Source organism: Peromyscus maniculatus, chromosome 5 (genome assembly GCF_049852395.1).
Source record: "Peromyscus maniculatus bairdii isolate BWxNUB_F1_BW_parent chromosome 5, HU_Pman_BW_mat_3.1, whole genome shotgun sequence".
In the NCBI taxonomy this organism is placed as follows: domain Eukaryota; kingdom Metazoa; phylum Chordata; class Mammalia; order Rodentia; family Cricetidae; genus Peromyscus; species Peromyscus maniculatus.
The window spans coordinates 4,085,266-4,157,354 of record NC_134856.1 but is presented as its reverse complement, the minus strand read 5'-3'; the positions used below and the strand labels follow the sequence as shown (position 1 = coordinate 4,157,354).

The following is a 72,089-nucleotide window of genomic DNA, read 5'->3' as shown; positions in this document are numbered from 1 at the left end:
TGTAAGGTGAGTATTCTCAGCATTTGGTGCTACCAAATATTGCCCAAATAAGTTAAAGGTAAAAAATAAATGTTGGCTTCCTATTTTAATTTAAATTTCTTCTCCCTCATATTTTCTTGGGCAACAATTATTTCATTGATGACATGAAGGGGAATTTATTGATATAGATGTATATAATTTATTGATATATACATAAGCATAGTAATAAACTGTGTCATTCCAAAAGATATAACCTTTAAATTAAATATGAGGTATGTGATATATGTGCACTTCGTACATTCAAATTAATAACAGCATTGCAAACTGAAGTTCAGAAATACAATGTGTCACACAGATGTGATCTTTAGGTGTATCCATCTACTACATGAAAGTGTAAAGTAAAGATATATTAACAGTAAGGGCAGTCAATGGTAATAGATGACTAAATAACAACAGTTACTTATGTGCTTTGTATAATCCTATTGAGAAATACTTTACTGGCAAAAGTGAGTTAATAAAATCTGGTGTTCAACAATAATATATTGCATTCTTAACCTCCAAATGTGGTGTGTTATAATTAATATTAAAACTATCATTTTATAAATCATGTCATCTACCAAATTTGGATTTGTTGTTTTAATATTTTGCATAAAAAGAAATAATAAAAGTTGAGAGACAGAGATGAAACTGAGATTGAGAGAAGAAGAAAGAGGGGAGGAGGAGGGACCATGAAGAGATGAGGGAAGAGGAGGAGGAGGGAAAAGGGCGAAAGAGATTGACACAATTGAAACCTGAGTGGAAGAAGTTATTTTTATTTCTAAAATTCCTAGGTGATAGGGTCTTCTCAGGCATGCATTCAGATAAAACTTCAACATACTAATCAAAGACAAGAAAATAGAAATTAAATTTTATTTTACAATTACAAAATGATTCTTCAAAATGACTTCAGATATCCTGTTCACAAAAATAATGTACAAATCCCTGAACCAAGTTATCTCTTTTTAGTAGATAATTTTTAGTGTAGCAGTTCAAAGCTTCCTGGGTTGAAGTTTAATCACCAATGTGAAATATTAGCGGTATTTTGTAAGTTCATAGAATGACATAACATTCTTAGAGGGGAGCCCACTAAGGGCCACTTCATGAGTACAGACAGGAAGACCAGATAAGCACAAAAATGTATGCTATTGCATTCTTTGTCTCTAGTTAGCTATGTAGTAGACAGTGTTATGAAAAGACAATGATAACATCATATGTTGTGTCTCTGGATCTTGGACATCTAGAACTCTTTTTTTTTTTAAACTCTTTTTATTTATTCTTTGTGTCTGTTATGCCCAGATCATAACCCCCAGAGAGACCACCAAGGACGAGGATACCAGAATTCAAAAGCAAGGTTTACTTCTGCTGCAAGTCATGACAGGGAACTCATCTCAAGCCATCTCAAGTGAGGCAGGGAAGAGTTACTCTTTCTTGGGGAAGTTAGTTTTTATTGGCAAAAACCATAAAATTTCTTAGAGGGGAGGGGGTTAGTACAGGTTCATCCTTGATTGGCCCAGTTTTTCTTGGGCCTGGACTTTATCTTATTCTAGCTTATCTGTTTGCCCTGCCAGGAGTTTTTACAACTCATCTCGGGGTCTGGTCTTGTTATCTCCGGAGAGGGGCATCTCATCTCCTGGTTAATTGGTTACCATCAGACATCCTGACTTTGTTCTTTTGAGTTCCTAGTGCTGGCACCGTCATTCCTGGGGACTTGAAATTGGCTTGGGTCTATCTATATTGAGATATCTTTGTCTAAGGCCCCTTTTTTGAGACAATAGAGTGAGGGTCTTGTTGTGCCCAGATCGAGTCCCCAAAGCCACCACTGGAGACTTTAGGTACAGAATGCAAAAGCAAGGTGTATTCTAAGTTTACAAGCCTCCAGGGAGGCTCTTTCAAATCTCTCACTCACAGAAGGGAGGTTGGAAGGAGCCTCCCCTTTCCTTGTGAGGCTAGTTCTTAAAGGCACAGACTATATAATTTATTTTAACCCGCCTCCCTTTTTTAGTCTTTTGGTCGAATATCCTGACTCTGTGTTTTCCAAAGTCCCTGTAGCAGATACAGCCACCTGGGGAAAAGGGGTCTAAGTTCTTATCTACACTTAGGAATCCTGGTTTAAGCTTTTGTTTGTCTGTAGGGGATAGAGTGGGGGGTTTTACTGAGTTATCACAGTGTCTTTCACATCATGCATCTTGATCCCATTCATTTTCCTGCATAGATGCACTCTGCCCTTGTAGCCCCCTGCCTCAGATAAAATTTAAGAGAGGGGAAAAAAAAGAATTGTGGTGAGCTACAAGAATATATTACCGAGATTCAGCTGTGTATTAAAGCTATACTTTGACCGGCCAAGGGTCTGTCAAAAGGCAAGTCATTTATTATGAATATTTGGTGTTATTCAGCCTTTAATATTTCAGCTGTCTTCTGCTATGAAATTCTTGTGTACCCAAAATTTCCCAGACCAGTTGGCAAACAGTTCAGCTCCTCAGACTTGCTGAACTTCTAGGTCACTAACTTCCCTGCTGGAGCCAGTGCTTGCCTGGATAAGGTCAAGTACGCAAAGACAAGCTGGCTGGAGATACATAGCTTTGTTTCTTGTGCTAATGAAGCTCAGGACCATCCTCTCACCTTGAGGCCAAGTGGCTCTCCAAAGCAATTGACTGAGAACAAAAGAGGTTTTTGCATATCAAGGTGGAAGGTATAGCAACATTCCTGAGGAGGTAGAGAACCCTGTGTGGAGGGAGAGAAGAAACAGGCATTTTCTGTATAGCAGACAAAGGCATGGCGAAGGAGAAGAAGTAATGTAGATGGTAAGGCAGAATTCTTGAGCCAGGAGTGAGAGCAAGTAGAGATGGAAGGAGAAGAAACAGAGGATGAAATGAGAAGGGAAACATAAGGGCTTACTCATTAGCAGAGTTATGAGAGGGAACCCGATGGAACTGAAGCTATGGAGACAGGATTTCATCCCAGAGAAACTAGGAAGACAGATTGAGCTTGGTGTATCTAGATTTATTCTTGTCCTGAATGCCTGATGTAGCCGTAATTGAATTGATAGAATTTTGTTTTAGAGGAATAAAGTTAACAGACATAAGAGCATAGTGTATGTAGATTTTTTTTCCCTCAGATATCCCACGCCTTAGCGAAATCCCTGGACCCTGGGTAAGGAATAAAAGAGAGAAAATATTGTTGTGGAAGCTGTAATGTGACATAGTGAATCACACAGGAAACTGTTTTGTCCATGTATCTGTTTGCAAGTGTTCATTGCAGAGAATCATTGGTGTGGTTGGAGGTTTCTGGTATCTGCTACACTAGGATTCTTCTTAACATTAAGTTTTTCTCTGTAAAGTGACCTGACTCAGGTATTTTATTATAGTGAAAAAAGTAATAAAATAATCATACCTCTTTCTATCTGTTTTATGCCCTATTCTGAATATATATATATATATATATATATATATATATATATATATATATATATATATATTTATTTATAAGAAAGAACAACACCATCAAAATAAAACCACATAAACAGATGCAAAATGCTTATATTTTGAACATAGTTAGCCATTTACCTATTTTAGGGTTCTTCCTACCTGATACTGACTTCTGCCTTTGTTGTGCCCAGATTGTAACTCCCAGAGAGACCACCAAGGACAAGCATACCAGAATGCAAAAGCAAGGTTTATCTGTTACAAGTCATGACAGGGAACTCAACTCAAGCCATCTCAAGTGAGGCAGAGAAGAGTTACTCTTTCTTGAGGAAGTTAGTTTTTATAGGCAAAACCCATAAAATTTCTTAGAGGGGAGGTGGTTTTACTGAGGTATTACATTTCCCCCTTTCTTTGTTCCTAGAGGGGCTCAATCATGGGCCCCTAACTTGTTCTAATTTAAGAGATTTTTATGTTTTCACTATAGGTTCTGCACATGACTCGTATTCAGTGGTCCTGACTTGTGTATAACCCTGTTGTACTATGAGTTATATGGTGCCTAGCCTCTGTTTTATAAATTGTACTACTCTGTTAAGTATATAGGGCCTGAGTAAGATAATAAGGATCACAGTGGGCCCTATTAGACTTGCCTCTATGGTAGGGAGCTTTTTTGACCCAGCATTTTAGCCTTACTGAAGAGGGAATATGGATGACGTGTTTTCTTCTGGAACTGCTTCAAGCTGGCACTGGGGCGCAGTTGTCGGACGGGGGGGCAGAAAGCTGAAATGCTGGTCAAAGACTGGGCAAGGGGCATTTGTCAGAAGCATGTAGCTGCCTGACCCCATAGGGACAGGGAAGAATCATGTTAGCTGGGCTGGTCCACGTCAGCTTTTAGCAAGTCCGGAGCTCACAGTTGTCTGGAGCAGTGTAGTCAGCAACTGAAGCTTGGAGGTGACTGCCAGTCAAGTGGAGATCTGTTGAGACAAATTTAAACTAGAAACAGAAGTTAAAATTTATGAACTTATTTGGAACCCTTAGGTCCATATCCTTAGTAATGGGGAAAGCACTAGTCCCAAGACCATGAGAGAGGAAAATATCATCTTTAGGAATACTTATCTGGGGTCCTTTCGACCTCTGTGAAGTGCGTCTAGGTTTTATGATTCTTTTGATCCTTTGAGGCCTACTTACAAAATGACATAAAAGTTTTAGATACATTAGTATTACCAATCTGTACTAAAATCCATATTGTAAACAAAGCAGGTAATGGGTATCTGTAAAACAGCAGAAGTGGACTCATACCTTTGAGTCCCAACAAGAACTACAGATTTGGGTTAAAAGCTTGTGCATTTTTCTTCTGTCAAAAAAGCCAGGTATAAATTGGACAGAGATTTTTGGCCTGATGTGAAGCACTTTTACATATATTTAGATGACATCTAAAACAAATCCAAAATGTTGAGCTTGTGACTGAACAGTAAGTAGTCATTGCTCTACCAGCTCATCAGGGCTCCTAAATGTTAAGCTCTGAACCATAGAACAGGAGAGTAATCTGAAACATATTTTATCTTAAATCATTTTTTTGAGATCGTCAAAGCTTAGAAGTTTTTTTTATCCTAAAAGTGAACTAACAAGCTAGCTATCTCCTTGCAGAAGGATCTGGTTGTATGATGCTGCCATGCTGACATAGTTAGAGCTAGCCTGGCCATCAGTACTATCAGAAATCTGAGGATAATATCTGAGTGCAGACCAAGAAGCTTCCAATCCTATAAATTGCAGGGACCAATCCCTACCCAGGTCTCCAGACCGTTGGAGGCACCAGCATCAATCTTTTTTCACCATCCGGCCCATTACAATCCTGTTTCCTGACTTCAGCACCAGCGGCTCCATCACAAGCTTCCCATAAGCTCCTTCACCAGACTCTAATGTGACCATCATTTTTCCATCAGGCTGGGGAATGCTTCGGAAGAGACAATGTTGTTCCCAGATGAACTGTCCAGTCAACTTGATATCCACATCTACCTGGCCAACCCTGGTGACATTATCTTTGATGTGGTAGGGAAGACACTCAGACATTAAGGGGTCCTCATTTAGATTTACCAGGTAGGGAGTCTTTTCACCATCCTCTTGGACAGCCACACCCATCTTAGCCAGTAATGTTTCTCTCTCCATTCTGAGGGCTTTTGTCTTAGGAGGCTTTTTTTTAAAGTCTCATTTATCTTGGCAATAATCTTTTCCGTCTCTTGTAGCCTCTCTATGGCCTCCTCAGGCCCAATCTGGGGCTCAGCACTCGGGGAGAAGGAGGGCTCCAGCCCCCCATTGTGTGGAGGAGGAGACTAGGGTGAAGCTGGAGTGGGAGGAGATGATACCATTGACAGAGCATCTCCAGGACTGTTCTCTTTTACCTTTAGACCTCTTAGGGCAGAGGCTGAGAGTCCCTGAGCCATCAGCATCTCTCATAAATGTGCCACCTCCTTCTGCAGCTCTCGGGTAAGCCAGGCATTAGGGCATCTTGCCCTGTGGTCAGTGTAGCCATGATCCAGGCAGAGACGTTGTGGTGCCTTGTATGTAATCTTCTTTGGAGACCTTGGGTCACCACTAGGATCTGGAAGCCTGTCTGATATAATAAGCTTTTAGATCAACATTTAAATGCCATATTCTGCAGATCTCTGAAGTATGAGGGCTGTCCAAGTGTATCTGAATAGACAAACTTTGATTCTAGTTACTTGTTTCAAGCTCAACCCTGAAAACATATCCAAGGGATTGAGTAAATAAGTAAACATATCCCTGTAATATTATATCAGTATTTACCCTGATTATAATAAAAAAAAACTTGATTACTTATGACTATTTATATTCTTTAATAATCTATAATAAGTAGCCTAAAAACAATACTTTTAAGTTGAAGCTCTTCTAGCATCAAATATGGGTTCAGTAAAGAAACCAAAATAAAATTTTATATCAATATAAAACATATATATGTATCATTTTATCTAAATAACTTGAGCTTAACAAACTTAGCAAATACAAGGAGGCTAGAAAACATTTTTAAGTCATTGGTTTTTAACTATAAAAACTGTTTTTAAAAGATTAAGATCTCTCAAATGTCTTTTGTAATATCAGCAATAAAATATTATTATTTTTTTTTACTTTAAGGGGGAGAAAACATGGCATAAATTACAAAGTTTAGCTGCCAGAGCAAGGTACATTCCTGTGTAAAAAAGCATTTAGGTGCAGCTTTAATATTTATCAAATATTTTATTTATCAAACATGTTGTTATCTATTTAAATTTTTTTTTTAGAAACTTGTTGTTGAACACTTGGTAAAGACATAAGTACTTATGTGTTAACCCGAGTAGATCTTTATAACCTTAGTAAAAGATGGCTGCCAGCCACATGGCTGCCCATGAGGTCACCAGCCAAGATGGAGGAAGCCACGTGGTTGCTGTTTAAAGCACGTTTTTTTTTTTAAATAATAATTACTTGCACATATACATACAGTTGGATCCAAGTTTTATATATATATATATGTATATATATATATGTAAAGTTAAAGCTTGTTTATATTTTTAAGTCACATACCTGTACATATACATATATAAGCAGTTTGCAGAATCATTAGCCATTTTAAAGATGAAAACCAACCAGAATTAAATTTAGTATTTGCAGGTATAAGAAACCATAACAAACAGTTTATATTATATTTTTTGACCTTTTATAACCTTTTATGTACCCTCAGTCCGTTTCTTTGATCCTTTAGACATTTATTCTAGACAAATTTCGCTTTTCTTTAAAAAAAAAAACAGAAACTCTTACCAAAGTCTTTTTTTGTGTGATTTTCTTTAGTAATCCAGAATATATTGTAAAGTTGCAATATTTTAAACAAGAACAGAAATACATGCATATACCATAACAAGAATAACTCTAAATTTGCATCAGCACTGTACCATAAACAAGAAACTGTTGGTTAAACTTATAACATAGCCGCGGTAGCTTATCAATCATAGGCAGTGACATTCCATTATTGGAGCCAGACCTTGATCAGGTTTTAGCCCCAGGGCAGTTCTTGGGAGCCCCACGCAATAGCATGGAAGATAAAGAGGACAGCTCTGTCCCATGTCCACATGGGAGCCCAGCCAGAACCTGCCAGCAATATCTGGGCCCCACAGTGCTCACAGCCCATCATAGCACACAGCCATGCCTAGTTCCCATGCAGCTTCTGGGCCAACCTGGCTGCCTCTACTATACAGCTCTCTGAGCGAGCTGGCCGCCCCCCCCAACCCGAACCCGCTGCATCTAGGCCCTGTGATGTTCACAGGCCACCTCACCCTCTCAGTGACACCTGGGTCTCTGAAGTAGCAGTGGTGGGTTAAGTCTAGGGGTGAGAAAGTCGACAATGAAAACCAAGAAAGAGAGAAAACAAAGCCACAATCAAAACAAGATACAAAAAGACACCAACAATTTCCTGGGACAAAGTACAAGTCGGCACTCCCTCCTGGGGCAGGGGGAGATACCCAAACCAAATGGTCACCTCTGAGGTGGCCTCAAATGGCTCGGGACCAGAGGGTCCCTTGTCCAAATGGCTCAGGACCAGGGGGTCCTCGCCCAAATCAGGGAAGGAGGCGTCCCTCTTCCCCTCTCAGGATCACTGTCTGGACACGTCTGTCCCAGTGAGAGCCTGCAAAAGTACAAATCGGTCGACTGGTAAAAAAATAAAGTAACAAGAGAGAGACATATACAGGACAGACATAAGACAGAGAGCGCTCTTACCGATCGGTGCAGATGGACCTCTGGAGCTCTTAGGGGTCCCGGCAGGCAGTCTCTGGGGATCCCGGACGAGCCCCCAAATGTTGTGCCCAGATCATAACCCCCAGAGAGACCACCAAGGACAAGCATACCAGAATGCAAAAGCAAGGTTTATGTTACAAGTCATGACAGGGAACTCAACTCAAGCCATCTCAAGTGAGGCAGGGAAGAGTTACTCTTTCTTGGGAAAGTTAGTTTTTATAGGCAAAACCCATAAAATTTCTTAGAGGGGAGGGGGTTTTACTGAGGTATCACACCTTAACTATGTATCTTCTTTAACTTGTTTTAGATACTCTATTCATTTAGATTTATTTTGACCTTTCTTGGAAAGGATAACCTGATTTCTCCATAACAAAATACTTTGTTTCACTGATAACTTGGATTTGTTCTTCAGATCAGATAACTATCTTGCAATTTAGCAAACTCCTTTATCTATTTCTAGTATATTTCAATGAGTCCTATTGTATCATATTTCTTGGTTGATGTCAGAAGCCTAGATGGCTGCAGCCCCTAACAATTACTAGTAGAACAAAATAGTTGGAGAATACTTTTCTTATTCTTTCTTTTTCTTCTATTAAACAAGACAACATCTTCAAAGTAGAAATTGAGGCACTGAAGGGTGAAATTGGCAGCTTTGTGATAAGAGAGATAACTGGAAATAGCCCACATAATTTGTATTTAAGGCTGGAAATACCGTATCAATCACGAGTGTGGTATTTCACTATAGAACACACTTGGGATTTGTATTAGTTGGAGTTCTCTAAGGAATATAACCAAGAGAATAAATATTTTTATGAAGGGGGTTTTCAAGATTGCTTCACAGATAATATGGTAGGTGACTAGTTCAAGGATAGGTATCCCTTTGCTGGAGAGGCTGAGAACAGGTAGCAGCTCAGGCAAAGAGAATAGATAATTTAGCTTGCCTTATCTGGTGTTTAAGGCATTGAGGGCTCCTGGAAAGCCATTGGTTTTCAGTCTACCACGGAAAGCCAAATCACTCGGGCTCAGTTATGGAATGATGCAGGTATTGGCAACAGCACGAGAATAGAAGCATAGAAGGCAGGTAAGGAAACCCTCCTGCTTTTCCATGAGACCTCTTTATCTCTCAGCTAGAATGTGCATCTCTGGAGAGGGTCCTTTCCCCTCAGTTAATCATTCCTGGAAATACTCTGTATACCCACCCAAAGGTTTTCCTCTTTGTTGCTTATATCCAACCAGTTAATAATTAAGATTACTAATCACAAGGTCATTTCAGGGGAGGAGCAAAAGTGTGAAATAACTGACATCACATAAAGTAAGGAGATAGTTCAAATATGAAATCATTTTCAAAATGTGCTTTATATTCCACTTTTACATATTTCAAACAAGTGGAGTATGATCTCCTTGCAAAAAGAGCAGGCAGTCTATTTATCATGTTAATTCCAATGCTAAATGTATGACCTGAGCCCAGATGAGTGCCAGTGAATTTTGGTTGGATGAGTAAAAAATTATCACCAGACAGCAACTAAAACATTACTTGAGTAAGTGAAAAGTGATGTAATTATGATGAAACTGCCCAGAAGATTTCACTGAAATATTTTACTGAGCTAGATAAATTAAGATGACAACAGTTCCTTCTTCCAATTCACAAGTCTGTATCTCTCTGCCAGGTATGATATCAGCAGCATCCTCAGAGGCACTCAGTAATCCTCCAGTGACTTTGGAGATAAGTTTCCAAAGAAGTGCTCTTGCGAGGAGAATGATTTCATGCTGAATTCCACTCACTTCTGACAGGGGCTTACACTATTCCCTGAAGCAGGAGGAGCTGCCTAACAGCAGCCAAGAAAGTCAGCAACTGCGGGGAGATTCCCCTACCAGCTGATGATAGACGAGTTTTTAGAATGGAGTTTATTGATCCTTTGTAAGTGAATGTTGCAATTGTGAATTCTTACTCCATGATGTGGAAGCAAAATCCACCCTAAGAGAAGCCGTGCCTTCCCCACTAAGCCGACTCTATTGAACGACTTGACAAGGTCTCCCCATTCTTTAGTGATGTATTCCTGGAAAAAAAGCCTTTCCAGTAAATGTGAGCCCATTTGGAGTGAATCATGTAGTTACCTATCTCTTGCAGAAGCAGGTCCATTAGGCAATATCTTTGAGGAGGGGAAGTACTATGGGCTTAAGCGTCAAAATAAATTACTTGCTCAAGATGTCTGCTTGGAAAATTCTCAAAGTAAACTCCATTTCATGAAATCAGCTGTTCTCAAGAGTTAGAAAGTTTTGTAGTGGTAATTAGATGCTATAAGAGCAAGCACCAGTCTGAAACAGAATCAAACGCCAAAGCTTAGAAAGAGTTCAGAAATCACTTGGTGGTATATGAGCTCTTAAATCCCTGCACAAATTTTCCTCTGTACGGATTCTGTTTGCAACTAACCTCTGACATGAGCCACTTCCTTACTCTCACACAGTTATGTGCTTATAAGTAAAGAATCTTCAATGCCTGTCTTCTATGCATATTCTGTGAATACACTGATCAATACCGGTGACTAGGGTGACTGTGAAAGCTAACTGATTGAGACAGAAGAGGTATTCAGTGAGTCAGTGAGTATAATTTAAATGGTTGTTATGCTGGCTTTGCTGTTGACTTGACATAAGTGAGAGTTATCCGAGAAGAGGCAATCACGATGTGGTGATGTTTTATTTGTACTGAAATGTTATTTTAATTTTATGTTAATAAATAAAGTTGCCCTTTGGTCAGAGCTATTAGAGCCATAGCAAGAGCGTGGTGGTTAGAAGAGCTAGGTAGATTTCTGTGTGTTCAGGGATACAGCCAGTATTGGAGACATACGCCTTTAAGACCTGGAGGGCGGTACTTACAGGCAGTGATGAGGCAGTCATGTGGTTGGGTTTACAACCAATGAGAAGGCAGAACAGAAAGACTATTTAAACACAGACAAACAGGAAGTAGCTCTCTCTCGGGGAAGTTAGGAGCACTGCAGGAGGTAAGATTTTATCTCTGAGCTCTGACCTCTCGGCTTTCTCTTTTACATTGGCTCTGTGTTTCTTATTTTAATAAGACGATTGGTTACATCTACAATGATGAGAAAAATGTCTTTATTAAATTGGCTTGTTGGAACTTCAATTCTTTCTTCTGTACAAGTGATGTTCTTCTTCCTCAGAGCTCCCTGTACCATCCCATTTAGTTCAAACCCATACTACATCACTTAAATGTGTTTTGCCATCTTAGAACTTGATTCCTTCATCACTAGGACAACTTGCAGTTACTACTATTAGTCATTTTCTTAATTAGTGCTTGGTGTGGGAGGGCCCAGTTAATTGTGTGTGGTACCACCCCTGGGCAGATGGTCCAGGGGTATGTAAGAAAGCATAGTGAGCAGGTCATGGGAGCAAGCCAGTAGACATCACTCTTCCATTGCCTCCACATCACGACTGCCTCCAGGTAGCTATCCCACTTGAGTTCTTGCCCAGATTTCCCTCAGTGATGGACTGTTACCTAGAAATGTAATAATGAACTGAAATACACTGTTCTACAGAAGACAATAAGAATGCTGAGGTCAGTGCAGATGATGAAGGCCTGGATAGGGACATTTCAGAGGAAACGAAGACTCTATTAGGACCGTGGTTCAGGTGAGCTGGGGCTTGATGAATCAATCAGATGCGATTAACAAGAGTCCAGAACCACTACAGTGAAACCTTTGCTTTCTTGTGACGATCGATGCTGGTTAACTAGAACTGATAAATTAGCCATGGTTTAAAAAAAGTACTGCTATTGAGGTGAAATCTTTGGGGAGGATTTTTTTCAGGGGCAGCAAAGACACTGTGGTCCAGAGGGACTAAGTCTGTACCTCATGCTGGGAGCCAGACTTTGTAACTTGAAAGAGTGGTACTGGTTTTGGATGTGTGAAGTGGTGCATAGGGAGTAGCTGAAGCTTGGCATGTATGAGAGGCCAGGAGAGGCTTGAGGTGGTGGTGGTGGAGGTGAAGCCTAGTTATCCTGGAGACCACTGCATTTTGGAGATACCAGTATCATGGGGCGACTACCATTCTATGTGTTGATTTTAAGTGATATATTGTTTCCACATGATGTGTAGTGTCATTCTTTTTCATACTTCTCTAATTTATGAAGACTGAACTATGTCTTATATTATCATCACATATTACATGAAATATTTTCTTTACCTATTTAAATGAAAGAAGCAAAGTTGCTGCTTACTTGTGTGTATAAAGTATACATTTGCATTTGGTTAAGGAAAATTTGTCCTACAATGGAAAACTGAGCTACTACAATAGAGATCCTGGAACCATACAAGCTTATTATGATTTTTACAGACTCCTGATATAATAATTAGAAAACCAAATCACCAATGGGTTAAGGAAGAAATAAAAAAAGAAATTAAAGACTACCCAAACTTATAGGACACTATGAAAGCAGTGCTAAGAGGGAAATTCATAGCACTAAATGCCCACATAAGGAAATTGGAGAAATCTCACACTAGTGACTTAACAGCACACCTGAAAGCTCTAGAACAAGAAGAAGCAAAGTCTCCCAGGAAGAATAGATGTCAGGAAATTATTAAAGTGAGAGGGGAAATCAATAAAATAGAAACTAAGAGAACAATACAAAAATTAATGAAACAAAGAGTTGGTTCTTTGAGAAAATCAACAAGATAGACAAGCCCTTATCCAAACTAACCAAAAGACACACAGAGAGAATCCAAATCAACAAAATCAGAAATGAAAGGGGAACATAACAACAGACATTGAGGAAATCCAGAGAATTATCAGGTCATATTTCAAAAAACCCTACTCCACAAAACTGAAAAACCTAAAAGAAATGGACAATTTTCTGGATAGGTACCAATCAAGATCAGATAAACTATTTAAATAGTCCAATAACCCCTAGGGAAATAGAAACAGTCATTAAAAGTCTCCCAACCAAAAAAAGCCCAGGACCAGATGGTTTCAGTACAGAATTGTACCAGATCTTCAAAGAGACTTCAAAGAAACTCTCGAAATTGTTCCACACAATAGAAACAGAAGGAACATTACCAAACTCCTTCTATGAGGCTACAATTACCCTGATTCCTAAACCAAACAAGGATACAACAAAGAAAGAGAACTACAGACCGATCTTCCTCATGAACATTGATGCAAAAATACTCAATTAAATACTGGCAAACAGACTCCAAGAATACATCAAAACAATTATCCACAATGATCAAGTAGGCTTCATCCCAGGGATGCAAGGGTGATCCAACATACGAAAGTCCGTTAATGTAATACACCATATTGTAGCTAGAGTTTTCCTGCCTTGCCCACAGTCAAGACATATCTTTGTCACCTGCCAGTCCCACAGCCGATCAGACCCAACCAAGTAAACACAGACTTATATTGCATACAAACTGTATGGCCGTGGCAGGCTTCTTGCTAACTGTTCTTATAGCTTAAATTAATCCATTCCCATAAATCTATACCTTGCCACGTGGCTGGTGGCTTACCGGCGTCTTCACATTCTGCTGGTCATGGCGGTAGCTGGCAGTATCTCTCTGCCTCAGCCTTCTGCTTCCCAGAATTCTCCTCTCTCCTTGTCCCACCTACTTCCTGCCTGGCCACTGGCCAATCAGTGTTTTATTTATTGACCAATCAGAGCAATTTGACATACAGACCATCCCACAGCACCATATAAACAAACTCAAAGAAAAAAAATGACATGATCATCTCACTAGATGCAGAAAAGGCATTTGACAAAATCCAACACCCCTTCATGATAAAAGTCTTGGAGCGATCAGGAATACAGGGAACATACCTAAACATAATAAAGGCAATTTACAGCAAGCCAACAGCCAACATCAAATTAAATGGAGAGAAACTCAAAGCAATTCCACTAAAATCAGGAACGAGGCAAGGCTGTCCGCTCTCCCCATACTTATTCAATATAGTACTTGAAGTTCTAGCCAGAGCAGTAAGACAACATAAAAGATTAAGGGGATACAAATTGGAAAGGAAGAAGTCAAGCTTTCCCTATTTGCAGATGACATGATAGTATACTTGAGTGACCCCAAAGATTCCACCAAGGAACTGATAAAGCTTATAAACACCTTCAGCAACATAGCAGGATACAAGATCAACTCAAAAAAATCAGTAGCCCTCCTATATACAATGGACAAAGAGGCTGAGAAGGAAATCAGAGATACATCATCATTTACAATAGCCACAAATGACATAAAATACCTTGGGATAACACTAACCAAGCAAGTGAAGGACCTATATGACAAGAACTTTAAGTCTCTGGAAAAAGAAATTGAAGAAGATGTCAGAAAATGGAAAGATCTCCCATATTCATGGATAGGCAGGACCAACATAGTAAAAATGGCAATTTTACCAAAAGCAATCTACAGATTCAATTCAATCCCCATCAAAATACCAACATAATTCTTCACAGACCTGGAAAGAATAATACTCAACTTCATATGGAAAAGCAAAAAACCCAGGATAGCCAAAAGAATCCTGTACAATAAAACAACCTTTGGAGGCATCACAATCCCTGACTTCAAGCTCTACTATAGAGCTACAGTAATAAAAACAGCTTGGTGTGGGTATAAAAACTGACATGTGGACCAATGGAATCGAATTGAAGACCCTGACATTAACCCGCACACCTATGAACATATAATTTTTGACAAAGAAGCCAAAAGTGTACAATGGAAAAAAGAAAGCATCTTCAACAAATGGTGCTGGGCATAACTGGATATCAACATGTAGAAGGCTGCAAATAGATCCATATCTGTCACCGTGCACAAAACTTAAGTCCAAGCGGATCAAGGACCTCAACATAAATCCAGCTACCCTGAACCTGCTAGAAGAGAAAGTAGGAAGTAGTCTTGAATGCATTGGCATAGGAGATCACTTCCTAAATATAACACCAGTAGAACAGACACCGAGGGAAACAATCAATCAATGGGACCTCTTGAAACTGAGAAGCTTTTGTAGAGCAAAGAATATGATCAACAAGGCAAAGAGACAGCATGCAGAATGGGAAAAGATCTTCACCAACCCCACATCTGACAGAGGACTGATATCCAGAATATATAAGGAACTCAAGAAATTAGACATCAAAATGACCAACAGTCCAATTAAGGAATGGGCTATAGAACTAAACAGAGAATTCTCAACAAAGGAAACTCAAATGGCTGAAAGACATTTAAGGAATTGCTCAATATCCCTAATCATCAGGGAAATGCAAATCAAAACAACTCTGTGATACCACCTTATGCCTGTCAGAATGGCTAAGATCAAAACCACTGAAGACACTTTATGCTGGAGAGGATGTGGAACTAGGGGAACTCTCCTCCACTGCTGGTGGGAATGCAAGCTTGTACAACCACTTTGGAAATCAATATGGCACTTTCTTAGAAAATTGGGAATCAATCTCCCCCAAGATCCAGCTATACCACTCTTGGGCATATACCCAAGAAATACTCAATCATTACCACAAGAGCACTTACTCAGCTATGTTCATATCAGCATTGTTTGTAATAGCCAAAACCTGGAAACAACCTAGATGCCCTTCAACTGAAGAATGGATAAATAAATTATGGTATATATACACAATGGAATACTACTCAGCAGAGAAAAACAATGACATCATGAGGTTTGCAGGCAAATGGATGGATCTAGAAAAAATCATCCTGAGTGAGGTAACCCAGACTCAGAAAGACAAATATGGTATATACTCACTCATAGGAGGATACTAGATGTGGAACAAGGATGACTGGACTGCTACTCACATCACCAGGGAGGCTACCTGGAAAACAGGACCCCAAAAAAGACACAAGGATTGCCCAATGATGGAGAAATGGCTGAGATCTACATGAACAACCTGGACATGAGTGGGAGTAATGAAGGGCGAGGGTTAAGGGAAAGAGAGCCTGTGGGAGTGGGAGATCCCAGCTGGATCAAGAACAGAGAAAGAGAACAAGAAATAGGAGAGCATGGTAAATGAAAACCATAGGAGAAAAGGAAGAAACAAAGTGCTAGAGAGGCCCACAGAAATCTACAAAGATACCCCCACAAAAGACTGCTTGCAATGGTCGAGAGACAGCCAGAACTGACCTACTCTGGTGATGGGATGGCCAAACACCCTAATAGTCATGCCAGAAACCCCATCCAGGGACTGAGGAATCTGGATGCAGAGATCCATGGCTAGGCCCTGGGTGGAGCTCCGAAAGTCCAATTAGGGAGAAAGAAAAGGGTTTATATGAGCGAGAATTGTTGAAACCAAGGTTGGATAAAGCACAGGGACAAATAGCCAAACGAATGGAAACACATGAACTATGAACCAAAGGCTGAGGGGCCCCCAACTGGATCAGGCCCTCTGAATAGATCTCTGAAGTATTGGAAGGCCACCTGACCAAACATCCCAATTGTTATGCTAGAAACCCCATCCAATGACTGAGGGAACTGGATGCAGAGATCCAAGGTCAGGCCCCAGGTGGAGCTCCAGGAGTCCAATTGGTGGGAAAGAGGAGGGTTTGTATGAGCGAGAATTGTTGAGACCAAGGTGGGAAAAAGCACAGGAACAAATATACAAACAAAAGGAAACACATGAACTATGAACCAATAGCTGAGGAGCCCCCAACTGGATCAGGCCCTCCGGATAAATAAGACAGTTGATTAGCTTGATCTGCTTGGGAGGCATTGAGATAGTGGGACCGGGACCTGTCCTCAGTGCATGAACTGGCAGTTTGGAATCTGGGGCTTATACAGGGACACTTGGCTCAGCCTGAGAGGAGGGGACTGGACCTGCCTGGACTGAATAACCAGGTTGCACTCAGTCCTCGGGGGAGTCTTTGCCCTGGAGGAGATGGGAATGGGGGGTGCGCTGTGGGGAAGGCAGGGGTTGGGGGGGGGTGAGGGATGGGGGGGTGTGGGAGGGGGGAGAACAAGGGAATCCGTGGCTGATATGTAAAATTAAATTTAATAAATAAATTTAAAAAATGAAAAGAAAAAGAAAAAAAATAATTAGAAAACCGATCATATTGATGATTAAGTTGTTAGTAATTTATCTATGTGGCTTCTTCGTTTTTTTATATCAAGAACATACTAGATAATGTGGATAATACTTCATATTTTAAGTTAACATATTGTCTAAAATATTTGTTCTCTTCATAGTAAAATAAAAGTATCATTTATAGCAATTATATTTGTATGTGAATATACATGGACAAACATGTTTGAACTTTCAAAGGTGAATGATCCTTTTTGGAGATACACTGGACTTATGTAGGAATGCTTACACGCTGCAGTCCTGTCTACTTATTCTTTACACAGAGGTTCTGTCTATTTGTTTCTGCCATGGAACCTATGCCATTCTTTATGTCAATCACTGAAGACATTACCTGCTTTGCTGCTAGGTACTTAGAACAGCTTGCCATCCTGAGGAACGTTTCTCTCTTTTTCTACCATAATGCCAAAACCATTGCATGGGACATATCAAAATACCCGTTTTTACACAGTACTGCACTATTGCACTGAAAGAACAAGCATGAATTAACGTTCTGTGTGCAAACATTTTACTAGAAGGGTACAAAACCCCAATGGATAAATTCTCCCTATATCTAAGGATCCTCTGATATTCTCTGAGACTCCAGAAACCCAGATTATCATCTTTTTGATAACATACCCTTAGACTGACAACCCTCTTCTACTTTTTGTAGCCGCTAATTTGTAATCCATAAGGTCAGTTGTAGAAATGAATTTACACCTTCACTTAGACCTCAGGATATAAAACAGTCTACTTTGATATTTTATCTAAATGAATATGTATCAAATATCATTACATATATGTGTTACATAGTATGCATGCTTAGGAATTGGTGAATGAGAAGTAGACTACCAATGACTCCCTTGTACTATAATGTGCCTTGCTTATTTTCACGTACAGTTCTTTGGACCTTATAAGAAATTTCTGAATCTTTACAATTACAGCATATGAGAAAATCCCTACTTAATAAAGAGAGTGGCCACTGAAACCAAAATGGTGTACAATATCCACTGTATGATATACTCTAGAGGCCAAACAAAGTGTAATATGATGATGGAGCAAAGGCAAGTTCTCACAGGATAAACATTGTATGAAATGAAGTTTCAATAGCACATTTGTTATTGCTTTACATTAAGAATACTACAATTAAATATTACATAATATTATTTTGCTCCAATGCATGTAATAGAACTATGTGAAAACTGGCAATATTAAAATAATAGCTAATATGGCTTACACTATGAGTGAAATAACAAAAGAGACATGTAAAACAGCACACAATCACTAATACACAGCACTGTTGGGCCTTTCCTCAAGCTTCTGAATGTAGATCGGCTTATTATATTACATCTGGCTTAATCTTGTTACTAGGATTTCAGTCTTTAAAAGGGATGCTCTCCATTTCTGGGAACAGAGAAAAAATGTATAGAAAACATTAAAATATAGAATGACTATTATCCAGTAATATTTATCTCACTGACTCTGTGTGTCCTGTTGATAACAATATGGCAGTTGTTGATAAGAGCCTGATATAACTAATACCGACAACCATAAGACCCAAACGATTTTCCATTTTTATATTTCAAAAGTTTTATATTATTTGACAATTTCAGACATTTATGCTATTGAAGCTGGCCCCCAAAGCAATGAATTTGCACATACAGTGATCTTCCTGCCTCAGCCTCAGAAGTGCTGGCCTTATAGGCCATGTGCCACCATGCCTGGCTCAGAAGCAACAGATTAAACTGCAAGTTTAAAGAAAAAAAAAGATGTGCTTTTAAAAATGATGTTTCTTATAGTTACCTTTCATAAAATCTGATGCCATGGTATTATATTGTTACTCTGTAAAGGTATTTTTCTGTCAGCTACAGAAATTATGATGTCCACTGCTATAAAATTTGTCCTTGATCCACAAGGGAGACTCTTCTAAAGAAAATAAAGCCTCCTAACACGGTTTAGTGTGATAGAGCTATTACTGGGATGAGCAAGATGCTCATAAGTCTTCGTCTGGGATGTGTGTGTCCTTCTGTGACCCTCAACTTATTCCTAGCCGATGAGTTTTCCATTTCTGCCATAACAAATTATTGCAAGTTTAATGGTTTAAAACAAGATACATTTATTACTGCATAGTTATTTGGGTCAGAAGTTAGACACAAGTCTCATTAGGATAAAATCAAAGTGCTAACTAGGCTCAATTATTTTTTCTTTATATCTTTTAGTATTAGAGACTCATGGAAAAAAAAAAACTCTTGCTTCACTATTCTGTTTATCGAGACAACTCATATTCCTTGTTTCCTATCTCCTGCTGCTATAGAGAATGTTTTACTTATAATTATCTGCAGTATAGTAGCTCTTTGTTCTAGATTCTGCAATGTCCAAAATTTAAGGATTACATTGGAGTAGATCTATTTTCTGAGTCATAGCTGGCAAAAATAGGAGGGATTATTAACTGTTTAATATCTTTTAAAAAATGACTTATTGTTTTAAATTAGGCACATTTGAGCATATTGGGTATGTTCATGTGAGTGAAGGTGCCTTTGAGGGCCAGAGGCATAGGATGTGAGATCCTGAGATGGATGTTGGGAAAAAAACTCTGGTCCTCTATAAAACCAGGATGTGCTCCTAACTGCTAAGCCACCTCTCTAGCCCCTGAGAACGAATCATGCTGTATAAGATCCATACTTATATTTATCTGACTCTGTGGTTGGAGTTCTTCAGGCCTAATTGCATTCACTAGGTCCCATCTTCATTGTTGCCAGGGGGATTGAGATTCTAAGCATAAGTTTTGGACAATGCCTTCAAATTATTGCCTCTCTTTTGCTGTCTTACATGCTGCTACCATTAGTTTGAAAATCCTTTTGTTTTAATAACCCCATTCCTGACCATGAATGAGAAAAGTTTTCCAAATTTCAAAATTCTTGTGATTTGAGTAGCTCCATCACCATCTAAGTAAGGATTCCATTCAGCATAAACTTTCCATATCCTATTTTAGTATGTTGATCTGACCTAAACTGTCACTTTTTCCATGCCAGGTAAAAGCCATGAAAAGGTTCTATACATCAGTGTGTGTATATCTTCAGGGAAAAAGGCCTGATACTGGCTATCAATTTCAATATAGGTATTAGAATATTTGTTTTGTAGATCAATGCACGTTGCTTCTTGACCTTTGTTCCAAAATCAAACGCAGAACTACAAATATACTTAATTTGACATGAGCAAAGTGTCTACCACCCCAAAATTCACAGTGAGAGATTTATAAATTATTTTCCAGTTTCCCGTTTTTAAGCATCTTTTCTTTGTGAATAGTCATGAAACTGACCTGGTCTGTGATGAACACTCGTCTGTGGTAAACATCAAGTGGTGCTGAATCTTTGGGTGATGACACCAAACAAGGAGCAGGTGGGAATGAGGAAGCACGAACAGAGAATCTCATTGTTCAGTAGAAGCAGTCAGGTGCACAGATGTCGCTTGTGTTTACACTTTTTGGGGGAGTCTGCCACCAGTCTCCCAAATAAATCACACATGGAGGCTTAGTCTTAATTATGAATGCCTGGCTTTAGATTGGCTTATTTCTAGCCAGCTTTCTTTAACTTATCCCATCTAGCTTTTGCCTCTGGGCTTTTCACATTCTCTTACTTCTGTAAATCTTACTCTTTCTCCGTGGTTTGTTGTGTAGCTGGGTGGCTGGCCCCTAGCATCCTCCTCCTTCTCTAGCTAATTTTCTCTCCTCCCATTTCTTTCCAGGTTTCTCCTTATATTAATTCTCTCTGTCTGTCAGCCTCACCTATTCTTTCACCTGCCTCATCATTGGCCATTCAGCTTTTTATTAGACCATCAGGTGTTTTAGAGAGGCATGGTAACACAGCTTCATAGAGTTAAACAAATGCAACATAAACAAAAGTAATACAGCTTGAAATAATATTTTACAATACACAGAGATTAAGCATCCATTAATAAGAATACTGTGTGTAAGATTACAGATAAAAATATTTTTATCCCTTTCTAAGTATGATCTCATTGTCAATACCAACTTTATGTCAATTTTACTATTATAGTGTACATCTATGAATACATTGATTTTTTGTCTTTTTTATTTTTTGTCTTAATTGTTGCAATATTTATGTCTCAAGTCTTGCATTTAAACAAGTGTGAATTTGAATAATATTTTTACTATAATTATTATGAAGAAATGGTTATAGAATATATATTTCATGCATTTCACATAATATATGCAGTTATTTAAGCAATGCTGTAGGATGGAAATATTCACATATGTATTTGTTGTTTGTGTGAGAGTGTATATATATATTACATTTGACTTCACATCTATTCACTAATAACCCAATATATAATATTATTTCAACATAATAAATTGTGAAAGCTGGGCTATATATACATATATATGTATATATATATGCATGTACATTATATTTATGTATGAAAAACTGATTTCCAGAATTGTTACAGATATTTTCTACTGTTTAACTCTATACATTATGAGATATAGCAAAATGATTGTGTTTTTTTTTTTTTTAGCTATTACATTTTTGGGAAAACACTTTATAGAAATCAGTATCTTGGTCAAATTGAAGGTATAGGTCATGAATTCCTAAAAACTTCAGAACAGGTTTGTAGATGAGAGATAGTATTTCAGATTATGATTATAGCAAGATGAAGACTGGGGGTAAGATTATCATGCACTGTCAGAGTAGAAATAATGGAAATCTTCATTTTGTACTTATGTTGTAGATAGCTTAGTGACATCAACATACTATGAACATAGAAGTGTTTAAGAAGTATACTCTGTCAGCTATGTTTATTCTCAAGGGTAGAAGGAGAGAAACAATCAAATTCAGAGGATGAGACCAAGCTTTATGTTGAGATACAAATCAATCAGTAGGTCAAAGGAGCCTGTGTTTAATGAGATTTCCACTGACATAAAGTAGCAGTCCAGCCATACTGTTTTTTTCTTTTATTTCTTATTTTATATTTTTTACATATCAAGGAACACAGTATACTGCAAGATTTCTAGCAATAGTGCTATTTCTAACAAACCAAAATTTGCTTTCATGGAATAACAAACTCAGCATACTGGGTTGTCCCTTTAAAGTGCCCACCACATTCACCAATGTTGTATTTACTCACAGTGCAAAAAAGAACAGAGTTTAGAAACCATCTGACCTACATTCAATACTCTTCTCATAAGAGCACAAGATGCGTCCTAACTTTGGAAGGCAACCAGCACCTTCCCTTCTTTTTCTTCCTTCTAATGAACTCACATTATACCTTCACGATGTGGTTTGGCACAAAATGCTAGGCTAGCTCTTGTGCAAGTTCCCAAATGTTGTTTCTTTTACAGGCTGTATGGACCTTACAGTGAAACAGCTCACGTCTTCTGAACTCTCAGTGTGTGAATGATTTCATTGTGCACTTAGGCTGCTCCTTTATTATAAGGAGGTAGAGTTTATACACATGAAGTAGTTAGGAGAAAACTAGGCAGGCATTGTGAACTCAAGGTATGGTCTGTGTTAACAGACCAAAATTCAATGATTTTTTTAAATGTCTCAGAATCAAGTAAAATTCTTTTCCCATCATAACTTATTTTTTTAAAAAATATTTTTTTCATACAATGTATCCTGACCACAGTTTCCCCTCCCCCAACTCATCCCAGATCCTCCTCACCCACCCATATTTTTAACATAGCATAGAATTTTATTAAATAATCGTTGGCATCAAGCACCTGCTGCTTGACCTTAAAAAAAAAAAAAAAAAAAAAAACCAGGGTCTCTCTCTTTTTTTTTTCTCAACTCACACTATGGTAATACTGAAAATGGGAGATATTTAAAAGAACCTGACATATTAAAATCACCAAATAGCTGAGAGCTATCATTTTGGCTTTGGCTATTCATGGAAGCACATTATAGATTCTTAAGAACAGTCCTGACTCAACAAGATCACACTAGCATTCTGGTTTTTGTAAACAAAATTAATTTGGTACCTTTTAGATAAGCTCACTTTTCATACGCTGTCACCTAGGGCCACAGAGAATATTGGAAGAAAACCAACTGGTAGAAATAGATAGGGTTATTTACTCTCTAAGTATCTTTGGCCTGTAAGATGAGAGTTTTACAGCCATGCATACAAAATCCTGTGAAGAGACTACTGCTGAAAAGGGCTTCTTTACCTGTGCATCGAAACTTCTGGAATGGGTTCTTTTCTAGGACTCTCAAGTTTGTCTATGCTCTCAAAGATACCAATAACTCTGGCACCTGATTTTTGTATAGGTATTCATTTATAACTGATCTAGAAATAAGTGATAAAGAATTAATCTCAAAGAAGAAATCATTGTCACAACAGAACATATCACATATTCAGTGAGAACAGAGATTTTTATAATGTTTGTGTATTATGTATATTATAGATTCAGTCCTACAAATATTTCATGACTTAGATACTATTGCTAAGATATTATTATTATATAGTACTACTCTTATTATTTTTATTAAAAAGCTTCCCAAATCTTAAAGTTATAAATTAGTATTTATATAAAAAAGATTGTAAGGTAAATTGGTAAATTAGGCATCAAGAAAGCAGTTGAAAGTGAGTTAGAAACAGATCCTCAGCTAGCCAGTGGTGGCACACACCTTTAGTACCGGCACTCAGGAGATAAAACTCAGCAGGTAGATTCTGTGAGTTCGAGGCCAGCTAGTTCTACAGAGTGAAATCCAGGACAGTCAGTACTACACAGAGAAACTCTATCTCAAAAATGAAGAAAGAAAGAAAGAAAGAAAGAAAGAAAGAAAGAAAGAAAGAAAGAAAGAAAGAAAGAAAGAAAGAAAGAAAGAAAGAAAGAAAGAGTGTCAGAGTGTGATGAAGAAAAACACACACTTGACCACTGCCTTCAACATGCCCACACATACATATTTCTATGCAGATTATCATATATGCACAGACACGAGCGTTCACACAAAACATATGCACAATGAATAGCTCAATGTTGAATGACAATTATTTTACAAGGACATATTAGTAAGAAATATAACTAAACTGAATCCAATTAGGTGTACATGTATTTTTTGATGAGTTAAGAGCCATTTGGTATGAGGCTGGGTAAATAGGGAAATTCCATGTTAACATCCCCTCCCCCCTTTTTAAGTTCATTTCTTAATGCTAAACATCCCACTGTCTTTGTTTTAACTACATTTATTTTTGAAATTTCATTCACTATACGCTGTGTGAATATTAGCCATTATCTTTTGTAAGTTATTTCTCCAGAAGCTGACATTGTGACAGTTTTTGGGAAAGAATTGATTAGTTTTGTTTTTATTTTTAATTTGGGAGGTAATCCCAGAAGTAATAGGAAAAGAAATGAAAAGATAGATGGGAAAGGGGAACTATTCTGGCATGTTGGTAAACAGAGTTCTATCCTGCCTGAGTTGTATGAGACGCTTCAAATATTATGAACTGAATGTGATGCCCAATGCAGAAGGCTGGTGACCATCAGAGAGCATGCGCAATGCTGGAGACTATCCTGACCTGCTCCATAGTGGAAAGCCCGCTCCAGTAGCAAAAGTAACAAAACATACAAGTATCATAAATTTTTATATTAAAAATAACAAAAGCATACAGAAATAATAACTTCAGAGGTCACATAAATGGAGGACTGACAACATCAACTAAACTCACAGAATCCAAAAATTTCTATCCACACAAATAGATGAGACCATGATTTCTCCAGTATAAACCCCAGGGAAAGACAACATAGACTCTAAAATGATTCAACTCTTTACACAAATGAAATTTGTCATTAGATTTTAGTGAATCACCAATGCTATTATTATACCAGAGACTTACTGAGCCACTTTACGATATTCCATTTTGAGCTGGAAAGATGTCTCTGCTGTGAAAGGCTAGCCCCACAACACAAACATCATGAACACAATTCCTTTTATTATGGCAGGAGCTCTCATTCCACCGCCCTTTTAACACTGATTAAACCTCTGCAGCATTGCAACTGTTTGTTTTCCTCACCATATGAGGCTCCAAAGGTTGTTTTTACATAACCCGGAGAACATGCCTTTCTAGACATTTGATCCGTTGATGCTGGATCTTGGGCTTCCTGGTCTCTAGAATTATGAAACATAAATTTCTGTCCTTTTAGAATCACTCATCCTATGACAATTTCCATAGCAGTGTCTACTGGCCAAGAGAGTATACCATTGCAGAAAAGTCCCAAAAATTTATATAGGCTGTCCTAAAAGACAGCTTGCACATGTTAGATGTAAGAGCATTCATGACTATCAGACTCTATCTCCTGAGGTTGTAACAGAATTTTTAGGCATCGAATCATGCTTTAAAAAAATAAAATGGGCAGATGACTTGGAATACCAATTCTTCTGTAATGGTAAATTTTTGCTATAATTTCATTCCAAATATCTTACTATTTAGGGTATGATAAAAGTCATAATGAGCAAAGACTAGGCACAAATGGAAGGTGTAGTTTCCTTGCAAAGAAAATTTGACATTGGATTCTGATAACCTTTTAAGAAAGACTTAGTGAAGTTCAAATCTTTAAAAAGGTAGAGAGTTTTGAAAACACCATGGACTTTCTACTGATTCTTACTAATAAAATATTAAAACAACCAGACAATAAACAAACATAAAATTTCGTTTCCAGATGTGTTTCTTAAATAAAACAAAACAAATGCATAATCAAAGGCTTGCATATAAGTGTTTGTAGATGCTGTGTGTATAATTATACACAGCCCGAACATCTTGCAAGAGGTGCCTGGATAAACAAATAATGATATATCATTTTTTAAAACACCACTCAGTAATAAAAGCAAAGAACTAGGTTTCTTATTCTCTCACTATCTATAATTATTTGCATTATATGTGGCCCATGTTAGGTTGCTCATGTTCCCTTGGATGATACTCCACATGTGCCGACACTGGAGGTATTCACTGGACTCAGTAAATTAAAACAAACAAATAAACAAAGACAGCAATAACAAAGAACTTAAGCTGGCAGGGAGACATTGGACCGGAGAGATTTTGAAGGAGTTGAAGTGGCAAAGTTGGGCATGTATATAATGAAAAGACAATGCATACTTCATTTTATACATGTATAGATTCTCAGAGAATAAGTCAAATGCATTTAAAAAACTAAAGAAGTACTGACACACAACACAAATTTGATAAATGTCAGAAGCTTGCTGAAGAGTGAAAAAAAGGAAACAAAAACATGTATAGCCACCTCTTTGTGACTGTGGAGTCGGCAAAGTAGTGAGAAAACAGAGAGCGCACCTGCAGTTAAGCAGCTGGCTGGATCACTTCACCTTTGATTCAGAAGGTGAGTTTGTGGAAAGCAAGGACACCCACAATTAATTTTTCATAATTAAGGAAGTGTAATTGGTGAGGGTGATACTTGGCTCACTGAAAACAAAGAGGCTGTATTTGGAAGTAGCATCTCTAATAAAGTAAGTAAGGTAGAATAGTATCACAAGAATGAGCCTTTGATCCCATAAAATTAGTATTTATGTCAGAAGAGTTACAGGATACATGAAAACTATCTGTTTATCTATCATCTATCTATCTATCTATCTATCTATCTATCTATCTATCTATCTATCTATCTATCTATCTATCATCTCTCTCTCTTCCTTTCCCCTGTCATGTGATAACAGATAAATATAAGCTTGTAACCCACATACCAACTGTAGAACCCTCATTGATGCAGTCAGAATGTCTTCCTTAATCATCTGGCCTACAGAAGTATGGGGAAATAAGCTTCTGTTGGCTAATCACACAATCTTTGTACCTTGCTTTGGCAGCCTGGAATGCTTAAATGAGGAGTCTGCCTGTTTAAGGCTTGCTAAATTCTGTATTTTAAAACACACAAACTTTATTTTATGTATAAATTATACTTCAATATATTTTCATTAAACACATAATAGTGAAAGCACATTGCTGCCCATGTGATGCAGTGAAAAGAGTGGATGATTAGGGCAGGAAAATGTCTAGTTACTGTCTCTATATAAATTCATTTGAAATAAAAAAAATTAAAAACAACTTAGTCTTAGTTGGGGTTTCTATTGTTGTGAAGATACACTATGACCATTGCCACTCTTATAAAAAAGAATATTTAATTGGATGGCTTACAGTTAGAAGGTTCAGTCCATTATCATCATGATGGGACATGGCAGAATTCAGGTAGACATGATGCTGGAGAAGGAGCTGACAATTCTACATCTTGATTCTAGGGCAACAGGAAATGAACTGAGATGCTGGGTGCATCTTGAGCATAGTAGACCTCAAAGCCTGCCCCCACAATGACATACTTCCTCCAACAAAGCCACACCTTTTAATAGTGCCATTAGCAATGAGTTTATGGGGGTCAATTACATTCAAACTACCACAAACCCAATCTGGATTTTTTGGCAGGTGAAAGAAATGTCTGTTTATAATCCTCAACACTGAAGTTTCTAGATTGTGTTGTTTTGAAGAAGATGAAATAGTTGATACCCAAGTTTCTATATTACATGACTAGGTAAATGACACTGAGATTTATCTGGAATCTGAGGAATCATCCAACTTTCAAATAGAAAGAAATAAAATGCATTTTAAATATAATAGGTGTGCGATTTCTTGTGCTTCTTGAGACCTCTGTGATATGTACATAAAGTTTTGAATTTCAGGATGAGTTCTTACTTGTCTATAAGTTAGGGAGTCATTAGCATTAAAATGAGAATTATAACTATGGGAGTGGATGAGATCATCCATTTGGAGATGTTTGAAACAGGAAAGAAATTACCTGAGAACCCTTCTAACCATGAATATTTATAGACTGGACAGCGGAAGTCCAGTCTGTGAATGAGGCACAGAAAGATGAAAGAGTAAGTAAAGAAAAATGGTATCACTGAAGTCAAAAGAATATAGACCTTTGAGAAGGTGAACATCAATAATATCAAATGCAGCTGAGAAGCCTGGCAAGGGTGTCTATTTAGATCTGAAACATCGTTATGAGGTTTGGCACTGAGAACTGTATTTGATGAAGGACAAATAAAAGAAATCCAGAACTTAGATATTTGCATTCACATTCATTCAGCTGTTAACTGCTGTACAGCACAAATATAAATCCTCACCACCACATGAACCCTTACATCCTCTCCTCAATGAAGATGATAAAATTCGAGTTTTAAGAGGAATTAAATGTCATAATAAGCATTAAACATCCCTTAGTTATGATGTGTTCCCTTTTGTATGTTCTTTAATGAACTATTCTATTCTGTGAGTTTTCAAAATTTTAAGAAATATAAGTATTAATTTTATCAATACAGGCAAATTATGACTGTAGTGTCAAAATCAAGCAACTTTGTGTCTTAACACAATTAAAATTATTTTTTATTGGTGTACATATCCAGCCTCAGTTCATTGTGGATATATGTTTATTCATTCAGGCTACACCATGTTGTAATCCCTTGAGAATGCCTTCTGGTTCACTGTAGCATGGAAAGAGAAAGATAAAAATTAAGTATTAGTAATTACATGCTTTGCCCTGCAAGCTGTAGGTCAAGGTTTCTTATGTATTTTGTTGATACAACTATATAGATACTCACATGCGCTGTGAGAAGGTTAGGGAAGTATCATCCTTACATTTGTGTCATATGATTAATGAATGATTACACAGAAAGTCATTATTATGCATGGGAAATATCAGGGATATTAGATAAAATAGGTACTGATTTGAATTTTGAATGTATTTTGTAGTTAGAAGCAGAATATTTCAAGTCTCAAAGATTTATCTGTTTTATTTACATAATAAAGATAGTATACAATCTCTTGATTTTCTTTTTCTGAAAAGTTAAATTAGAGAAATGAAGTTTCTGAGCAAAGCAGGATTGGTAAAGTTTTCCCTGCATTTATTCTTTCTCCTCCTGACAGTTTTAGCCCTAGTCAGACCCATTAGGTTTTGAGATCATTGTGAACTTTTCTATATTTCTTTAGCATCAACTTATAAAATGAGTCATTGGCATCTTTGACGAGTTTATTTAACTCCATTGAACAAACACTGTGAAAGTCAGGGGAAATGCTCCTACCTTCCATGTAGTTTACATTTTTGTCTGGCACCCATGAATGTGTTCCTTAGAAAGAAAGAGGCTGTTATCTTTGGGATATGGAGTTCCTTTTGCAGAGGAGTTTCCTTGCCATTTCTCTGGCACTCTTCTTTCTGTCTTGTTTGGAGGCAGTCAAATAATGAAGCTGCATAGTGGGAACTTATCAGCTCCATGGACTCTGTCTCATTTCAACCCTCAACCACTGTGAATGATTTACTCACGCTTCCAGACAATGGAAGAGGTGGTGACTTAGGAAATATTTTCATTATGCTTCACATTCTGCTTTTATTTAATTGCAGAGTTTTCTGAGAGTTCATAAATCAAAGTCGATTCTTTAATCAGAAAGGTTGCTCAATCTCCCAAATTGTTAACAAGATGACTATTATGCAATCAGTTATTGTCTGTTTTACTGTGTGATTGACGCTTTCAAAGGCAACATCTACATTTCTGGTGTAAAAGAATCCTCTTTCCCAAGGGAAAATAATTACAGTGTTCCCCTTAGCACTCCCATAGTCTTGTATGATTTGTTCTGCTGCAATGTCACAGGAGAGACGGCTGATAAAGTTTCAAATTCTTTCTCCTGGCCCTTGTTCTGGGACACTACTTCAGTATGCTGCAGATGTTCTTACTTGTTTGTGTCTTGAGCAGTGTGAAGGCCACAGCTTGGGTGTACAGCCTCTGACGGGCATGTGACTACGTATCCTACTTTATCAGAGAAGAGCTCAGAAACAACTCGTGTTCACATTTAGAAATGTCGAGTTATCATCAAGAATTTGAAAGCAGGCCATTTGCAACAGACTGCGAGTGATAACTCTGCACAGCGATTCCCTGAGAGGAAAACCGCTCCTTGATGTGTTCTCTGAAAGGGAATAAAATCTTTTATCGTGACTGTAGGAACATAGAGGAAGTATAAAAATACGGTAACCTTTCCTTAGAAATAATTTATTGCAGCGATAGAAGTCAAAAACCAAAAAGTCACAGAATGGTAAAATATGATCAACCTTTTAAAATCAGATCAAATTTATATTAACATTTGTGCCAAATAGTGGTTTCAATTTTAAAAATGCAATCATAAGTAATAACAGTTACAGACACAAATCAAAATCCAGCTTCATTTTCGAAAATGCTTTTCTCGCTTATTTTTCAAATGATACAAATATAACCCACCTCTAGTCCAATGGAACGGATTTGAACTGAACTACATTTTAACTTTAAGTGATTTAAAGCTGAAGGGCTGATTAATAAGAAGGGCTGATTAATCCTCCTAATCCTTAAGAAGATTATCTGAAAATAGATTGATTGCTGATGGCCACTGACAGTACATCATGAAGGGACTGGATTTTCATTTTAAAACAGGAATTGTTCATATACTTTTAAAATAAACAAAATTCTAAAACTAAAACACCCATACACACATATGCACATACATACAGATTGTCACCATTTGCTTGAACTATGATAATCAAAGAGGAATAGATATACTGAGACTTTCTCTGTCCTGCCAGCCAGCTTCCAAATATTGACACAGAGACTTCTTATTATTATGAATGCTCAGCCTATAGCTTTGGCTTGTTCCTAATTAGCTCTTATAATTTAAATTAACACACACACACACACACACACACACACACACACACACACACACACATATATATATGTATGTTTTTTCGAGATAGGGTGTCTCTGTGTAGCTTTGCGCCTTTCCTGGAACTTGCTTTGTAGACCAGGTTGGCCTCGAACTCACAGAGATCTGCCTGCCTCTGCCTCCCGAGTGCTGGGATTAAAGGTGTGTGCCACCACTGCCCGGCTATTAACCCATATTTTTATTAGTCTCCATTCTACCTCGTGGCTTTTGCCTCTATCCCATTCTGGGTTTCTGACTCATTCTGTCTGGCTGACTTATCTGCCTCTCTTCTTCCCAGTGTCCTTGCTGTGCCTGAAAGTCCTGTCTATACCTCCTGCCTACCTATTGGCCATTTAGCTCTTTATTAAACCAATCAGAAGGCACGTTGGCAAAGACACATCTTCACAGTGTACAAAAAGATTATTCCACAACAAATAGATAAACTGAAGGTTTCACTATAGAGTTACACAAAACAATACTTTGTATTTTCCATTTCTAAAATTGTTTTGGGAAATTTGTCTCTAGTAGACTAATCTAAGAAAAGAAAACCAAAAGGATATATTTGTTTATCTGTACATAACCATCTATACACATATTCAAAATCACATACAATATATACAAATATGAGAGAGAATAACTTTAAGGAATTAGCTTAAGTAATTATGTATCTTTTTTTTCTGGCCAAGAAAACTGGCAAGCTAGAAACTCAATGAAGAACTAACATTGAATCTTGAAGCAGGAGGATTCTGGAGTTAGAAGGTTTTCTTCCTTAGGATACCTTAGTCCTTCTTTTAAGATCTTTCAAGTGCTTGATGAAGATTACCTCAGGTATATAGGATAACCCCCCTTTATAGACTCTCTTAACTGTTGGTCACATATGAAAACAACCTTCATACACACATCCAGACAGATGACTGCCCAATATCTCAATGTCCTATCAAAAATAGATGATCACATATATAACTATCATATAATATTTATTTACCTTGGTTTGCTGGTTTGAGTGGATGGATAGTTTTTTTGATTATTAGTTATTAAAATATTCTTATAAAGTTTATAGATTGTGAAATTATGTTGATAGATCCATTTACCTACCTTGTAAATTTTCTCTATTGCTATATGACTGATTTTTGATGATGCTTTCAATAATGAAGATAGATGGGTTTTCAGTTAAGCGTTATCTTTATAGAATATAAATCATTCAAGATTGAGGTCTCTGTTTCATAATTGTTATGAAGTTACCTGGGCCCATAAAGAAAAAAATGTATATAAACAAGCCAGGTGGCTCAGACATATGACCCCAGTCACTTTGACAGCTGAGGCAGGAGCATTGCAAATCTAAGGCCAATTTAGATAATTTAGACTTTTTCTCAAAACATAGTAGTGGTGCTCATTTCAATGTAGAGCTCTCGGATTGCATGTGTGAGACCCTGGTTTCAGTACACAGTATGTCAAATAGAAAAATGAAAAGAAAGAGGGGGCAGGGAGAGGGAGACAGAGAGGGGAAAAGAAAGAAGGAAGGAAGGGAAAATGAAATATTTCACAGGTAGCAGGACAGTGACTCATCCATGAAAACTGGCTACTGAGGGTTTTATTGTCTTTTAAAAAAGAAAACATCATAAAATGTGGTGATATTATGTTCCCCAAAATATTGTGCACCCTAATAAACTTATCTGGGGTCAGAGAACAGAACAGCCACTAGACATAGAGGCCAGAAAATGGTGGGACACACGCCTTTAATCCTATCACGTGGGAGGCAGAGATCCATCTGGATCTCTATGAGTTTAAAGCCACACTGGAAACAGCCAGGCATGGTGACTCACACCTTTAATCCCAGGAAGTGAGCCTTTAATCCTAGGAAATTATGGCAAAAAGCAGAAAGGTATATAACGTGTGAAAACCAGGAACTAGAGCTGTTTAAGCTTTTAGGCTTTTGAGCAATGGTTCAGCTGAGATCCATTTGGATGAGGACTCAGAGGCTTCCAGTCTGAGGAAACAGGATCAGCTGAGGAACTGGCGAGGTGAGGTAGCTGTGGCTTGTTCTGCTTCTCTGATCTTCCAGCATTCACCCCAGTGACTGGCCTCAGGTTTGATTTTATTAATAAGGCCTTCTAAAATTCATGCTACAATAAAATGAGCAGGAGGACATGACTTAGGGTGCAGGGAGAATATCCCAGATTTCTTTGCTCCAAAAGAAAAGATTTCACCTGAGGGTTGTCAAAAGCCATCAGAGACTGCTAATCACAAAGGAAAGTATTTCCAGATAACTCAGAATGCACTTTAGGCATTCGGTAACACAGTGGACAGACAGCAAAGAACTAAGAATACCAGAATACACTATAAGTACTGTCTCCTGTGACAAGCACCTTCCTTTACCCAGGCTGACTCTGTTCTGAACTGATAGAATGCCAATCATACAAGTTCTGCTGGCATTGAGAGATGCAAGAGGTAAGCTAGCACCTTTCATACCCAGCATTTTGGGACACTACCTAAGGACCATAAGTATCCACATCGGTTTCAGAGCACATAGATTGTCAGTGACACTATCCTAGCTGTGATATCTGGATAAGGCTAGTCACAGAGGCAGTGGGGGGAACTGCCAGTATCAGCTCCATGATGGGCTTAGTTGTCATCCTTGCCTTGACTAACACTGAGAGCTTCAGAAGCTCTGATGGTTGATGGGTATCACCTTCAGTTTTCAACACTGAGATTTCCACCCTTTACAGTAGGGCCACTGCAGCCACTTTTACCAGTAAGAAAAGAGCAGCGAGCACATCCCAAGTGGATTACCTGATTACCTACAGTTTTTTTCCCGTTGAAACTCTGCAGTACACACACACACACACACACACACACACACACACACAAGTACACACACAAGTATGTGTATATATACATATATGTACAGATACATACATATATATGTTTGTTTATCTTAGTTCTCCTCTCTTTCTCTCTGTAGGTCTCTCTCTCTCTTCTTCCTTTTCCCTCTCTCCCTTCCTCCTTCTCTCCCCTTTGTTTTTTATTTTCCTAGAGAGATCCCTGAGTGGAAACCTGTCAACAGCCAGGTGCACCATTAACCCACCAATAATAGCCTTAGCTGAAATACAGTGCTACTTGGACCTTCACTAGCTCCTCCTGCCACAGATGTGCATGCCACCATTCCCAGGCTCTCCTGAAGCTGCAGCAATACATTGGCAGGCAGCAGATTCCAGCCAGTCCTAAACACTGACCCCTGTAGGAGAGGTGAGCTGGTTTTTGCCCTTACTCTATATAATTAAGCACCTAACATGTGGCCAGTTACAGTCACCCGAGCTGCACCTGTAAATGAGGCTGTGGCCTCCCTGCCCACAACTTCCACCACTATACACATGCCTAGAGCTGTCATACACCAAACATTCACCCATCACCAGTCTCCACCCTTAGCAGGCACAGCAGAAACCATGCATACCACCAGCCTCAAACATAAATAACACGTTAAAATCCCTACACATCTAGACAGACATTGTGACAAAACCATGTAATTATAGCACGTAGAGCATAGAAGCAATAATGTTAGGAGACCAGTTCCAGCCTTGGCTGTAAAGCAAATGAGGCCAACTTGGCCTATATGAGGCACAGTCTCAAAATCAAACACAAACTCACAGTCTTACACAGCAGGGATTCCTTCAAAAGAAAACTACAAAACGTTGGGACAATATACGACTTGGAAAAATCTTAATCATTACTCAGAGGAAACAAATGATGAAACTAAAATTAGAGAAATTAAAGAGAAGAGAAAAGGTAGAGTAGAGATTCTGTATCTTGTCTGAAGCTGAAGGAGCTAAACCATTCTGGACAGTTTTTTTTTAAAACAGGAATTTGATTTTCATATTTTATGTTTTCCACATGTGAATGTAGAAAGTTCAGAGAATTCTTTTCTAGTGTTGAGTACCCACACTCATTTCATTCATTGCCACTTTCTGCTTTGTCTTTCCCACACAGAACAATAGCTGATTAATAATGTGACACTTCATTCATGTTGTTTCTAATAGTTCTTAACCACTGCTTTTCTCACTTTTGATTTACATTCACAGAAAATGTCATACATTGGTACTTCTCAAATATTTAAACATTTTATTGGGGCAAATTTCTTCAAGCATATGAAATAATTTGATAACTGAAATGCAAAAGTATTCAATTCTTATAAACAATTTAATAGGTTTTGGGTTTTTGTGACATGGTATAAATATTATTTTTAATTAAAAAATTTTAACACTTTGTACTGTGAATATTTTTGATATTATTGCCTTCCTATTTCTTCTTGCTGCTCATAAACTGTCAGAAGGTTGCTATCCTGTGACTTCCCTGTGTATATCAAAGTTATATAGAAAAATAATCACATGATTAGTAAGTCTACAGGAACTAAGACTTGTAAAACTATATATTAGCATCAGAGAAACGAAAACCTTGGCTGTCAGAAGGTGGAATTGAGATGATGAAATAGGTCTCTAAAGGAAAAGTGGGCAGATGGACAGTGAAAGGAGAAAAATATCTGCAGCTTTATTTTCTAGGTAAACCAATATGTCAAACATCTGCTAAACATTGACTATGTTTCCAGAATGCAAGACCATAGAGTAAGACAAAGAAAATAATGAGTACACTGTCTTGAAGGTGTTGCTAGTGTACCCTGAAAAAAAAAACTCATTGAAACAACTCAGAATGTGATTTTTGTTAACTGAAGAGCAAATCCAATACACATGTGGGCATCAGGGTGGAGCTGGTATGGACATTTAGACGCCACAATGAGGGAATCCAATGCAGGTGAATCATGTGAGTCCATGACTTGGAGAATACCTTAGTAAACATAGTTAGATTCCATCTCAAAGGAAAGAGAGAGAGAGAGAAAGAGAGAGAGAGAGAGAGAGGGAGAGAGAGAAAGAGAGAGAGAGAGAGAGAGAGAGAGAGAGAGAGAGAGAGAGAGAGAGAGAGAGAGAAAGAGAGAAAGGGAGGAAGAAAGAAAGGGAGGAAGAGAGAGAGGGAGGAAGGAAATCTGCAGTGTTGTTTGAGGGCAGTTTTGATTAGAAAATAAGATAGGTCATCCCTGTTATTTTGATCCTTGGAATAGTTACTGACCTATGGCTTGGCTTTCTACATACTGAAAAACCAATGCCACAAAACAGCAAGCATACAAATTACCATAATCTCTGGTACAGGAACACAATATCCATAGAATTTAGATTCTGCCCACCTATGTTATTAACTATTGTTCCCAGTCTATGGAAACAACAACAACAACAAAAAGCTGGAGAATCATGTTTTAAATGATGACATATTCCTGGATTTATTCTTTGGGCACTAGGGAGTGGTGAAGGGGTCTGTATTGCTGCATAGCAGTCTAAGCACCGAAAATAAAGTGAAGATGGGGATGATTATAACGTCTAATGGCTGAAAAAGGAGAAATGTGTCTAAGGGATTTTCAGAGGCAAGTGCAGCAGAGGGATGTAGGTAGCTTGGGTGACTACTTGCTTGTGTTGTTAAGGAAATTCTTGTAAAAGATAAAGCCCTAAAGTTGTACATTTTATTTCATTTCCTACATTTAGTGAAGGCTGCACTGGTGAGACCTCAGAGGGATTTGGATTAAATTTAACTTGCTCTACTTTTTAAAAGGTGCATATTCCAAGTCTTTACCTTTGGAGACTTTTCATCAAAATGGGTATGCATAGTGAGTCCTGTTGTGAAGGGTCCTCTTTAAGTGGCACTGTGGAAAGTCATTGCTCAGTCATGTGATGCTGTGGTCAATCAAGCGGAGACACAGAGCAGCTTTCTGTTCCTCTCTTGCTGCACTTGATCTGAGAGGACAGCCTCATCCTGTACGCTCACCAGAAAGTGGCGTGTACAGACTCCCATTGAGCAGGTGCCTCTCTTATCCACATTTCTTTCACCTGTGACCAAGTATGGATTTGCACTGTCTATTACAGAAGTGAATTCTTAGTGATGCTCCCAGGGTCCATCTGGCACTAATCCTAGGAAATGACAGCTACTTAGACCAAATTACACAAGATTGAAAGCACCATTTGTTCAACTATTAAGCCAATGAAAAGACACTTTGTCAAGAGAAAATATGCAGTAAGGCAAAAATCTGTAAAGGATCTACTTCTTTTCTCTTTGTCTTGGGTGGATAAAAATACTAACCTTATGTCATAAATATTTGATGATACTTTGAAATTTGTTTAAGTTAAAAATACAACGGACCTCTGAAATGGTATTTTCTTCTGCAATCTACGTGTAATCCTCCTTACATAAATTTTTACTCTTTAACATCTGTTGAAACAAAGAACACAGGTTTGCTTTGACTTAAGTATATTGAAGTGACATATTTCTAATTCTCATCCCTGCTACAAAATTAACACAGGAGTCAGTAAGGTAATAAGCTAAATTTAAGAAGATATAATACTCTAAATTGAGGACAGGCTGAGCCACAATCTGCTTCATATGCTCTCATATTCTGATTTAACATCTCATTTATTCTCCTATTCAAATTAAAAATTCACCAAAGCTAAAATGAAAAATGGTCTCCTCATTATTTCATTTATCTGTCCTATAACTCGGATTATAGATAAAATATGTTTAACTTTGTTTCAGAGTATGATATGTTGTTGTAGCATCATGATAAATGTGTTTTGATACTAGTTCTGGGAGCTGCTTTCCTATATAGGGCCAAGTTGCAGCAAAATCAGGATTTGATTGTTGTTTTTTTTTTTTTTTTCACCTCTGACTCTCCTAGTTGTCTCCTATCACAAATGGAGAGATAACTCACAAGAGACAATATGTTTCACAGTAATAATGATATAATAATTCTATAGTTCTTTGTTTTTGTTAGTGTCCTCTTGTGTTAACATTTAGGAACACATGGGGAAAGTTGGGTTATGAGCAGGAATGTTTAGGATGGCTTCAGCCTTCTTTATGAGCTGTGATAATAAAAACAATGTATCAGCAGAAGCTGGTTTCCAGGGCACCTATGGTTGGTTGTAGCACTAGCTGAGTTTATTCTGGTCTCAAGGTGGGACTTCCTTGCCCTTTATTTACCCCATCTGTCATGTTGCATTGGAAACATGCTTTTGTGTTCTGTCTCCTCACAAAGTAGATGTGGCCTGTGCTTGGCATTTTTATATCCTTTGGGCATAGAACCAGGTCAGACATGGGGCAGAAACTTGGAAAGCATTTGTCAAATATCTGAACTGATGCATGCAGCCATCCATGCATGGGTGGATAAATAAATAGTGTCATTTAGAAGATAAATGCCTGATTTCACAAGAATTGGTTATAGTCAACTTGTCTAGATCTTTGCATGTTCATATCTATCTAAAGAAAACTCTATACTCGGTAATAGCTGTCTATCACTGTTCTTAAAACAACAATAAGGACATGATAATTCCTATAACCTATTGATATCAAATTCTAAACATGTTTATAGTCAAGAGGAAGTAAATTATGATTCCATCTTACCTAACCTATTTGTACATTCAGATTACAAAAAACTATGGTAGACTAGATGTTTCTATGATAAAGAAAGAAAGGGCATTTCTTTATAGTTCCTTCATTTGACAGAAGCACTAAGTTTTTTGGCTTCCTGAATGTTCTTGTTGTTGCTGTTAATGGTAACTGTTTCCAGCAATCAATAAATGTGAATGAATACACTGAAGCATTGGAGGATAAAATTACAAACACAGTGTTCAAACACACAGCTAGAAAAATTATTATCTCATTACTGTTCAGGTCAGTTTTATGCACATTACTTTTAATTATTTGAATTTTTCCCAAAGGACAGCAAATCTATTTTGCTACAATGAAAATCACTACAACTATTATTCTTGATTTTAATTCCCTTGGATTTTTTTAACAAGTTATACTACCAGGTCTTGCCATCTTATTTAAGGGACTAGAAGCTTTTAAAACATGTATTCTTTGTCACAGACTATACTAGCAACTAGTCCAGAACCAGTGTCTATATGAGCCTGCTTCCTGAAGTGGATATAGAACAGATAAGCATTACTGTATCTTACTTACCTAGGGATAGGGAGAGTTAGTCACTATTCAGAAAGCCCCCCAGAGGCAACTATATTTCAAATCAGGTCCTTTTTAATGATCATTGTTCGATGTCAATATTTCCTTAGTCTTCTCTTTCTTCCTTCATAATGTTGATTAATAGTAATTTTTCCCTTGTTTGTTCTGTAAGAATCAGCTAAAACAGCTGGGTGGTGTGATACACGCTTTTAATCCCAGCACTTGGGAGGAAAAGCCAGGAAGAGCTCTGTGAATTTCAGGCCATCCTGGTCTACAGAGTTAGATCCAGGACAGGCACCAAAGCTACACAGAGAAACCCTGTTTTGGAAAAACCAACCAACCAACCAACCAAACAAACAAACAAACATACAAATAACAAAAGAGAATTAGCTGAAACAATCACTAACCCACGAGATTGAAATGCCCCTCCATATGTGTAATTCATTGGAAATTTTCTCTGTGTTTTTTAGTATGTACACCATAAACATTTAAAAATTGAAAGTATTACACATTGGAGTAAAAGTATTAAGTAATAAAATGTTTAATAATAATCCACAGTCCAGTGTTTTTCTTCTTTCTCACTTTAACAGAAGCACAGAATTCTTTGCCATTTTGGAATAAGACAAAAACACCTGAATTCATTAGTCCTTTGTTTGGTAATTAGCTCTGTGCACCTAGGTGATATTCAAATCCTGATCATCTTCTGAATAATAAATTTTAGAATTTACATATGATTACATTTAATAATACACAAATAGAGATGGGCTGATCTCATTAAGACACCATTATTTCCCCTTTCCATTAAATAACTAGTAAATAGTCCTACAGTTATATCTATTTTAAGTAAAACTCAGCACTGAACCAAGAAATGAAAGTATAGAATGAAAATGCTGTGGCAAAAGTGTCCAAGTAGGCAATGGAATGGTGGGGCTAGGAAAGTGTAGAGCCAAGGGAAGGTGTCACTCAAGTGAAGTATGAGTGAAGGAGCTCCTGGGGAAGTTATTATCTTGCAATCAAAGTAAAATACAAATAAGATTGAATGATACAACATACGTGGCACAATGGATCAGAAGGGAATTCTGGGAGCTAAAGGGTCAATCAGTGCCAGGGCCAGGGACATGGGGAAGAGGAAATACAGGAGGAGAGTTAACCAGACCTAAAGCTATGTGAAGGAGCCTTATGAAACAGCACTAGTTTATAAGCTAATCAAAAATATTTTTGAAAAGAAATTAGAAGTACTCCACATTAGTAAACAATGTTGACTCCAGGACACATGGATTGTTAAATGCAAATCTCCAGGTTGAGAATGGGTTGCTGCCATGGACATTATTAGTTATGGAGACCCCAAAGATATCCAAAGCATACAGGCTATTGCCACTGTTCCACTTGCCCACCACAATTAGATAGAAAGACATTATTTCCAAATACCTCACACACCTTTGTTACAGGACATAGATGAATTGATACTGAATTTTATAGAAAATCTCTCCCTACAGTCCAGACTTCAGAGTGCTGGAAGATGTGTGCATGTTTAGGGGAAAAAGACATCAATGGTCTTATCCCTTACTCGGCTATGTATGATATACAAATCTTCTAAGCAAGGGTTGCCCAATAGTGTAATAGTAGCAAGATTTTTATGGTAACATTCAACCACTCCCTTGATAGATATTGAGTCTTTCTTGCCAAATGGTGGCCTACAGAATGGGAAAAGATCTTTGCCAACACCACATCTAACAGAGGGCTGATCTCCAAATATATGAAGAACTCAAGACACAAGATATCAAAATACCAAGTAATCCAACTAAAAATGGGATACAGATTGAAACAGAATTCTCAACAGAAGAATCTCAAATGGCCAAAAGATATTTAAGGAATTGCTCAACATCCTTAACCATCAGGGAAATGAAAATCAAAACAACTCTAAGATACCATCTTATATCTGTCAGAATGGCTAAGATAAAAACCACGGATGACAGCTTATGTTGGAGAGGATGTGGAGTAAGGGGAACACTCCTCCACTGCTGGAGTACAAACTTTGGAAATCATTATGGCAGTTTCTCAGAAAATTGGTAATCAATCTACCCCAAGACCCAGCAATACCCCTCTTGGGCATATATTCAAAGGATGCTCAACTATACCACAAGGACATTTGCTCAACTATGTTCATAGTGGAATTATTCCTAATAGCCAGAACCTGGAAACAACCTAGATGCCCCTCAACTGAAGAGTGGATAAAGAAAATGTGGTATATCTGTATAATGGCGTGTTACTCAGAAGAAAAAGAACAATGACATTATGAAACTTGCAGACAAATGGATAGAACTAGAAAAAAATCATTCTGAGTGAGGTAACCCAGACCCACAAAGACAAACATGGTATGTGTTCACTCATAAGTGGAATTAGATGAAAAGTAAAGGATAACCAGGCTACAATCCACATACCTAGAGAAACATGGATTGCCCTTAGAAGGGGAAATAGATGAGATCTCTTTGGTAAACTGGGGGTGGGGAATGGGGCCATGGAGTGAGGGGATAGGAGATAGGAACATGATGGATATTGATGGTTGAGTTAGGGGAGGGACAGAGAGGGAGAGCATCGAAAGAGATATCTTGATAGAGGAGGCGATTTTGAGGTTAGGGAGAAACCTGATACCAGGGAAACTCTCAGAAATCTACCAAGATGACTCCTGCTAAATCTCCCAGCAATTAGGAGAGGGTGCCTGAATTGACCTTCTCCAGTAACAGATAGAAGCAGATGCAGAGATCTACATCTAAGAACTGAGCTGAGCTCCAGGAGTCCAGTTGAAAAGAGAGAGGAGGGATTATATAAGCAAGGGGTGGGGTGTCAAGATGGTGATGGGGAAGCCCACAAGACAGTTGACCCGAGTTTGTGGGAGCTCACAGTCTCTAGACCCACAGTTAGGGAGCCTGCATGAAATCAACCTAGGCCTTCTGCATGTGGATGACAGTTGTGTAGATTGGTCTGTTTGTGGGGTCCCTAGCAGTGAGACAGGATCTGTCCCTGGCACATGAGCTGGCATTTTGGAATCCATTCCCTATGGTGGGATGCCTCACTCAGCCTTGATGCAGGGGGAGGAGCTTGGTCCTGCCTTGATATGCCATTCTTGGTTGACTCTCATGGGAGGCCTTACCCTTTCTGAGGAGTTGATGGGTGGGTAGAAAGGAGGTGGGGAGAGAAAATGAGAGGAGAAAAGGGAGGAAAAACTGTGGTTGCTATATAAAATTAATTTTAAAAATTTAATAAAAGAAATTAAAAAGAAACGGAGTCTTGCTCCCCAGAGGGGAATCCATGTCCTATATTGCAAACTTGGAAAACAAAATAAACGAACAAAAAACCTTGACTAGGTCAGTCATAGGCCTTAGGGAAAACCCTATTGATGTTTTCTGAAAAATTATTTTGTACAACTACTTCCTAAGTATTTATGCTTATTTATTTATTTATTTTTAGATTTTAACAATCTGTTTATTATTTATTTAGCCCTTCACAGCTCACTCCGCACAGAGAAAAGATAATTTGTAGTGGGTCACTCATCTTGTAGCTTATGTCAGGGAATGGTTCAAGCAGAACTCATGTCAGCTGCTGGTATTGCACAGCAAAGGGGACCTAGGCACATCTATAAAAGTGACCACACCCAGGAGGATTGATTGGCAGGCTAGAAGACAAAACTTCCCATCAAAGGCACTTTTACAGGGGACGTAGCTCAGCAGAGAGTGCTCGCCTAGTATGCAGATGGCTCTAGGTTCAATCTCCTGTACCATAAGCACTTTCAGCGGGGTCAGAGAATTGTTTGGGATTGTTGTGGAAACAGGAGGATGTATTTTTTTTTAACAAGGTTTCACTGTGTAGCTCTGGCTGGCCTCGAACTCACAGAGATCCACGCGTCTCTGTCTCCTGAGTGCTGGGATTAAAGGCCCATACCACCACACCCAGCAAGAGGAAGTTTTTGATGGAGGAGCTATTTGCAGGTAGCAGAGACAGGTGACTGAGGATCATGGGCCATCTGTGGGGTCAGTAGGGGCTGCTGTATGCCTTTGCTGCTTTAGATGGAAGGTGTGGTAGGCATCACAGCCATAGAGCGATGTAGCAAATATGCCCAGTACCCCAGCGGCAATTTTGGAGCTACCTTTTCCTTCTACAAGGACAACAGTGGAGGTGATCAGGTAGAGGATGGCTGCTATGAGGGCTCTGAAGAACTCAGTCCACGGCCAGTTGATGAATGATATCTTGGAGTGCAGGTCACACATGTAGAAGACAAATAGGACAGCAGCAATGATCATCTCAATCACAGACAGGGACGAGTATGCTGACGTCGAAGCACTGAAGCAAATTAAAATCACCAGGCACAGTGCAATCTCAGCAAACAGGAAAATTCCTTTTTTTGGTGGGAGAGAAGCTGGTGCAGGCTAACCAGCAGACAGGGGCTGAGAGGCGCTCAGAGTCCGCCATGGTATGTGCTGGAGACGCTGGGATGCAGAAGCTCTATTTTCTGGATCAGGAGGAGTTTGTAGTCGCTGCACACCCAGCTGTTTGTCCCACTGTCTGGCCAGGAAGGGGGCCTCCCGGGGAAAGGAGCAGTATTTATGTTTATATTCAAGGCTTTGTGCTACATTCAACCTTGGCCAGAAAGACATCTTATTACAGTTGATAGTGTTTAGTGTAGAGACTCATTACTATCAAAAGTACTGAAAATAAATCATGAGTTCTCATCTGTAGATGGGACATCTATATAAACCCCTCTCTTCAGGATTAGATAACAATGTGGAAGAGGAGGCAGAAAGACTATAATGCCTGGAGTATGATGAAGAGCACTCTGAAATCAAGTTCTACTAGCTGTCAGATAAATGAAATCAGAGCAATTGTGGTTACCTGCAAAAGACCTGCACAAAATTTCTATCATGACGGCAACAGTGGGTACTGAGTTAACTTTGAAAGCTAAAGTTGTTGGTAATTGACTACTTCAAGGGAATGGGGAGTTAATTTTGTTTAGAAGAGTGATTACTGGTTCCCATCTTCCCAGTGGATGATCCCATCCATGTGCATATAGTCAGTACTAACTAGACTCAGTGAATTAGATAAATCAACAAATAAATAGGATGGCATGCAGTTGGGAGGGAGATGTAAAGGGGCTTCCTGGGAAGTCTTGGACTAGAAAAGTGATGGGTGGGTATGATCAATAACCATTATATGAATGTATAAAATTTTCATATAATAAATATATGCTTTAAGAGAGAGAGAGGGAGGTGGGGGGAGAATAGACCCTCAGATCTACTTCTGGATCTGGATGGAGTTGTCAGATTCTGCTCTGTCCTAAAGATTAGAACATTACTTATTATTGTCTCCTGCTTTGAAGAATCCTGTAATTCAGCTGTCCAGGGACCACCCAGAAGAATCACGATTCCCTTGAAAAGATGCCAAGGAATTGGAGTGACTAAGTAAGCCCTCAAGAATACTGTACTTGTCCTTTCTAAAAGCCCCTTCCAGAGGCAGTGCTCTTATCAGGCATCACTTTGGAACCTATTTCCATTTCTGAGTTCTACATCTGAAAAGCATAACTTTCCCCCTGTTAATTTCTCTTTTGCTTTGGGATATTGACTAAAACGTCTAAGCATGCTTTTCTAGACACTTATGGATTTTCTCATTAAAAATAAAGCAAGCAGACAAAAAACTCCCCCCTCCCCCAGTTTCCACAGTGTGGTTGCTGGTTGACCCATACTGCATAGGGCAGGGCTTTGGTGTTTGCTATGCCTCTTCTCACTTCCCTCCTCTTAGCAGCTACTGAGATGTCCCATCCTGCTACTCCTGTTGTTTTTCTTTTAAACAACAATGAAAGTGTTTTTGTGCTTCAAAAGGACAAAAGAAAAATTCATTGTTATTTAACCCCACATTTTGAATGATGGTTTGTTCTTTGTTTTGCTTTCTTGTAATTTGGATTCTTGATGTTCCCCAAAGGCCTATGTGTCAAAAGACTTGTCTTCTAGGTAAATACTGGGAGGTAGTGGAGCTTTTAAGAGGTGGCGCCTGACAGGAGGTCTTTAGATCGTTGGAAGTGTGCCCCTGAAGGGAATTTTGGAACCCTCGAGTTTTCATGACTTCCCTTTGCTTTTCAGTCATGAGACAATGCTTGAATCCACCCTACATTACTCATATACTTCCTTACCAAAAGTTCAAGACAATAAAACCAACCTTTTGAGCACTGGAACCCTCTAAAGCTGAAGGACAAAAAACACTTTAATCTGATTGGATCAGTAATTTTTTTTATAGTTACACAATGTGCTCTAACAAAAGCTTAATTATAATTGTCTCATTTTTATTTTCTCAATGTACTCTAAATTTGTATTCTTACAATTTACAAGAAGTTACAATTTGAAAATGATGCCAATACCGTGGTAGGACTCAGTCCCTAATATTCTATAGATGAGACGTAGAGTTGGAGATGCAAGGACCACGAGGACACAGACCTGAGGAATAGGTCAGTGTCCTTCTACTGCAGTGGTTCTCAATCTTCCTAATGCTGTGACTTTTAATATAGTTCCTCATAATGTGGTGACCCCAGCCATAAAATTATTTTCATTACTACTTCATAACTACACTCTTGCTATAGTTATAAATGGTATTATAAATATCTGGGTTTCCTGATGGTCTTAGACACCTCTTATGAAATATTCCTTCCTCCCTAAAGGGTTTATGACCTACATGTTGATTCAGATTAGAATCTACAATGAGTGAGATGAATGAGTTTTGGTTTTCCAAGGACAAGAGTAGATCCTTATACAGTAAATACATACAGCCAAAGTTTTCTCTTCTGTACATAGTTGCTTGCCCTTCTGCTTTCTAGCTGATATTCAAGCAGTACATGGCCCTTGATAAACTCTCAATAGATGTTGGCACCTTGTTCTGGCTTCCTAGCCTCTATGAAGAAGAATTAAATACAAATGTTTCTTCATAATTACATAATTTTAGGTAATCTAATTCAGCAATATAAAATGTTCTAATCTATAAGAAGACTTCCACTTTTTTTTTTAACAACTCCTTTAGTTCCCTGCTCATACTGGGTTTTTGTTGTTATTGTTGTTGTTGTTGTTGTTTGTTTGTTTGTTTTTCCCTCCCTGGACCACAGTATTTCTGCTGCCTTGCAACTCACATCTTATCTTTATGTTATTGGTTTTCTTACCAAACATTCCATTGTTGTTTTATGTGTTGTCTGGAAATTTCTATTTTGAGAGGAATGGATTTTTTGTTAGTTCTTGAAAATGGTGCATGGCATAGAAAGGGAATGTATGATGAAAAGTTGTAATGAAGTTCAAGGAGAAATCACAGAGCTGAGAGGTTAAAAGGGCCTAAATCAACCTCAGCACTGCAGCTGAGAACTTTAGAGACCTGAGAAAAGGAAGACTTCTGTTTGCATGAGTCCTCACATCCATTTCTACATAAGGGAGGAACTGATAAAAAGGATTGTCAGCAGCAGCCAAAACTCCTTCCCCTTGATTATCTAGCCGGTGCCTCCCCTTGTTCTGTACCATCTGTCAGGGTGTGTGCTTGTTAACATTTGTATTTCATTCTACATTCTACCCTGGCATTGATTCTGTGGTACATGGCACTCAGACTATGGTCATATTACAGACATGAAAATGGTCAATTGATTGAATTATAACTGCTAGATAGCAGATTGAGACATCTAAAAGTGAATATACACAAGCATTTAAATAAGTAGCTTTTAAAATAGCATCCCTATTCATGAGCTTAAAATGAACAGTTGTTAAGCAAGCCAAGGACATATTTTTTAGTCGTAGATGAATTTTCCTTTGTTCACAATTGGTAACAGTATAAGAAACACTTTCTTTTATTACTGCTGAGCCCTAGAAGCTCAGCTTCTCTAAAGGTCAGCTAGAAATTTTCAAAAGGGCAAAGCTGATTCCATGCATGTGCGTCCTGTGCAGGAGGATGTTAGAGATGGCTTTCTGATTTTCCTCTCTCCTTAAATGTTGCAATGTTCAAGGTTCTTTAAATTCCCATCTAACTTTCTTTTTTCAACTACAGTGAGTAAAACAAACTTTGCCTTATATTTTCTAAGGTGAATGATGTGTTTCATATAAAGCTTAACCAATAAAAATAGTGATGGGATTATTGGTGCATATGTTATATGCCTTATTTATCTAGACAAGCATGCATTAACAAGTCAAAATGAAATTCACTGCATTCATGTGACAACTGTAAGTTCGATGTTCTCCTGTCTGTCGCCCTTGTTGACATTCCATCTACATAGTTATTCGTGTTAATCTCTGTATTCAAAGAAAGAAAATTGCCTGATTATGAAGCAAATTTCTAATTCAATAATAAATGTTTGAGATAATTATAACTGGCTTATGAAATTATAATACTGTGTGATATGGACAATATCCAATATGTATCCTTAAGAAATGCAAAATATGCAGAGAATAAATTAAGCAGTATAGTTTAATGAAAAAAATCACTAATGTGCACTTACTTAAATTTTTCTCTTGAAAAACACAGGAGGCTATAGGGATGCAGTACCTGAAATATTGATGGAAAAGTAAACGGTAAGTGATTTGTTTTTCAATACATTATTTATGTAAATTGCAACAATCCACCATCTTCCATAGATGGACAGTTATGTTAATTTTAGAAATCTGTAAAGCCTATGTAGGAGATATGTGTTTAGAATTTAATTTTCATGAATGAAACACAAAGGGGTTTTACAAGACACTGAGAGCGTTTTGGTAGAAATGTCAGATGTGGGGAGCCCAAGATGAACAGAATTACTGGAGTCTGAGAAATCCTGGTGAAAGCAAGGAACCGCTGGAACCAGGGTATTTCACACATCCTGTCAATGCTGTGTGAAGACCTAATGGTGATAAAAAAAAAAGAGAGAGAGAGAGAGAGATGAAAATTCTATGCCTAGGTATGGGTGAAGTCTTTCTGTAGAGTTTTATTGATTTAAGAGCAATAAAGTTTCTGAAAAAAAATTACCTTATAAGAAGTTCTGTATGTGGTAAAGTGGTTGGAGATTGAAATGCTATTACTGTGTCTGTAAAAAAAAAAAAGATAGAAAAAAAAAAAAGAAAAAAAAAGGTGATCAGTTTGGTGTCATTTTCTGAAATCTGATTTGCTTTGCCAAAACACATTAGTATAGAATGCCTAAATTACTGGATAAACATAAAAATTGCACTACATTACTTCATTAAACTTTTAAGAAATACTTCATTTAATTCTTAAACTAAACTATTTAGAAGCTAAAAGTAAAAGATCATAGTGACATTATTGGCAACCTGTCTATATCATCCAATCTCAGTCCCATGAGATGTTGTTTGTGTAGTCTCCGTAGGAAATGGACAAAGAGCCAGAGAAGGTCAAGTATCATCACTGAGACAATGAAGTGATCAAACTGCAGGGAAAGGGAGACAATACTGTGTAAATGCATCTTTACAATCAACGTCTGCATGTGTGTATAAATGTGACTGTGTATGCTATACACATACATATGAAAGTGTGTGTGTGTGTGTGTGTGTGTGTGTGTGTGTGTGTGTGTGTGTGTGTGTGTGTAACTTAGGAGTAAATAATGAAGCTGCTCTTTAGGCCTTATTGCTTCAGTCTTTCCCTCAATCTTATCTATGGAGAGGGAAGGATATTTATTCCCTGTATTACAGACTATCCTGGAAAGAGTACAGGCTTACCATTACCAAAGGCACATGTTTTGTATTATGTTATAATTTTGTGGTGCCATATTGCTTCTCTTGTCTTGTCTTATTAACACAGGTAAGAAACTAGGAAGGCAGACTTAAGGAGAATGAATTCACATTGCAATCAGTGCACATAGAAAACTAGACATTGGGTCAGATGTAGTATTGAATTATTAATTGTAAGGTATAAGGTATCCCATTGTAAGTTATGATTTATGGCATACTGTGATAAGGATAGTATAAGGAGATGACTCAGTGCATAGGCACAGCTGCTGTGTAAGCTTGAGGACCAAGTTTGAATCTCCAGTATCCACATAAAGACTGGTGTGACCACATGTCTCTATAACCCCAGTGATGAGAAGATACAGGTAAATCCTGGGACCTTAATGACCAGCTACCCTGCCTGCAATGGAAAGCTTCACATTTAGTGAGAATTTCTCAAAGGAATAAGGAAGGTGGTGATAGGTAGAGGAAGATACACAATGAAGTTCTCTAACTTCTGCATATGAGTTCCTGAATATGTGTGCCCATACACCTATGGGCACTCACAATATGAAACACACATAATAGAAAAAAGAAAGAAAGATATCCAGAGTAAAATATTGTTTTAGAAACAAGTGTTTGTCTTCTGCAGCTCAATAAAAACCTTCCTGATGTCTGTAAGTTTGTAAATTATTTTTCAGCCTGTTAACACATGTCTTCAATAACAGTGTATCAGTAGTTCCTAGGACACTAAGTGGAGACATAAATGCCCTCTGTGGTTTTGAGTTTTTCATCTATCTGTGTGTGACTTCAGAAAAATTGAAATATAGGAGTAGAAACAATGAGCACATCTGGTTTCTATTTGAAATAGGTAACGAGAGCACAGGAACATTTCGAATTGGTAGTATTGAGATTTCATTTCCAGATAAGGGGTAATTATTATTTCATTTTTATTTGTCTTTTTAAAATTTTTTCTCCAATCCCCTCATTCCCCCTCCCCACATCCCCTGTCCCTCATACCCACTGCTCTTACATTTCCCTTCAGAATAAAGCATGCTTCCCAGGGATATAAATTGAACACAGCATAAATAATTACAATAAGACTAGACACACAGCCTCACGTCAAGACTGGCCAAGGCAGCCCAGTAGGAGGAAATGGGTCCGGAGAGAAAGAAGAAGAGTCAGAGACACCCCCACTCCCACTGGTAGAATCATGCAAGAACACCAAACTACACAAATGTGAAATACAACATATGAGAACCTAGCTCAGACCCATACCGGTTCTGTGATGGTCACTTATATTTCTGTGAGAACCTGTGAACTCTGCTTAGTTGATTCTGTGGACCATGTTGATCTGGTTACCTGACCCCTCTAGCTCCTATGATCCTTCCTCAGGGTTACTTGAACTCCACCTAATAGTTGACTGTGGATCTCTGCATTACACCCGTCAGTTGCTGAATGAAACCTCTCTGATGACAGTAGGGCTAGAAAATGATTTATGAATATAGCAAAATGTCATTTGGAATAAATTTATAGACTACTTGTTGTGCCAGTTGTATTTGGTTCTATCCTAGGTCTGTGGGATATCCAGTCTCTGGTTCTTGGCCATCCAGGCAGTGTCAGGCATGGGCTCCCTCTCATGGTGTGGGCCTCAAGTTGGACCAATTATTGGTTAGCCACTCCTGCAAGTTTGTGCCACCATTACCCCAGCCCATTTTGCAGCCAGGACAAATTGTAGGTGGAAGGTTTTGTGAGTGAGTTGGTACCCCAGTCCCTCCTCTGGAAGTAATAACTGGTTACAGAAGATGGCAGTTCAGGCTTCATATACCCCACTACTAGGGTCACCTTTGTAGATTCCAGGAAGTTTATCCTGCACTAGTTTTCCACATTGCCACCCAAGAGCCCCCCAAATTCCAGTCATCTTTCCCAGTACTTTCTATCTCCATCCATGTTCTCTTTCCCCATGCCTGATCACTCCTGTTCCCATCCCAAACTGTGCACAGTCCACCCATAAAACATATTTTCCCTTCCTGGGGACATCCATGCATACATACTTGAGCCCTCCTTGTTACACAGCCTCTCTGGGTCTGTGGATTGTAACATGATTGTCCTTTACAACCAATATCCGCTTCTAAGTAAGTATACGCCATGTTTGTCTTTCTGAATTTGGGTTACCTCACACAGGATGATTCCTTCTAGCTCTATCCATTTGCCTGCAAATCTCATGGGGTCATGTTTTTTTAAACTGAGTAAAAAAAATCCATTGTGTAAATGTATCACATTTTCTTCATCTAATGCTTGGTTGAGGAATATCTAGTTGTTTCTACTTTCTGGCTGTTATAAATAAAGCTACTATGAACATTTTTGAGTAGATATCATTGAGGTATGATTGCACATCCTTTCGATATATGCCCAACAGTGGTAGAGCTGGATCTTGAGGTATATTGATTTTCTATTTTCTGAGGAACTGATATATTGATTTCCATAGTGACTGTAAAGGTTTGCAGTTCCACCAGCAATGTAGGAGAAGATCTCTTTACTCCACATCTTTGCCACCTTGAGCTGTCATTTGTCTTATTGATCTTAGCCATTGTGACAGGTGTAAGATGGCATTTGAAAGTAGTTTTGATTTGCATGTCAAATTGCATACTTAATGGCTAAGTACGTTGAACATGAATGTAATTGTTTCTCAGTCATTTGAGATTCCTCTATTGAAAATTCTCTGTTTAGATCTGTACCCCATTTTCAATTGGATTATTTGGTTTATTGATGTCTAGTTTCTTGGGTTCTTATATATTTTGGAGATAAGCCCTCTGTTGTATTTGGAGTTGGTAAAAATATTTTACAATTTTGTAGGTTGCTGTTTTGTCCTCTTGATGCTGTCTTTTTCCTTACAGAAGCTTCTCAGTTTCACTCGGTCTCATTTACTAATTGTTGATCTTAGTGCCTGAACTACCTGTGTTTTGCTGAGGAAGTTTTTTTCTGTACCAATACATTCAAGGCTATTCCCCACTTTCTCTTCTTTCAGGTTCAGTGTATATGGTTTTATGTTGAAGTCTTTGATCCACGTAGACTTGAGTTTTGTGCAAGGCAATAGATATGGATCTGTTTGCATTCTTCTACATGCCTACATCCTGTTATACCAACATCATTTGTTGAAGATGCTTTCCTTGGTGTATTTCTGACTTCTTTATAAAAACTCAGATGTTCATAGTTGTGGGGATTTATGTCTTGGAACTTGATTCATTTCCCTTGATGAATAGGTCTTTTTTGTGTGCCAATGTCACAGGGTTTTTATTATTATAACTCTGCAGCAGAGTGTGAAAGCAGAGATGGTGATACCTCCAGAAGGTCTTTTATTGATCACGATTGTTTTAACTATGGTAGGCCTTTTTTCTTCCATATGAAATTGAGGATTTTCATTTCAAGTTCTGTAAAGAACTGTATTGGAAATTTGATGAGGATTGCATTGAATCTGTAGATTGTTTGTGGTAAGATGGTCATTTTTACTATATTAATACTACTGTTCCATGTTAATGGGAAATTTTTCCATCTTCTCATGTTTTCTTCAATTTCTTTCTTCAATTTTTTGTCATATGGGTCTTTCACTTGCTTTGTTAGTTACCCTATAATATTTTATATTATTTGAGACTACTGTGAAGTATGTTGTTTCCCTGATTTCTTTAATGGTCAGTTTGTCATTTGTATATAAGAGTGCTATTGATTTTTTTCTTTCATTTTTTTGAGTCAGAGTTTTATCCAACCACTTCCATGAAGGTGAATATCAGCTGTAGGAGCTCTGTGGTAGAATTTTTGGGATCACTTATATATACTATCATATCACCTGTGGATAGTGACACTTTGACTTCTTCCTTTTCAATTTGTATCACTTTGACATCTTTTACTTGTCTTATTGCTCTAGTTAGAACTTGGAGAACTATATTGAATAGGTATGGAGAGAGTGTATAGTCTTATCTTGTTCCTGATTTTAGTGGAATTTCTCTCCATTTAATTTGATGTTGGCTGATGGATTGCAGTAAATTTCCTTTGTTATTTTTACATATGTTCCTTGTATCTCTAATGTCTCTAAGACATTTATCAAAAAGTGAGGTTGGATTTTGTCAAAGGCTTTTTTTTAAGCATTTAATGAGATGATCACTTGTTTTTTTCTTTCTTTTTTTTAAATTTGGTGGATAACATTGACAGATTTTCATATGTTGAACAATGCCTGTACCTTTGGGATAAAGCCTAATTGATTATGTTGGATGATCTTTTTGATATGTTCTTGGATTTGGTTTGCAAGCATTTGACTGAATATTTTTGCATCTGTATTTATGACAGTTTGGGTATCAGGGTGACTGTGGCCTCATGAAATGAATTTGACAATGTTCCTTCTGTTTCTGTTTTGTGAATAATTTGAGGAGTATCGGCATTAGCTCTTCTTTGACAATGTGATTTAGTAATATTCTGCAATAAAAAGACCTAGATCTGGGCTGTTTTGGGTTGGGAGACATTTAATGACTGCCTCTGTATCCTTAGGGGTTTTAAGTCTACTTAAATTGTTTATCAGATCTTGACTTAACTTTGGTCAATGTTACATATTGAGAAAATTATCCATTACTTTTATATTTTTCCAATTTTGTGTAATACATGTTGTTAAATATGACCTAATAATTCTTTATATTTCCTCAGTGTCTGGAGTTATGTTCCTTTTTGTCTTTGATTTTGTTAATTTGGACATTCTTTCTGTGTCTTTTGCTTAGTTTGGACAAGGGATTGTCTATCTTGCTAATTTTCTCAAAGAACCAATTCTTTGTTTCATTTTTTATTGTTTTCATTTTTATTTTTATGTTGTTTTGTTTTCAGCCCTTAGTTTGATTATTTTCTATCATAGACTCCTCTTTGATGTGCTTGCTTCCTATTGTTCCTTTCAGGTATGCTGTTAAGTCGCTTGTATAAGATTTCTCCCCTTTCCTTATGTAGGTACTCAGTGCTATAAATTTTTCTCTTCACAGAGCTTTCATTGTGTTCCACAAGTTTGGGTCTGTTGGGCACTCATTTTATTAAGTTCTAGGGAGTCTTAAATTTTGTTAGTTTCTTCCTTGACCCAGTGATAATTCAGTAGAGAGTTGTTCCATAAGTTTGTAGGCTTTTCTCTTGTTTCGGTTGTTGTTAAAAATCCACCCTTAATTCACGATAGTCTAATAGGATGTAATGTGTTATTCCAATTTTCTTGTATCTGTTGAGACTTGCTTTGTGACAAAGTATGTGGTCAGCTTTGGAGAAAGTTTTGTGAGGTGCTGAAAATAAGACATATTCTTTTTGTGTTTGTGTGAAATGTTCTGTCAATAACTGTTAGGCCCATTTGGTTTATAATGTCTGTTAGCTCCAGTATTTCTCTGTTTATTTTTTTCTGGATGACATGTCCATTGGTGAGAGTGGAGTATTGAAGTCCCCTACTATCATTGTGTGATAGTAGATGTGTTATTTAAGCTTCAGTAATGTTACTTTTACAAATGTGGGTGCTCTTGTTTTCTGGGCATAAAAGAACTGAAAATTCATCTTGATGGATTCCTACTTCAGTAAGAATGAAGTGCCCTTCCCTGTCTGTTTGATTAACTTTGATTTAAAGCCTATTTTATTAGGTATTAGAATGGCTACACCAACTTCCATTTGCTTGGAAAATCTTTCTTTAACCCTTGACAATAAGGCAAAGTCTGTCTTCCATGTTGAGATGTATTTCTTGGATGCACCAGAAGGAGGGATCCTGCTTTTGCATTCATTCTTTTAGCCTGTGTCTATTTATTGACAAATGACTATTAATATTGAGAGATATCAAAGACCAATGACTGCTAATTCTTGTTAATTTGTTGTTGTTGTTGTTAGTAGGGGGTGGTATGTGTCTTTCTGTGTGTATTTGTCTGTGTTTCACTTATTTTTGATTTGCTGGTTTGAGTTTATTATTTTCTTTGTTTTTATGGGTGTAATTAACATTCTTGGCTTGGAGTTTTCTTTTCTAGTATTTTCTGTAGGGTTGGATTTAGATGTAGATATTATATGAATTTGACTTTATCATTGAATATCTTGTTTTCTCCATCTATAGTGATTGAATGTTTTGCTAGGTATAGTAGTGTAGGCTGGTATTTGTGGTCTCTTAGAATAGGGAGGACATCTTTGAAGGGTCATCTAGCTTTTAGTGCCTCCATTCAGAAGTTGGAAGTAATTCAAATAGGACTACCATTATATGTTCCTGGCTTTTTCTCCCTTGCATCTTTTAGTATTCTTCTTTCTTCTGTATGTTTAGTGTTTTGATTATTATGTGGTGAGGAGAATTTCTTCTTTGTTCCAATCTATTAGGTGTTCTGTATGCTTCTTCTGCTTTTATAGGCATATCCTACTTTAGGTCAGGAAAATTTCCTCATATAACCTTGATGGAAATATTTTCTGGGCCTTTGAGCTGGGATTCTTTTCCTCCTTCTATCTTATTATTTTTAAGCTTGGCCTTTTTATAATGTCCTAGATTTCATGGATGTTTTGTGTCAGGATTTTTTTTATTTAATATTTTCTTTTACTGGTATATATATATATTTCTTCCTTCACATTTTTCAAAGACTGAGATTTGTTCTTTCATCATTTGTATTCTGTTGGTGAGGCTTGGATCTGCAGTTCCTCTTTGTGCATCTAGATTCTACATTTTCAGAATTCCCTCAGTTTGTGTTTTCTTTATTGTTTCTATTTCCATCTTCATGTCTTTAACTGTTTTATTCATTTCCTTCAAGTATTTATTTTTTCCTCAGCTTTCTTGGCTTATAAAAATGGGATTTATTCATTTCTCTCTTTTTTTTTTTAAAATTTTCCTCCACTTTTAAGGGGTTTATCCAATTCCCTTTATGGACTTTTATTAGCTTCATAAAGTTGGTTTTAATGACTTTTTCTTATGCTTCAGATATGATAGAATATTCAAGGTTTTATGTAGTAGGATAGTTGGGCTCTGATGGTGACATATTACCCTGGTTGTCTAAACAATTTAACTATTTTTATTTAATGTGCATCGATGCCCTAACTGCATATATATATATATATATATACATATATATATATATATATATATATATATATATATATATATATATATATATATATATATATATGTGTGTGTGTGTATGTATGTATGTATGTATATATATATATGTGTGTGTGTGTGTCTGTGTGTGTGTGTGTGTGTGTAAGTGTCAGAATTTGTAATTACGAACAGTTATGAGCTGCCATGTGGTTGCTGGCAATTAAACCCAGGTCCTCAGGAAGATCAGTCAATGTTCTCAACAGCTGAGCCATCATCCCCATCCCCTGCTTGTAGATGTAACCAACCGTCTTATTAAATAAGAAACACAGAACCAATGTAAAAGAGAAAGTCAAGAGGTCAGAGCTCAGAGCTAAAATCTCACCCTTCCTCCTGCGGTGGTCTCAGCTTCCCAAAAGAGAGCTATTTCCCTGTGTGTAAGTCGTTTCAGAGTCATTCTGCCTTCTCATTGGTTGTAAACCCAAACATGTGACTGCCTCATCACTGTCTGTATGTACAGCCCACCCAGGTTTTAAAGGCATATGTCTCCAATGCTGGCTGTATCCCTGAACACACAAAGATCTATGGGATTAAAGGCGTGTGCCACCACCGCCACACTCTTGCTATGGCTCTAATAGCTCTGACCCCCGGGCAACTTTATTTATTAACATACAATCAAAATCACATTTCAGTACAATTAGAATACCACCACACCTGCTCCTAGGCATCAGAGTTTGAAATTATTATAGGTTTAGGTGACAATTTGGGGGTTTGTTTTTTTGGATGGGCGTTTGGTTCCTTCAGTTCTATTTCTTCTCTGGTTGTCTGGACTGTGTGGCCTATGATTGAGCAAGGGTTCTCCATTGCAGGTTGTGGCTGGCCTTCTATAGCTGCCATGGGCTCTTGTCTAGCAGGGGGTCCCCACCCCAGTTGAGGGCTGGGACACAGAATGAAGGGGGAGAGGGAAGATTAGGGATAATGTAGAGGGGGTACCCGGAGACTGGAGGAAGTTGTGTGTAGGAGGCTTATCTAAAATTCTAGTGGCTGACTTGGCTTCTGGGACAGCAGGGAGTCTCTGCCTAAGTTTGTCTACCTGTTCTTCTGGCTGGTGCAGCCTGTACTTGAGCAAGGAATATCCACTGGAGTTGTGGGCAGGGACATAACAATAGGTTGTGGGCAGATGGTGGAAGATTGTGCCTGTAGGAAACAAGGGAGTGGGGAAGTTCCAATGTATGAGGCCTATACATTCTTCTGAATGGCATGGCCTGTACTTGAGCAGAGGATCTTGTTTATTAATTGTATTTTATTTATTTGTGACAATATCCATTGATGCTGACATACATGTGCTGTGATTGATTCCTCTCAATTATCTCAGTCCTTATTGTTGATTTTTGCCACCTTGTTTACTAAAAATTTTGCAGGCTATAGATATGTATGAGTGGATAAAGTACTTTATATACAAGTGAAAGAACCTTGGTTAAGATCCCTAGCACCCAGCACCCAGCACCCAGTACCCAGCACCCAGCACCCAGCATATTAGCATGCATAAGTCATCCTAATTCAAGGATATAAAGGCAGATGGATCTTGGGGCCTTGTCTACTAGACATTCTAGCCAAATTGATGAGTTCTAGTTTCAGACAATCTTTCTCAAATAATGAGATTAGAGAAGTAATTGGAGAAGGATCTTGATGTTGACCTTTGAACTCTACATGTACTTGTAGAAGTAACCATCTTATTAAATAAGAAACACAGAGCCAATGTAAAGATAAAGGCCCAAGAGGTCAGAGCTAAGAGCCTTACCCTTCCTGCTTCAGCGATCCTCTTCAGCCAAGAGAGACCTACTTCCTGAGTGTTTGTCTTTATATAGACTTTATGTTCTGCCTTCTCATTGCTTATAAACCCAACCACATGACCGCCTTGTCACTGCCTGTCTGTACAGACCTCCAGATCTTCTATGGTTGGTATGAAGATTAAAGACATGTGTCTCCAATGCTGGCTGTATCCTTGACCACACAGAGATCTACCTAACTCTGCCTACCAAGTGCTGGGATTAAAGGTGTGCGCCACAAACGCCCAGCTCTGTTATGGCTTGCTATTAGCTCTGACCCCCAGGCAACTTTATTTATTAACATACAAATAAAATCACATTTCAGTACAAATAAAATATCACCATATATACTGATAAGTGAGCTCACCCCTAACACTGATACATATCCCCAAAATCTTGTACTTGTGGTTAAAACACACCTGCCTTGTGTGAGAAATGCCTATCTACAATTACAGTACATTTTTCTTAAAATCAATATTTTACTTCAGGTCTAATGGTATCTTCTAGAGTCAGAGAGCATCAAGTCACATTCACAATCTTGTTTCCATTAATAGACCACCAGAGTAATTATTCTCAATATAAGTGTCTTTAGAAATAAAGGAAATAAAATGAAAATTTTATTATTTTCTACAAGTTCTTTGTGACTAGTGACTCATTAAAGCATCCCTTACCAAATGACTCAAGTATGTCCTTTTAATTACAAGCTGAGTTTCTCAAATAGGAAACATTTGTTCCTTGCTACCATGAAACATACAAAATTGTGTTCCAAAGGGGTCATGTAATATCATAGGTATTTTCATTAATTCTGATATTTAAATAGGCAAATGTCAGTTCACTGGTATATTTTCCCTTATTCTGTATTTTTATTTAGATAAAGTAAAATGTAAAATTTAGTTTATATAAACTATATCTCACCATTTTCCTTTTATAAGAGGGAAGAATAAGAAAGTTACTTATAATTGCTGATCAATAAGTAAACAGCTGATGAAATGAAACAGTGTCTGAATTGATACCCAAATTTGTTTTCTCCTTCCACTAGAAAGAACTAGAAAGTATTTAATGAGTTCAAACAGGTATAAATAATATAGAATCCAGGCAAGTTTCATGTTAACTGAGCAGAGATTATTCATTGGTACAATAAAAAGATAAAAAGGGTAGAACTCTTTTACTTAGAAAAGTAATTCCTCCCTATTGGTGGTGGTGGCTATTAAAATACAAAGAAAAAACATATCCTTTCCCAAGTCCATATAGAACAAATCCAATCATCATGTTTGAAAGCTGATAATCATCTCAGGAAAAACAGGGACAAGAAATACCACGATGAAAGTCATAACCTAAGGGAACATGGCCTCAGATAGATGGACCAAAGTTAAGTAACAAATTTCTCTGTAACTGTATTACTGGAACTTTTCCCGCTTAACCAGAGTAAATTGATAGTTTATTCTCAAAATTAGAACACTTGTCGAGGAAAAATGGCCAGAAGAACACTTATATGGAGAGAAGGAATAAGCAAAACTATTTCAGCAATGTACAATCTTGGTTTATTTTGTATATGTAATATCAGGTTGCTCATAGGCATCATAGGTTATATTTAATGCCTGTTCTCAATTCAGGAATTATCCCATGATCATCATCTCACCATCAATAGTAAACTTAGAATGGATGAGATAGCAGTCCCAAGAATTCTTTCCATCTTCTCACACAAACGAACATTTTGTGACATTCATCTTTTACTTTTATATGCCAGGAGAATCTGACAGGTTCTACCTGAAGCTATCAAACAATAAACAGAATTATGTATGTTTTGATTTCTTAAAATCCCAAGGAGGATATAAGCAGAGGAGATAAGTGATCAATAATCATTTGGCAATGAAATCTGAACCTGTCAGTCAGGCACCATTTTGTTTATAACTGTTTACTCTTTGGTATGTGTTTGACCAACTGTTGTCATCAAAATAAATCAACTCAAGGCAGCATGCTCTTTCCATTGTTATAAGTATAATACATGATCACAAAAAGGAGCCATTCATGATGCAAAATTACTACAATGGACCCTATTTCCAGAAGCCAGAGTAATGTCTTTGTGAATAGCTGTTATAGTGTTTTTGTCAAAAATTGTAGAATTCTTTTGTGAATTCTGCAACATTGTAGATTATTTTCATACACTCATCAGTTCTTTGAAGTACTTTAAGAAGCAAGTGATCTCTGCTTTTAGTTACAGCTAGAGATCAACAACTTCTTTAAGGAAATAAAAGCAGATTCTAAGTGGAAAATAAAGTCTAACACAGGACCATTGTGCCTACAAAGAACACAGGTTCACTGGAGCTTGGGTCGAGCTGACTCCTTGGCTCAGTATAATTACTTTCTCCAGGTTTGCTGGGATGCAATTGTGACACAAAAATATACTTCAGGGCTGAAAATATGGCTCCATGTAGTAAAACAACTTATTGTACAAGTCTGACACCTGAATTCAAGCAGTACAACCCACAATTCAAGGAGAGAGCCAACTCCCAATGGTTTCCCTCTGACTTTCACATGTACCCCATGGTATATATGTACCTGCACTCATTTATCATGCACACATAGATATAATTGAAAAAACACACATACACACACACATACACACACACATATACACACATATATATGGTATAAATATATTTTAGTATTCATGTGTTATTGAATATAAATAATTTAGGTGTTCACTGTAAAACTATTAATTTGACCACACTAACTGAAATAACATCTCTTTATTTACCTAGTATCTGTATGTGTATGTGTGTGATAAGAAAACTTTAGCGTCATTAAGCAAGTTGCAGTTTTACATTATTAATAAACCAAATGTCATGCACAATTTTGCCCTCTGGAGCTCATAGGCTTATACATTGAAAATTGTCTATTTGATCAGTATGTCTCCAATTTCTCTTTTCTCCCTAACACTGGTAATCATTATTCTACATTTTATGTTAGGTACTTGGCTGTTTTTTATATTCCTAATATAAGAGAGATCATGAACTGTTTGCCTTTCCATGTTATATAATTCCAGGCAGTGCAAAGTCCTTCTGGCTCACATTGCCTGTGAGTATACATCAATGTCTTTGCTCTCATGAGCCTATTTGCTACTCTGGCATTACTTAGAATTTTAATTTGTTTTCTTTTTCTATATACAACATCCTATAATCCCTACTTAGATCTTCTATGGTAATACTGACCTTCTGTTGCCCTTCTTATCCTCTGCTCTTATTTTTTCTATGTATATTTCATTGGTTTTATATTTATCCACTTATTCAGGAGTGCATTTATATAGCTTAACCCTTGATAACATGCATATTAAATAGAATGGCATTTTTAAATATATTTGGTCTTTTTTATTTATTCTTTTTTATTTCTCCACATCTATAAAAGAGAAATAAAATATAATATCACTTAATAATATACATAGTTGTAAGACTATAAATTATCAATATAAACAAAACCTTCCACGGACATTTAAACATTTTAAATAGGGCAAAATTGTATAAGAGAAATGGATTTATTTATTTATTTATTTATTTATTTATTTATTTATTTATTTTGTTTCTAATACTAAATACTGCAAGGTCCACAATTTTAAGGAAAAAATTTGCTTTCAGTGAATATTTCAGAAATGGTCCAGAGACTTTGACACCAATCTCCTACCTGGATTCTTAGCCAGCAGCCATTTTTTCTTCTATTTCATTTCCAACTACTGAACTGATTTCCCTAAGATACAAAATACATCATTTTATACACGAATGTAAATGGTGTGTCTGCTTACTACTGCTCATGAAAAGACCACCAATTCATTAAATTTGATGTTCTCTATCCTTCATAACCTGCCCAAACTTCACCTTTCTACTTCTGCAGCCTTGTCTTTAACCCATACACAATCTCCACCCTAAGCTTCAGTGACTCTGCTTTTACCATCCTTATTTCCACTTATAAAATGAAACACTATTTTTAGCTTGTAAAATTGAAATATAGAATATGTATAGAATTTTAGTCTTCTCTGATTTTAAATTCATTCTCCATTTACATATTCTGTCAAATTGTATCATTGTGCCTCCTAGGTCCTTGGTATACATTTTTATGTCACAGAAAATATGCCAAAAATAACAGGGTAAATAATAGGTGTCATGATGACATTTTAGAAGGCATAAAGAATGTCCTAAAGCAAACTAATAAAGAAACATGCTATAACACATCAATAAGCACTATGAAAAATTAAACACATAAAATCAGAATGATGGTGGAAAACACATAGTTGGCATGAGTAGAGCAATAATTTATTTTTGTTATAGAGGACTAGAGGCTTATAGAAAATTGTCCCACAGTGAGGCCCAGGTGGAGCTCCCAGAGTCCAATCAGCAAGAGAGAGGAGGGGCTGTATGATCAAGAGATATTGAGACCATGACTGGAAAATGCACAGGGACAAATAGCCAAACGAGTGAAAATGTATGAACTGTGAACCAATGGCTGAGGAGCCCTCATGGAACTGGAGCAGGCCCTCTGGATAAGTGAGACAGTTGATAAGCTTGAACTGTTTGGGAGGCAGTGGAGCTAGGACCTGTCCTTGGTGCATGAGCTGACTTGTTGGAGCCTGGGGCCTATGCTGAGACACTTTGCTCAGCCTTGGTGTAGGGAGGAGGGGATTGGACCTGCCTCGGCTGAGTCTACCAGGCTGGGCTGATTCCCCAGGGGAGTCCTTGCCCTGGAGGAGGTGGGAATGGGGGGTTATGTTGAGGGGGAGGGCTGGGGGTTAGGAGGAGGGAGGACGGGGGAATCTGAGGCTGATATGTGAAATTAAGTTAATTATAAAATAAAAATGTTAAATTAAAAAAAAGAATGACATGAATGAGCACAGGCAGCTAGAAGATAGAGGAAGATATGAAGTATGTGGAAAAAGATCCGAAATGCCTAGGGGAACGACATGTTTAAAAAATAGCAAAACCGCAGGGTAATGGTCTGGCTAGAATATGGTCAGCAGGTGGATATTGGAGGATGGATCATCACATCTTTCCTTCCTAAGGGGATTTAGAGACAATGTCCACATCTACTTCTACTTTGGTATTCTTATTTTTTCATATACTCTATTTTGCCATATGTCTTTGTGTAAAAAATTACCAGGAAGGACAATAGATGTGAAGACATGTCTATTTCTTAGTGCCTTGTGCTGTGTTCTCCTCAGAAAGGGTTTTCCTATGCTAATGAATTCAAGGATATTCCCCATTCTCTTCTATTTGGATCAGTTTATCTGGTTTTATGTTGAGGTCTTTGACTAATTTCTAGTTGAGTTTTTTGTTTTGCTTTTGTTTTTGTTTTAGAATAAAAAGTATGGCTCTATTTGGAATATTTTACATGCAAACATCCAGTTTGACCAGAACCATTTGCTGAAGATGACTTTTTTTACAGTGTGTATTGCTGGCTTCTTTATAAAAATTGAGATGTACATAGATGTGTAGTTTTATGTCTGGGTCTTCTGTTATATTCCATTGATTAATGTGACTGTTTTTGTGCCAATACCATATTCTTTTTATTACTATAATTTTGTAGTGCATCTTGAAACCTGGAATTGTAAAAGCACCAGTAGTTCTTTATTTTATTATTCAGGATTGTTTCAGCTAGCTGAGGTTTTTTGTTGTTTCCATATAACCTAAGATTGCCTTTTCAAGATATTAGAAAAATTATGTTGGAATTTTGATGGGGACTTCACTAAAACTGTAGATTTCTTTTGGTAGGTTAGCCCCTTTTACCATGTTAATCTTAACAGATATACAAGAATGGAAAATCTTGCCTAAGGATAACCCAATATAAATTTTGTTATTTATATGTTTTTCTGATTTCTTTCTCAGACAATTTCTCTTTTGTATACAGGAGGGCTACTCAATTTTGGGAGTTAATTTTATATCCAACTACTTTGCTTAAAGTGTTTATCAGCTGTAGAAATTTCACAGTGGAAATTTTCTTGTCATTTATGTAATGTATCGTATCATCTGCAAATAAAGATACTTTAACTTCTTCCTTTCCAATTTGTATCCCTTAAATCACCTTCTTTTGTCTTTCTTATTGCTCTAGCTAATACTTCAAGTACTATATTGAGTAGACATATTGAAAGGTGACAACCTTGTCTTGGTCCTGATTTTAGTGATATTGCTCTAAGTTTCTCTCCATTAAGTTGATTTACATAGTGGCTTGGTGTAAGCTGCCTTTGTTATGGTGAAATATATCCCTTGTATCTCTAATATCTCCAAGACCTTCATCATGAAGGGGTGTTGGATCATGTCAAAGTCCTTTACTGCATCTAATGAGATGATCCTGTGGTTTTAGTTTTTCAGTTGGTTTATATGGTAGGTCACATCTGTGGGATAAAGCCTACTTGATCATGGTATTTTGATGAGAATTTGGATTTGGTTTGCAAGGAAGTACTTTTTTGAATATATTTTAACTATGTTCATAAAGTAAATAGGTATGTAATTATTTTTCCTTGTTGTGTCTTTATGTGGTTTGGGTATGATGGCAACCATGTCTTTGCAAATTGTGTGGGCAATGTTCTTTCTGTGTCTATTTAGTGGAATAATTTGAGGAATATTAGAAGTAGCTCTTCTTTGAAAATCTGGTAAAACTCTGTGCTAAAACCATCTTGCCCTGGCTAGTTTTTTGTTGGGAGACTTTTAAAGACTGCTTCTATTTTACTAGAAGCTACTGGTCTGTTTAAATTGCTTATAGGATCTTGATTTAAATTTGGTAAGTAATATCTATGGAGAAAATTATCTCTTTCTTTCAGATTTTCCATATTGGTGGAGTACATGATTTTAAAGTATATCCTTAGATTTTTCTGAATGTCTCCAGTGTTTGTGTTATATCCCACTTTTCTTTTCTAATTTTGTTAATTTGGATATTCTTTTTATCTTTTAGTTAATTTGCATAGGGCTTGTAAATATTATTGATTTTTATCAAAGACCTTACTATTTTGTTTTACTGATGCGTTGTATTGTTTTTCTTTTCTTTCTATTTTGTTGATTTCAACACTCAGTTGAATTATTTCTCACCATCTACTCCATTTGTGTATGATTTGTTCTTTTTCCTCTAGAGCTTTCAGGTATGGAGTTAAGTTACCATAAGATGAGATCTCTCCCATTTTTTATGCAAACATTTAGTGCTATGAACTTGCCTCTTAAAATAGAATCCATTGTGTACCATTAGTTTAGGTATGTTTGGTATTCATTTTCATTTAACTCTAGAAAGTCTTTAATTTCTATCTTAACTTCTGCATTGAGCCATTTCTCATTCAGTAAAGAGTTGTTCAGCTTCCTTGACTTTCAAGCTTTCTGTTGTTTATGGTGTTATTGATATCCAGTTTTAATCTGTGGTGGTCTAGTAGGATGCGGGGTGTTATTTCTATTTTATTGTATCTGTTGAGGCATGCTTTATGTCCAAATGTTGGTCAATTTTAGAGAAAGTTCAATGAGGTGCTGAGAAGTTACATTCTTCTGTGTTTGGGTGAAATGCCATATAAATATGTTAGGTCCATTTGGCTTATAAATTCAGTCATCTCCAGCATTTTCTTGTTTAGTTTTTATCTGGATGACTTGTCCATTGGTGAGAATGAAGAAGTGAAGTTGCCCACTTATAATTGTATGAAGGCCAAATGTTCTGTTGGTATATTTATTTTCCTTGTTGAGTATGTATTGCACTTTACTGTCTATTTTGATTAGTTTTGATTTGAAGTCAATTTTGTTAGTATAAAATGGCCACACCAAATTTATTCTTATGTCTATTTGCTTGGAATATATTTTTCTTATTTTGAGAAGATATTTATCCTTGATGTTAAGGTCTGTTTCTTGGATACAGCAGAAGGATGGATCCTGTTTTCCCATCCATTCTTCCATTCTGTTAGTCTCTGTCTTTTTATTGGGGAAATTGAGACCATCTATATTGAGAGATATCATGGACCAATGATTGTTGATTGCTGTTTTTTGTTTTGTTTGTTTGTTTGTTTGAGTGTGTGTGTGTGTGTGTGTGTGTGTGTGTGTGTGTGTGTGCTCTCATCTTTTAACTTTGCTGGTTTGGGGTTATTTGTTCCCTGTATTTTCTTGGATGTAGTTAATTTCTTTAGGTTAGAGTTTTCTGTCTATCAGTTTCTGTAGGGCTGGATTTGTAGATAGATATTATTTATATTTTGTATGGAATGTTTTATTTTTTTCATCCATGGTGATTGATTGTTTTGCTAGGCATAGTAGTCTGGTCTGGCATTTGTTGTCTTTTAGAGTCTAGATCATATCTATCCATGTCCTTCTGTCTTAGAGAGTCTCTATTGTTAGATCAGGTATAATTCTAATAGGTCTGTCTTTATGTGTTAGTTGGTTTTCTTCCCTTGTAGTTTTTAAAGTTCTTTATTTTATAAATTTAGTGTTCTGACCATCAGTCTAGTCTATTTGCAGCTCTGTATCTTTCAAAGCATATACCTTGCTAAGTATCTCCTTCTTTAGGTTAGGAACATTTTCTTCTATGACTTTGTTAAAAATGTTCTTTTCATCTTTGACCTTTCTTTCTTCTCTTTCCTCTACTACTATTGTTCTTAGATTTCACCTTTTTATAGTCCCAGGTTTCCTTCATGTTTTCAGTCAAGAACTTTTTAGATTTAATATTTTATTTGACTGATAAATCCATTTATTCTATCATGTCATCAAGGTCTGAGATTCTGTCTTTCATCTGTTGTATTCTGTTGGTAAGATGTGCTTTTAAGTTTTTCTTTAATTTTTCATTTCCAGATTTCCCCCAGTTTGAGTTTTCTTTATTGTCTGTATGTGTGTTTGTGTTTTCATTTATTTCTTTAAGGGATTTATTCATTTTCTGTCTAAGCAGCTCTATTGTATTTATAAAGGCTACCTTAGTGTCTTTGCCTTGTGTTTCTGAGATACTAAGAGCCTTCTGTGATAGGGCATCTGGTCTCCTGTGGAGACATATTCTCCTGGCTTTTGATTGTGTTTTCCTCTGGAGTCTAGTCTTCTGGAATTGGAAAGATTGTATCTAGGTTTTGATATTTGGTCTTGTTTCTGTTGGGTGGGTGTTTTCTTTCTTACTTCTGTTTTCTCTCTGGTTCTTTGGAGATTGTAATGGTTATTTGCCTCGTAGAAAAATTTTCAGTGGTCCTGATAGGTAAGGACACTGGGGATTCCAGGTAAAATTTGGTTTTTGGTATTGGGACCTGTAACTCATGAATGAGGATGGGCTGATGGTGGTGGTGCATCTTCACAAGATGGAGGAAAGCAGGATATGCCATCAGAATCTATATGGCTATTCTCCTGGAAATGGAAACAAAATATGAGGAGAGACCACCAGAGAATATCTGCTGTAGCCCTGGGGGATTGATCTTGGAGGGTTGGAGGGAGAGTTGAATATCTGCAGTTTTCTACTTGCTTCTTTGGTCAGAGTGGCCTGTTATTCCCAGAGAGTGCTTGTAGGATTTGGGGGCTAGGACAATGTAATGAGTTGATCTAAAGATGATTGGTGGGGAAGATCTGTGGTATCCACTGGAGATGGTGGTTGGGAGGGTAAGGGAGGCTGTAGCAGGTGTTTTATTTCAGATCTGGTGATGAGATTGGAGGATTGGATAGGGAGGAACAGAAAGACAAGCGAAGGTAATCTACAGTTACACTGACTGCTTTCCTGGCCCGAGTGGCTTGTCATATTTGGGTTTTTGTTTGGACCTTGGAGAAAGTATTATTTGCCCAGGTGAGAATGGTTAATTATAATTATATTTGTATGCTTATACACAGAGTTATGTTTATTTTAATTTTTGAGGGTTTTTTGTTTTTGTTTTTTTGTTTGTTTGTTTTTCGAGACAGAGTTTCTCTGTGTAGCTTTGTGCCTTTCCTGGAACTCGCTTTGGAGACCAGGCTGGCCTTGAACTCATAGAGATCCACCTGCCTCTGCCTCCCAAGTGCTGGGATTAAAGGCAGGTACCACCATCGCCCAGCACAATTTTTGAGTTTTTAAAAAGATATAACAGTATGATTCTTTTTGTCTTTTTCAGACTTCATTACTGTTATTTTACCAGCTTCCCTTTTTCTTCCATGTTTACCTCCCTCTCCCTTCCCTACAGAGCACCTTTTCTCCTTTTCTCCTCTCAGATGACTTGTGTCCTCCTATGCTCTTTTACTATCATCTTATCTTCCTCTTTATTTACTACCCTCCCTCCCGATGCTCCCCTTTTCCCTTTTTCCTATCAGACTTCTTGTTTCCTGCTCTCACTCCCTTTATTTTAAAGAAACAAACCACATTTACTTTTTTTCTTACTGAAGCATGCCAGAAAGTAGCCTTGGTCATTATTAATATTATTACAATCTTGTTTTAGGATATTTGTACATTTTGTGAAGATATATTGCTGTGGTTGAAGTAACAAAGAACTGAATGACTAGTAGCTAGACAGGAAAGAATAGATGGGACTTCCTGGAAGAGAGGACTCTTTGAAAAAGAAAGATGGATTTCGCCACCAGACTCAAGTTGGACATGCCGTATTGAGGAAAGGTAAAAGCCACATGGTAGAATGTAGATTAATAGAAGCAGGTTAATTTGAGTTATAAGAGCTAGTTGGGCACAAGCCTAAGCTAAAGGCTGAACTTTTATAATTAATAAGAAATTTTAATTAATAAGTGTTATTACTTGGGGGTGGCAATACAAAAATTGTCTGACGAAAAAGCATGCTACAGGACACCACTCCCACTATTCATGTCCTTCACTAGGCATTGACTGCTTAAAAAATGCAGGGAGTGATTATGTCTGTGTGCTTTTTAATATCTGTTTAAGTACATTACTGGATTCCATTCTTAAATATGTTCTTAATCTAAACAAACATTGTGTGGCCATTTCCCCTGACTTTCAAGTTGATAGTCTCATTTTATTATTATTATTATTTTTACATGTACGTCTGTATGCATGTATACATTACTGAATTCTTGATGTAGTAAACTGTACCCTGCCTGCCTGACAACCAGAGATATGACCTCCCTTGAAGAGCCTTAAGTATAGGATTTTATGTGTGGATATGGTATATGAAGTTCTATGTGCATTTTCAAGGTTTATATTTTTCTCCCTTTAATCGGGGTAAAATTGACTTTCACAAGAAATAGATGATTATGTCAATAAGAAGTAAAAATTATGAGCCCGTGTCTTTGGGAGCAGAAGTCAAGATTGAGAATGTTATCTCTTCCCCAAATCAGGCCACATCTTGATTTAGTTAATAGATATACAGGAAGCTCCTAAAAATAATTAATTATCCTCTAAGACAAAAAAAGTACCAAGAAACAGGATATAAATGAACCAGGAATAATATCACTAGGCCAAGCACAAATTCTGTTTTTAGTATGGCAATTGGCAGAGCTTCTGCCTAAGATACAGCTGTTCTATTGGACCCTGCTTATAAGTAACCCTGAAATACCTATAGAAAACTCTGAAGGGAGAAAAAGTAGGCAAAGGTAAGAAAATTCTCAAAATACATGATTTGTCTTCCCCTTTCCCTCTCTGGGCATACACTTATATTTTTTGAAAGCTGTACACATGAGAAGGCTAGAATTGCATGTCTTTGCTATATTTAACTTATGCCATAAGGAGTTTTCACACATAGCACCAATGATCATTTGGGCTTGAGTATTTGTTGTGGTGAACCATTTTGAACAGTTCAGCATTTTCAATATTATCTCAAACTTGTACTAATCATGCAGCATCTGTGCCCTTCAGTTCTCTGATTGTGATACAAAAGTACTCATTAGATTACTTCATGTCCCCCGATGTCTAGAGTGAGACCCACTGTATTACTAAATGAATGAAAGGTCTAAAATGAGTGAAGACATATACTACGTAAGTTACCTTTCACTATTCTCCAATGATTAATTTCCAACTATATTTGAAGTGTGTGAGTTTTGTGTATGTGTAGCCTGTTGGCCCACCTCTTATACAATCATATATTGTTTATGAAGTAGCTATGGTCTCCTATGTTCAATTTATGCTGACATTAAAGTTCAGAAACATTAGTTTGCTTTTTAACTTGATTAAAATTTATAAACAATAAGACAGGAGTATTGAATAAGAACCAAAATACTCTTATATAAACAACTGACACAGTGACTTTAATTACAACTTAATTTGACTGGTTTTCTAATCACACTTTGAATATCCCTGACTTGTTATCACTATTTTATTTTAAGTCTGTTGTAAAGGACACTCTTGCATGAAAGAACTCTGGATATTTTCAAGGCACATTTATGCTACATTAATCTCCTACCTCCCACAAAGAATTCTGAGATCAGCGTAGGAGAAGTCAATATGACCAAATTATTGATGAGATAACAGAGGGGAGCTGAATTAAATGAATGAACTGAGGATGAACATTATGGGATGCAACTTCCACTCCTCTACACTCAGCCTCACATATAGTTACTCACTCCTTCCATCAGTCAAAAACATGGGTATGTTGTCAGAAATGATTGTGAATTAAATTCAGTGCTGCATGCACTTACATAAACAGACTGTTACACATCTAGGCTACTATATGTATCTGTACACATGTATATATGCATGTGTGTTTATGTACGTATGTGTATATGTGTATTATCAGATTGTTCCCAGTGCCATAATTTTGTGAGGATACATGCAGCTGGCTTAATATACCTCACAACTTTACAGTAACTATTTAATCAGTGGAAAAAATATAATAAAAAATAACAATAAACAAGAGAGAACAATTCAAACATCACACAGTGTGTATTTTTTATGGATATGAAGTTTTGCGTTGAGAGATTGTGGTGGAGGCCGACAATAGGAAGAAATGGGGAAGGGAGGATCACAAGGTGGATGCCAGCATGGGGTATGTCTTGGTGTTAGAGCATCTGTGGATAAGGGCACTTGCTGCTGTTTGAGATGACCTGGGTTCAATTTCCAGAATCTATACTAGGCAGCTCAAAGGCCATTATAGCTCACGCTCAAGGAGATCTGATGACTCCTTTTGGCCTCACAGACACTTGCAAGCATGTGATGCACATACTCACACTCAGACACACACTAGTACATACAAACACATAAATAAAATTTAAAAAATTAAAATCTTAAAAAAATTTACATCGAAAGTTTCATTCTTTCACCTCTCTCATTATGTTGCACAAAATATTCCAACCAGGTTTCTCCTGCCACTTATATCTTAGTTTTTCTTCTTTCTTCCTTTTTCTCAATCTTCTTTTTAATTTCATAAAATCTGTGTTTCAGATATTTATTAATACTAGTAGTTTTGATTAATTATATCATAAAACACCATGGTGTATTCTTTGGAGTATATAACTTTAAAATTGTTTTAAATTTAAATAGTTTAAAATTTTTATTTAACATTGATGATTTCAATACATCCTCTAAGCCCTGTTTTTAAATCTGGTATTGTAATTACATGTATTCTCGTTCAATTTGATTTACTAAACTGCTCACTGACAAGTATCAACAATCCTCTATCTTTCAGTATGTGTGATTACTATGTCTTCAATTTTGCTTTAATTTTCTGTAACATTTTTATCTTCTCCAATTTCTAATCATTGTATATTATCTCTGTAAATTGTAATTTTAATATTTAGAAATCTGCCTTGTGTATTTTTATATTTTCATTCTCTCCATTTAACTGTTATTACCATATCTTTGTTAACTTCTATAGATTCCAAAACTTTGTGTCACTTATGGGTTATCATCATTTAACTATTCTATCTTCACAATATAAATCATATCTTCTTTGTTTGGAACATGTCTGACATTATTGTACTCCCCATATTATATATATATATATATATATATATATATATATATATATATATATATATATATATCCATTCTTATCATGGTGTTAAGCTTTCTTTGGGGCACAGTTATGCAGTATGTAAACAGTTTAGTGCCTCTGGCTCTCAAAGTATGGTGCTGTAAGTGAAATATCCAATTCTTTCATCGTTATTCCCTGTGGATTGAATTCAATGTTTTCTGAGTTCTGAAACTTTTTCATTTATCTTTCTAGAAAATGCACTATTCTATTCATCTATACATATCAACACTTTTACCATTTTTTTCTTTCTTGATAACTCTTTTTACTGATCTCAGAATGTTTATTTTCAGCATAGTTTATATCAAAAGCAACGGTTCTAGGAATCCCAGTGGACTAATCCCAATTTGAAACAACAACAACAACAAAAAAATAAATGAGTTTGGGTAATAAACAAAAAAGAGAGCTTTAAACCATATGATTGCATCAGTGAAAGGTTCTCCAGGAGAAAAATAAAACTTTCTGGTCTCCTAGGAGACAGTTGGGTCTACAGCAGTGACAGGGCAGATCATGTTGTCAGGCCAGTGGTCCAAGTGATCCTTCAGTACATTTCTGCACAAAGCTCT

The 72,089-nt window shown here is 37.2% G+C and overlaps 1 pseudogene; it reads right to left on the bottom strand.

Moving 5' to 3' along the window:
• Positions 1–43,022: 43,022 nt before the first annotated feature.
• On the bottom strand, positions 43,023–43,533 carry LOC102919545 (proteolipid protein 2 pseudogene; annotated as a pseudogene).
• Positions 43,534–72,089: the final 28,556 nt, after the last annotated feature.